This window comes from Sciurus vulgaris, assembly GCF_902686455.1.
Source record: "Sciurus vulgaris genome assembly, chromosome: 5".
NCBI classification, from domain to species: Eukaryota; Metazoa; Chordata; class Mammalia; order Rodentia; family Sciuridae; genus Sciurus; species Sciurus vulgaris.
In genome coordinates this window covers 161,501,489-161,573,577 of record NC_136465.1, presented here as the reverse complement: position 1 = coordinate 161,573,577, position 72,089 = coordinate 161,501,489, and the positions used below count along the sequence as shown (strand labels likewise).

The window sequence follows — 72,089 nt, the reverse complement described above, 5'->3', positions numbered from 1 at the left end:
CCCAAAAGCAACACCACCAAACTGACTAGCAGCTGGCCACAGATACACTAGCTGACAAAATCCCCAAGCTGACATTCCATAGAAAAATGCACTGAATAAATGGTCACTGCTTTGAGTTGCAAGTTTTGAGGTCCGGTAGATAACTAATATGCCAGCCAAGTTATCAATTAGGTGCAAGGGCTGAATAGAAATGCTGTTAGATCTCCAAGGTTTTTGTATAGCTGAATTTCATGCATGCCTTCATTCTCTTAGCAAATATGTATTGATTACCTATTTTGTGCCAAGTACCATTATTGGCAATGGGAATCAAAGTCTTTACTAAGAAGTCTTTGAAATGAGCTTTTGGTTTTGAGCCTCACCTTCCCCTCCCACTTCCTCAGGTAACAGCTCCCGTTGTGCCGTTCTTCGAAGCTTTCCCTACTGGCATAGGTGTTTGTTTTCCCAGATTTGCTAAAGTCGGTCAGTCATGACCAATGTATATTCAAACTTCCAAAGTGTTGCTGCCAAATTCTTATTCTCCATTGCCCTTGTCCTCATTGGTTTGTGCCAGTTCTTTGACCCTTTCCTGTCTTTTATATTATTTTCTAAGAGGAAGATGGAAACATGCTCTTCAGTCATTCAAATATTTATTGAAATATTGTGTGCCAGAAACTGGGCTGGGCCAAGGGGCTCAAAATTGACAATGGCATAGTCTTAGTTCTCTAAGTGTTTATGATGTCTCCCTCTGAAAGGCAAAAAGACCATTTTTAGGCAACAATTACAATGTAGGAGCCAAAAAAACAGGCAAGATTTAGCTTCCTTTGAGGATGCTTATCTGACCTCTCAGCTGTGATCTCAAGGACGAAGCTCATCTCTGTAACTCTCATGCCTGACACATGGTAGAATCTTGACCTGGGTTGGATCTGAGTCTCTGACATCGCTTTAGTCTTATTTTAAATGAGCATGAACCAGTCAAATTTCACTCATGTTACCACTTTAAGCAAGACCTTTGAAGGTTAGGACTAGATATTATACATGGTCCAAAAGCTAAAGAGAAATTGCTAATGTCGCACTGTACATTTCTTAATGGAAAATACATGTCTCTGGTCCAAGACCTTATCATTCACTGCTTGTACCATATCTTCTCTTGGATATGTTCAAAGTTTCTCAGATTTTACAAGTCAAAAATTGAATGTGTAATTTTCCCCCTCAAATCTTGTTCTTTCTGACCAGATGCAGTCACACACACCCGTAATCCTAGTAACTTGGGAGGCTGAGGCATGAGGATCACAAATCTGAGGGCAACTTCAACAACTTAGCAAAGCCCTAAACAACTTTTTACTCTTCCCCCACACCCACCCACAGTTCTGGGGATTGAAACCAGGGGTGCTTTACCACTGAGCTACATCCCCAGCCCTGTTTAATTAATTTTTAATTTTTTTGAGACAGGCTCTCACTAAGTTACTGAAACTGACCTCAGACTTGTGATCCTCCTTCCTCAGTCTCCCAAGTTGCTGGCATTACAGGTGTGCACTGCTGTACCTGGAACCTTCTATCTTTCAAATCTACCTACTTGCCTTCATATTTCATATCACCTCTTACCTGGACTCTGGCAATAATATTCTTGTCTCCATTTTTCTTAATCCCTTCAAAGCCCCCTTATCACATCACATCCAACTGCCTTTTCAAAAGGCAAATCTGATCACGTCTTTCCTATTTGTTCCTACCTTGAGCTGGGATTCACTGACCTGACTTGAAATACGTAAGAGCTTCACTTTCTTTTATGAAATGGTTGGTCCCTTGGGGGGTTCACCTCTAAGCTGTGGTCAAACTCCTCTGTAGTCTGCTCTCCTAAACTCCGAGAGGCACAAGCTGGTTTGGGATAACAGAAGAGCAGCGAGAGGGCTAGAGGAGTGAACTCTGAGTCTGCAAAGAAAAGCATCCCCAAGTTTTGGAAATCCCGTGACAGCTTCCCAGAGTTCCTGGTGTACATAAAAAAATTCCTTTGTGCCATCAAACACCTGGGCCCACCCGCTTCTCCAGCAAACTTCAGCCCCCCATCCTCCCTCCCCTTACACTTGACTCCCCAGTGTCTAGGCCCACTTCCTGCTCTCCGGCTCTAACTCCTGCCACCTCAGGACTTCTGTACATGCTGTTCCATTGCTTGGAACAGCTTCCTTCCTCTCCACTGGGTTAACTCCTCCCATCCTTCAGCCCTCACCCCCATCAGCACTTCCTTGGGGAAAACATCCCTGACCAAGTCAAAGTCCCTCCTCTCAGAACAACCTGTCCTCTCCACAGCAATTATGTTGGTTGGCAAGCCTGTTTGTGTGATTATTTGATGAATGGCTTTCTCCCCAACTGGGTGGTAAGCTCCTGAGTGCAGGAACTGTGAGTTCTGCTTACACTTGACTCCCCAGTGTCTAGCCAAGTTCCTGACCCCGAGTAAGCCCTCAATACATCTTTGTTGAATAAAATGATGATAAAATTAATAAATATGTAAAGAAATGAAGGAACACTCTAGTATCTGGACATTTCCAAGATGTCTATTTTAAATGGTCCAAACAACAGCCATTGCTGGATCACTTCATTGTTTATTAAAAGCTGCCATGCCAGTGCCCCAGGTAACAATTTATATAACATGATGCTTAGGTCCTCAAATAGATCCTGTGACATTAATATGGATTTGTGGCTGTAAGCCACAGTTTGGAGAAGACAAATACTATCTTCTTACCTTAGTGAAATATGGTTTCAATCTCTTAAGAGATCACCAAAAAGCAAGCTGGGAAAATTTTATACTGTGGACCTAATTTTACATCCTAGTAAAAATCTGATACTGTTTGTTTGGAAAATTCAATAAGAATCTATTTGCAGACTTAATTGGCGGAAAGACCTTTTCCAGGTTATAGGTTACCCAGCTTTGCAAAAGCACAGCTCTCCCTGGTAAGCTTAAAGGAGGGTGGGAATGATGAATGTGTGTATGACTTTCACCGTCTTGATGTGCTAAAAGATATGTGGTCCTTATGCTGAGGGTAGGATTGCTTTGATCATTATAAGGATGTGATTAAGCTTCCATCTGATGATAGAAAGAGCTAACACTAAAAAAAAAGAAGAAAAAGAGTCAACACAGTACCAATTATGTCAGACAAAGTTCTAAATGCTCATTTAATCTCCATAACAATTAAAAATGAGGTTGGAACTATCATTTCCTCTGGTTTATAGGTGAAGAAACTGAAGCACAGAGAAACAGAGAGATGATATAATTTTCCCAAGATTATACTAAGGACTTCTGACTGCAGAGTTCACTCTGCATTGTCCAATATGGTCCCCACCAAGCCATGTGGCTGTTGAGTACTTGAAATGTGGCCAGTCAGGATTGAGATGCACTGCATGTGTGAAATGTGCACTATATTTTGAGGACAGTATGAAATACAAAGAATATCTTATTAATAATTTTTCTATTGATTACATTTCTAAATGATAATATTTTGAATACACAGGGTTAAATAAGACATGAAAATTTGTTTCAGCTGTTTCTTTTCTTTGTTAGGTAGCTATTTAGAAATTTTTAATTCCATTTGTGTCTATTTTGATTGGACAGTGTTGGACCACACTTAGGCTGCATTGGTTCTTCATTGATAATGCCTGCATTATGTATAAGGCTATTAGCAAAGTGAATGAACTATCGGCATGAATGATACATTGTAAAACGTGGAAGAGAACAAAAAGAATAGAAATAGTGGTGTCACCCCAAGTTTATCAGCTCTAAAATCCTCGAGAAGAGAGACACCAGTCTTCAGCATGTAGAGCTCTGTAGTGCGCTTCATCTTCTCATTTCTAGACTCTGTCCTGGCTTGAACCTTTGCTGGGCAGACATCAGCAACCACTTGACATCTTCCTTGTTCTCTTCTAGACAGCAGGAAAAAAAAAAAAAGAATATAGATATTAGGGCTGGGGTATAGCTCAGTTGGTAGAGTGCTTGCCTTGCAAGCACAAGGCCCTGGGTTCAATCCCAGCACTGCAAAAAAAAAAAAAAAAAAAAAAAAAAGAATATAGATACTTCCTCCTTCTTACTACATGTCCTAGAGCACCATATGTGCAGGACAAACCAGAAGACATTTGTTCTGGAGGCTGCATTTTAACTGAACCAGTATTCACCAGGACCTGCTATGTTGCTAAGCACTGAGGATGTAAAGGCTGATGATAAAGTTTTCACCTTTAAAGCAGGTCATAGGGAAGGAAAGAAAAGTTTAAAAGAAATCACTTTACTTTTATTGCCACATTAAAGTTCGAAGAGCATTTCTAAGGAAGAGGTGGCAATTCTGTTAATTCCATTTTACAGATGAGCTGTGTTGCTAAGAAATGAGCTCTGTTGCTAGGGCTGTGCTGTTAGAAAGTGGTAGAGGCCCACACCCTACCCCAGGTTACTCTGTTGCCCTGCATTATTAGCTGTCCATAGGGCTGCCATGAGAGCTCTGCCCAAATCAGGGGGAGGAGCTCTAGGTAGACATCTGTGTTCGCCAATATGGTGACCCACTAGCCACAAGTGGCTATTAGCATTGAAATTAATTAAAATAAGCTAATATGAAATACTCAGTTCTTCATTGGCAATAGCCACATATTAAATATTCAATAGCCACCAATATTTAGTGGCTACCAAACTAAGTGTAGAATAGAATGTTTCCATACAGAGAATTCTTTTGGATAGTGCTGCTATGAATTCCTTTTAATTGGTATTTATTAACAAATAACAATCAATACTTACTAGAAAAATTACTCTGAGGCCTTATTTAAACCTTCTAACCATTTCTCTGAGGAGGCCTCTATTATTATCTCCATTTTCAGATAAGGGAACTGAGACCAGAGAAGTGTCACTGGGATTTGAATACAGTTAGCCTAGCACCAGAGCAGGTGGTAGTCATTCTCCGTGTAATCCCTGGACCACCAGCAGCAGGAGCAGCAGCATCGATGGCAAACTTGTTTGAAATACAGATTCTCAGGCCTCCCCAGAACTGGTGAATCGGAAGTTCTTGGTGGGACCCAGTTCTGTTTTAACCACTGCATTCTATGGTGCCGTATTCTGCACCACGCCTAGAGTGCTACTTGGCCTGCTAGTGGTATCTTTTCACAGGAGACGATGTGTCCAGCAGAAACCTTTTTACTGGAGTATAATGAATACATACTAAGCACTTATCCCATAACAGATACGAGGGTCCGTTTTTAATCAAATAATTTAAATGGCCTAACTTGCCAATGGCTACACAGCTAGTAAGAGGATTTTGTTTTGTTGTTTTTTTCCAGTCCTGATGCTTGAACCAAGTACATCAATGAGATATATTTCCAGCCCTTTTAAAATTTTATTTTGAGACAGGTTCTTTGTCAATTGCTGAGTCTGGCCTTGAACTTGTGATCTTCCTGCCTCAGCCTCCCAAGCAGCTGGGATTACAGGTGTGCACCACCTCTCAGGCACAAATGAGTTTTTAAGTTGTCTGCTGTTTGGATCATCCTCTCCTTCTTCTCCTCCCTCCTCCCTCCTCCTCCTCCACTTTTTCTCCTTCACCTTCTCCTTCTTCTCCAGGTCTCATTCTATCTATTTTTAAAAATTTCAGCCCAAGTTGGGCATTAGGGCTCATGCCTTTAATCCCAACAACTTGGGAGAATGAGGTAGGCGGATCACACGTTCAATGTTGGCCTAAGAAATTTAGTGAGACCCAGTCTCAAAATAAAAGAATAAGAAGGACTGGGGATGTAACTCAGTGGTAAAGCACCCTTGGGTTCAATTCCTAGGACCAAAAAACAAACAAACAAGCAAACAAACAAAAAGAACTTTCCACATCCAAAGATGTACATCTTAGAACACACCAACCTGATCTGAATTTCTGTTCCTGGAGGTTTGCAAACAGCAGAAACTCACTGATTTCTTCTCCCATGTCTGTAGCAGATCTTTATTGAGATCTAATATGCAGCAGGCATTGTCTTAGACAATGAATAAAAGACAAAGTTCCTCACTTTATCGGGCTTATATTCTTAGTTTCTCATTCAAAGACTATATTCGTGTACTCTTTGTGGAAGAGAACAACAATAAGTAAGCAAATAAATAAAAGCAACAAATGCAGCAGGAAGGATTCTGTGCTACGGAATGGATGGTGGTCATTAGGGATGACCTCTCTGAGATGACCTTGAGGTTGATCCATGAAGGAAGGAAAGAAACCTGTCATCTGAAGAGTCTAGAAGATGGTATCACCGACAAGGGGGAACAACAATGCAGAGGCCCTGAGGTTGGAGCGTGGCTGGAACTGACAGGGAGTGGTACATGGAGGAGGGTCATTCGGGAGGGCTGGGCTAAAGTTGGAAACACAGGAAGAGGCCAGGTCCTGCAGGGCCACATAGCAAGAAGCCTGCATTTCATTCTAAATGGGATTTTGTGCTTTAACAAGGAACAACATGACCTACCTGTGATCTTTTACAATTGTTTATTCTGTTGATTATTTTTTGCAGTACTGGGGATTGAACGTGGGATGCACTACCACTGAGCTGCAGTCTTTAAACATTTTGTTTTATTTTAATTAATTAATTAATTAATTAATTAATTAATTAATTAATATTTTGAGACATGGTTTGGCTAAGTTGCCCAGACTGGCTATAAACTTATAATCCTTCTGCATCAGTCTCCTGAGTTGCTGGGATTACAGGCGTTTGCCACCTCACCTGACTGAAATGAATATTTCTCTCCACACACCTCTGTATGTACGTGTGAATGTAACTGTAGAGACATACCTTGAAGTGCCGTGGGTGAGTGGAAGGGGTATAACATGCTAACTGTAATCAGCTCATGAGCTTTTACAGTTTTAAGTGACCATTGGTTTTAAGAGCCCAGAGAGGAAGCAGGAAGAACAGTGGCTGTGTCCACGTGTCTGATGACAATGGAAATAGAGCTAAGGAGACAGATACAAAAATATTTCAGGGGCAGGTAACTGTGTGCTCAGTACCTGATTAATAGGTAGTGAATAAATGTGTGTTCAATGAACGAATGAACAAATAGATATTTCTCCAGGACTTATGCCCATTTAATGCCTATTTGTTGAACAAATAAACCTGACAAAGGGGTGGCAAAACAGATTCCAGTAAGAAGAGCTCTAAGTTTTCTTTTGAGAAAAAAAAAAAAAAAAAAAAAAGTGACTTCTCTAACTTACAGAGTGCCTTTGCCTCCCCTTCATCCTGTTTATTTTTGTTTGTTTGTTTTTGTTTTTGTTTGTTCCAGGGATTGAACTCAGAGGCGCCCAACCACTGAACCACATTCTCAGCCCTTTATATCTTTTATTTTGAGACAGGGTCTCACTAAGTTGCTAAGACTGACTTTGAACTTGCAATTCTCCTGCCTCAGCCTCCCAACTTGCTGGGATAACAGGTGTTCACCACCATAAATGGCCCCATTTTATTTTTAATTCTGAGACAGTATCTCCCTAAATTGCTGTAAGTTTCTGAGACCGGCCTCCAAGTTGCCATCCTCCTGCCTCAGCCTCCTATGTTGCTGAAATCTCAGGCGTGCACCCCATAAGTGGCACTTAGGTAGTACCGTTCATATGCCATCTGTGCATTTGTCAGTTCATCCTCACAAGAGTTCTGTAAGGGGGAGAGTACTATCGTCACCCTCATTTTACATCTGGGGAAACAACCACAGATTTTTTTTTTTTTAACAAATTTATTCCATAAGAGTTTGTGGAGTGTCTTATGCAGGGTGCCGGAGATAATAAGCACTTGAGCAAATATGGAACCTGGGTCTGTCTGATCCTGAAGCTCATTGACTATTATGAGGTTACGCTAGCTGTAGGAAAAATAAGAAAACTGAAAAACCCAGACCTTCCCTAAATCCGCTCTATAATTTATGTGACAGTAACTACAAAATGGGAGGTGGACAGGCTCAGTTCAGAGCACAACATAAGCCTGCAACCCTGACCTTTCCTACCCAACTCAGAACGCTCATCTGAATGACACCAGGATCCCTTGCCATGAGTGGAGACAGGGAGCTGGCTGGCTCCACATGTCTGCATTCCCACTCGCTGGTCCCTGCGTCCAACTGCTTGCGGCTCCTTGATATTAGGCCTTGATGGCTAAGTCTGGTCTGGCTCAGGGGGAGAGGGACTCCGAGGCTCGAGGTGCTGAGAATTCTTGCTGGCCACTTGGGAGGGCTAAATAACACCAGTGAGATGCTGGCATGCTCAAAAGAGGGAGCGCTATTTTGAGAATCTGGTCAAGTAATGTTTCACAGTGGAAAAACGGTGGCACTCTGCAGCAGGATGTGACCTGACATGAGTTATGGTTCAGGCGTCACTGTCCCAGGTTTCTATTTTCATTGCTAAACTTGAAGTTGGAACTCTTAAAAGGCTGGTTCCTAAGAAAGAGGTAAAAGCCAGCGTGAAATCTGGAGAATTTTCTGGAAAATGTCAGATGTTAGATCTGGATTAAAGATATAGATTTAACATTAAGGAACACCATGCAGGTATTAAAATGACGAAATGAAATTTTATATGTCAACAAGAAAAAAAAGTTTCTGCAACATTTTTCTGTGCAAAAAAGTGGTTACAGCTGGGTTCAGTGGCACATGCCTGTAATCCCAGCAGCTCAGGAGACTGAGGCAGGAGGATCAAGAGTTCAAAGCTAATCTTCGAAAAAGAGAGATGCTAAGCAACTCAGTGAGACCCTCTCTCTAAATAAAATACAAAATAGTGCTGGGGATGTAACTCAGTGGACGAGTGCCCCTGAGTTCAATTCCTAGAATCCCCCCCCCAAAAAAAATGCATACCATGATGCCATTTGTAAAATATGTACATGTTTTTATGTGTATGTATAAAAGAAGTTTGGAAGGAGATATAAAATGCATTAAAAGTGGTTATTGTGCTTTTTTGTTTATATATTCCAACTTTTAGCAAGAAGTTTGAATTATGTGCCTAATCTAAAAAGTAAAACTCAGGAAAAAATACAGCAATTCCTATATTGAAGGAAAAAGATGGTGGCCAAGGGACCTCTCACCAAATGCTTGAGGGAAAGGGAAGGGTGAGATTGGGCTGAGGGACCAACTCTTTGGCTAAAACTTTGTTTCTAATATTCTCATAAAACAAAGTATTCTATTTCTGAAATTATCCCCAGATTGTTTATATTATGTTGGTTAGATATGAGCTATGCGTGAGACATATGAATCTAATTCGAAGAACATCTCCTAAAGTCTTATAAAGAAAAGAAAAAGAACATGTGGCTGCCGCCATTTTGAGGCAACAGCCAGGACTTGTAGGACTCCTGGCTGGACTGACTGAGCCCTGTCTCCAGGATCCCTCAGCCCGACCAATCACTCCCTGCATCCAGGACCCTCACCTTGACTGACTGCTCCACGCCACCAGGACCCCCAGACCGACTGACTGAGCCCTACCACCAGGACTCCCAGACTGACTGCACCCTGCCTCCAGGATCTCACAACCAGACCAACAACACCCCGCCTCCAGGACCTCCAGCTGATCGCACCCACACCCCTAGCTGCAGCTCCCCATTTTCCAACACATTTGGAAGCCAGAGCCACCATCTTGGATAATCCTGGAAGCCGTATCTTCCATCTTTAGGTGGTGCAAATCCCATGCTGAGACTCCTGCTGGAGACTTGAAGCTCATTGTCTCATGCATCAGGCTAATGAAGACTGGGAGGTTCGAATATTATAAGACTGTTATAGTGTCAATTTTCTTTTTTCTCCTTATTGAAAAATTTTAAGTTTTTATTTCTTTTCTCACTCTCTTTTCCTTTTGTTTACCTCTTCCCTCACTCCCTTTTCCCATGCTAACAACCAACTTCTTATGATTACACTCTCACTCTTTTTATTATCTAGAACTTCTATATATTCTTTTCTTATCCCATTAATAGCTCCTACACCCCTCCACATCCTCTTTGTCCTTCATTAGAAACTGCAGAACTTATTGCAAATCTATTTGTTATACTGAAGATAATAATTGAACTCATTCTGTTTATTATGACAATATTGTTAATGTCCTCATAGGGGCAATTTGGTTTCTGGTTGCATACTGTTTAAACTGGGCACTGCTAATATTGATTCCCCCTTAAAGAAAAGGTTTTGGAAACCCACAGGGTCACTATAAGCTTATAGGGGGGAAACTGCAATACCCCAGATCTGCACCTCTAGAGGGGAACATACATGGACAACATGGAAAAACAAGGGAAGAAAATGATCCAAACAAACCTAGATTCTATATTAATAGAATCCAGTGACAGTATGGTAGAATAAATGTCAGAAAAGGACTTCAGATTATACATGATTAAAATGATTCATGAAGCAAAGGATGAGATAAGAGAACAAATGCAGGCAATGAATGATCATACCAATAAGCAGTTGAAAGAGCAACTGCAGGAAGCAAAAGATCATTTCAACAAAGAGATAGAGATTCTCAAAAACAAAACAAAACAAAACAAAAACAAAAACAAACAAACAAATGGAAATCCTTGAAATGAAGGAAACAATAATCCAAATAAAAACTCAGTGGAAAGCATCACCAATAGACTAGACCACTTGGAAGACAGAACCTCAGACAATGAAGACAAAATATTTAATCTTGAAAATAAAGTTGCCCAAACAGAGAAGATGGTAAGAAATCATGAACAGAATCTTCAAGAACTATGGGACATCATGAAAAGACCAAATTTAAGAATTATTGGGATTGAGGAAGGCACAGAGATACAAACCAAAGGAATGAACAACCTATTCAATGAAATAATATCAGAAAATTTCCCAAACCTGAAAAACGAAATGCAAAATCAAATACAAGAGGCTTACAGAACACCAAATGCACAAAATCACAACAGATTCACCCAAGACATATTAAAATGAAAATGCCTAACATACAAAATAAAGATAGAATTTTGAAGGCTGCGAGAGAAAAGCATCAGATTACATATAGGGGGAGACCAATACCGATAGCAGCCAACTTCTTAACCCAGACTCTAAAAGCTAGAATGGCTGGAAAAACATATTTCAAGCTCTGAAAGAACATGGTTGCCAACCAAGAATCCTATACCCAGCAAAACTAACCTTCAGATTTGAAGATGAAATAAAATCCTTTCCTGATAAACAAAAGCTAAAAGAATTTATGAACAGAAAGCCTGTGCTACAGAACGTTCTTAACAAAATATTCCATGAGGAGGAAATGAAAAACAACAATGTAGGTCAGCAAAGGGAGGAACTACCTCAAAGGAAAAACCATTCAAAGGAGAAAGCAAGTCAAGTTAAAAACCAAAAATAAGCCCAAATGACTGGAAATACAAATCATGTCTCAATAATAACCCTGAATGTTAATGGCCTAAACTCATCAATCAAAAGACATAGACTGACAGATTGGATTTAAAAAATACGCTGCCTTCAAGAGACTAATCTCATAGAAAAAGACACCTACGGACTAAAAGGGAAAAAACTTACCATGCACACAGATTCAGCAAAACAGTGGAGGTTTCCATCCTTATTTCAGATAAAGTGGGCTTCAATCCAAAGTTAGTCAGAAGGGATAAAGAAGGACATTTCATACTGCTTAAGGGAGCCATAAATCAGGAAGACATAATGATCATAAATATTTATACCCCAAACAACAGTACATCCATGTACATCAAATAAATCCTTCTCAATTCCAGGAATCAAATAGAGCACAACACAATAATTCTGGGTAACTTTAGCACATCGCTGTCACCATTGGATATATCTTCCAAACAAAAACTAAACAAAGAAACCATAGAACTCAATAACACAATCAATAACTTAGACTTAACAGACATATTTAGAATATTCCATCCATCAATGAGTGGATTCACTTTCTTCTCAGCAGCACATGGAAACTTCTCAAAAATAGACCATATGTCATGCCACAATGCGGCCCTTAGAAAATGCAAAAAAATAGAGATACTGTCTTGCGTTCTATCAGATCATAATGGAATGAGAGTAGAAATCAATGACAAAATAAAAAGCAGAAGTTACTCCAACACCTGGAGACTAAATAATATGCTATTGAATGAAGCATGGATAACAGAAAACATCAGAGAGGAGATAAAAATATTCTTAGAGGTCAATGAGAACGATGATAGAACATATCAAAATCTCTGGGACACTATGAAAGCAGTACTAAGAGGAAAATTTATTGCATGGAGTGCATTCAAGAAAAGAATAAAAAGTCAACAACTAAATGACGTAACATTACAGCTCAAAGCCCTAGAAAAAGAAGAACAGAACAACACCAAAAGTGGTAGAAGACAGGAAATAATTAAAATCAGAGCTGAAATCAATGAAAATGAAACAAAAGAAACAATTCAAAAAATTGACAAAACAAAAAGTTGGTTCTTTGAAAAAGTAAACAAAATAGACAAACCCTTAGCCACACTAACAAAGAGAAGGAGAGAGAAGACTCAAATTACAAAAATTCATGATGAAAAAGGAAACATAATGACAGACAACACTGAAATACATAACATATGAGAAGCTACTTTGAAAATTTATAATCTAAGAAAATAGAAAATACCAAAGATATTGACAAATTTCTAGAGACATATGAGCCTCCCAAACTGAACCAGGAGGACATATACAATTTAAACAGATAAATGTCAAGCAATGAAATAGAAGAAGCCATTAAAAATCTACCATCCAAGAAAAGCCCAGGACAAGACGGATTCTCAGCCAAGTTCTACAAGACCTTCAAAGAAGAACTCATTCCAATACTTCTCAAAGTATTCCAGGAAATAGAAAAAGAGGGTACCCTACCAAACTCATTCTATGAAGCTAATATTACCCTCATACTCAAACCAGGCAAAGACACATCAAGGAAAGAAATTTTTAGACCAATATCCTTGATGGATATAGACACAAATATCCTTAACAAAATATTGGCAAACTGTATTCAAAAACATATTAAGAAGATAGTGCACCATGATCAAGTGGGGTTCATTCCAGGAATGCAAAGATGGTTTAACATCCGTAAATCAATAAACGTAATCCATCATGTCAATAGATTTAAGGATAAGAATCATATGGTTATTTCAATTGATGCAGAAACAGCGTTCGGCAAAATACAACACCCTTCATGCTCAAAACACTAGAAAAAATAGGGATAGTAGGAACATACCTGAACATTGTAAAGGCTATTTATGCTAAGCCCATGGCCAACAGCATTCTTAGTGGAGAAAAACTGAAAGCATTCCCTTTAAAAACGGGAACAAGACAGGGATGTCCCTTTCACCACTTCTATTCAACATCATACTCAAAATACTAGCCAGAGCAATTAGATAGACTAAAAAAATTAAAGGGATACGAATAGGAAAAAAGGAACTCAAGCTGTCACTATTTGCTGATGACATGATTCTCTATTTAGAGGATCCAAAAACCTCCTCCAGAAAACTTCTAGACCTCATCAATGAATTCAGTAAAATAGCAGGCTATAAAATCAACATGCATAAATCTAAAGCATTTTTATACATAAGCAATGAAACATCTGAAAGGGAAATGAGGAAAACAACTCCATTCACAATAGCCTCAAAAAAAAAAAATAAAATACTTGAGAATCAATCTAACCAAAGAGGTGAAAGACCTCTACAATGAAAACTACAAAACAAAGAAATTGAGGAAGACCTTAGAAGATGGAAAGATCTCCCATGTTCTTGGATAGGCAGAATTAATAATTGTCAAAATGGCCATACTTCCAAAGGTGCTATACAGATTTAACTCAATTCCAATTAAAATCCCTATGACATATCTCATAGAAACAGAAAAAGCAATCATGAAATTCATCTGGAAGATCAAAAGACCCAGAACAGCCAAAGCAATCCTGGGCAGGAAGAGTGATGCAGGAGGTATCACTATACCAGAACTTAAACTCTACTATAGAACAATAGTAACAAAAACAGCATGGTACTGGCACCAAAATAGACAGGTAGATCAATGGTACAGGATAGAAGGCACGGAGACATACCCACATAAGTACAGTAACCTCATACTAGACAAAGGTGCCAAAAACTTACAATGGAGAAGAGATAACCTGTTCAACAAATGGTGCTGGGAAAACTGGAAATCCACATGCAGTAAAATGAAATTAAACCCCTATCTCTCACCCTGTACAAAACTCAACTCAAAATAGATCAAGGATCCAGGAATTGGACCTGAGACACTTCACCAAATAGAAGAAAAAGTAGGTCCGAATCTCCATCACGTTGGCTTAGGACCAGACTTCCTTAACAAGACCCCCATAGCGCAAGACATAAAAGCAAGAATCAATAAATGGGATAGATTCAAACTAAAAAGTTTTTCTCAGCACAGGAAACAATCAATAATGTGAAAAGAGAGCCTACAGAATAGGAGAAAATCTTTTCCCCACACACTTCAGACAGAGCACTCATCTCTAAAGTTTATAAAGAACGTAAACCTTTACACCCAAAATACAAAGAACCCAATCAATAAATGGGCTAAGGAAATGGGCAGACACTTCACAGAAGAAGATATACAGGTGATCAACAAATATATGAAAAAGTGCTCATCATCCCTAGTAATTAGAGAAATACAAATTAAAACTATTCTAAGATTTCATCTAACTCCAATTAGAATGGCCATTATCAAGAATATAAGCAATAATAATTGTTAGCATGGAGTGTGGGGCACACTCATACATTGCTGGTGGAGTTGCAAATTGGTACAGTCACTCTGGAAAGCAGTATGGAGATTCCTCAGAAAGCTTGGAATGGACCCACCATTTTGACCCAGCTATCCCACTCCTAGATTTATACCCAAAGGACTTAAAATCAGCATACTACAGTGATGCAGCCACATCAATGTCCATAGCAGCTCAATTTACAATAGCTAGATTGTGGAACCAACCTAGATGCCCTTCAATTGGTGAATGGATAAAGAAACTGTGATATATATATATATATATATATATATATATATATATATATAACACACACACACACACACACACAAACACAATGGAATATTACTCAGCCATAAAGAAGAATAAAATTATGGCATTTGCTGGTAAATGGATGAAGTTGGAAAATATCAAGCTAAGTGAAATAGGCCAAACCCCAGAAACCAAAGGCCGAATGTTTTCTCTGATAAGAGCATGACAATATATAACGATGGGGTGTAGGGGGGGAAGAGATGAATGAAGAAACTTTGAATGGTGTAGAGGAAAAAGGGGTGTGAGGGGGTGGGAATGGAAAAACAGTAGAATGAAACAAACAGTATTATCCTATATATATGTATGATCACATGAATTGCAGGAATATACATTGTGTACAACCATAGAAATGAAAAGTTGTGTACAATGAATCAAAATGTGTCTGTAAAAATAAAAAATATTTTAATAAAAAAAGAAAAGAAAAGATGTTGGGTCAATTATTAAAAGTATCAAGAAAAATTTAAGAATGACTTTAGTACTGAGTTTTCTCCAAGCCAACAATATCATCATCATCTAAGCTAAGTGTAGGGGTGCACATCTGTAATCCCAGCAACTATGGAGGCTGGGGCAGGAGGATCACAAGTTCAAGATCAGCCTCAGGAACTTAGTGAAACCTTTAGCAATTTAGCAAGATCCTGTCTCAACTTTAAAAAAAGAAATAGTGGGGGGACTTGGGATGTAACTCAGTGGTAAAACACCCTGGAGTGTTCAAACCCAAGTACAAAAAGAAAGAAAAGAGAAAAAGAAAATGATCATCATGTAAAATGAAAATGAAAAGTCATGGTCTGGGAATGGAGCTCAGTGGTACAATGCTTGCCTAGCATTCATGAGGCCTTGGGTTCATTCCCCAAACCCAGAGAGAGAGAGAGAGAGAGAGAGAGAGAGAGAAAGAAATGGAAGGAAGGAAGGAAGGAAGGAAGGAAGGAAGGAAGGAAGGAAGGAAGGAAGGAAGGAAGGAAGGAAGGAAGGGAGGGAGGGAAAGAAAGAGAGAAAGAAAGGAAGAGTGAGTCAAAAGCATCCATCAGAGCCACAACAATTTTCATAGCTGCTCAATTCACACTAGCCAGATTGTGGAACCAACCTAGATGCCCCTCAATTGATGAATGGATAAAGAAACTGTGGTGCATATATATATATATATATATATATATATATATATATACACACCATGGAATATTACTCAGCCATAAAGAATAATAAAATTATGGCAATTGCAGGCAAATGGATGCAGTTGGAGAATATCATGCTAAGTGAGATAAGCCAATCTCAAAAAACCAAGGGACGAATGATCTCACTGATGAGTGGATGATGACACATATAGGGGTTGGGAAGGGGGCAGGAATGGAGGAAGGAGGGACTCTAAAGAGGGATAAGAGGGGTGGGAGGGGTGGGGGGGGAGAAAAAACAAATAACAGAATGAATCAAAAACTATTACCCTAGGTAAATGTATGATTACACAAATGGTATGCCTCTACTTCATGTACAAACAGAGAAACAAGATGTATCCCATTTGTTTACAATAAAAATGAATTTAAAAAAATAAGTAAATAAAAGAGGAAAAAAAAAAAAAAAGCATCCATCAGCAGTGGCAGGTACCAATGGACTGATGCCCAGGTGGCAGGAGGAAGAAGAGAGAATGGCAGAAGAGACAATATCCAGGCAGCGGACATAACTGACCTTGGCAATGAGATCAGTGGACCTTTAGGATAAAATCACAGTATTGACCATGGCCCTCAAAACTTTTCCTCCCTCTCATCGCAACTCACTCTATCTCACCACATCACCGGTCTTTCTGTTCCCCAGACCACCAAACCCTTTTTCAGGTGCACATCGCCCTAGCTGTTCATGTGACTGGCTCGTCCTTCTGGTCCTAATGCAGAAGTCATCTTGTCTGGCCACCTGATGTTAAGCAAATCCTCTCTATCTTTCTGATTTCATGTCCCCCAGTTCTAATTCTCTGCATAGCATGTGGCACTCTTTTGTTTAATTACTTATTTGGTTATGAACTGTCTCCCCCTTTTGGAAAATGAGCCCCACAACCACTGGTACGGTCTTTTCTCTGCTGTGCTGTATCCTCAGTGCCTAGAATAGGGCCCGGACCACAGCAGGCCTCAATACATGTGTGCTCAAGAAATGAATGGATGGTCTTCATTTAAATTAAGGAAGAAGCCAGGCTCAGTGGTGGATGCCTGTAATCACAGTGACTCAGGAGACTGAGGCAGGAAGGCCACAAGTTCAAGGCCCAGCCTCAGCAACTTAGCGTGGCCCTAAGCAACTTAGCAAGACCTTGTCTCAAAATAAAAAAATCAAAAGGGCTGAGGATGTGGTTCAGTGGTTAAGTGCCCCTGGGTTCAATCCCCAGTACCAAGAAAATAAAATAATTAATTAAAAAAAGAAGTTCTGTTGTTTAAGGGATGTTGCGTTCAAATTCTGAGGGTGCCAATCCAATTCTTGGTATTAGTGTAGGGATCCCTTTTAACACAATTGGGCACACCCCACACTGGGTTTCTTTCTCAATCATAGTACGGGAGATTGAGGTCGTATGATTGCTCTGTATAGAAGTAGTAGAATCTCAGTATATGATACATTTTGGGGTTGGGAACCTAGCCCAGTCAGTAGAAAAGCAACGCTTCTACACAAGACCAGTAAGTGAAATTTCCAAGGTGCTTCCTGGGCTACTGACTTCACCAGCTTTCTTCAGTACAGCAAGAAGTTAAGATCAGGGTTTGTGTAGCAGGACATCCTGGACTTGAACCCCAGCTCTGCCCTTTCCTAGTTGTGTGACTCCTTGAGCACATTGTATCAGCTTTCAGGTCTTGGCTTTCCTTGTCTGTGTACTGTGGATGAGGATGATTGCAGACTTGTCCCAGAATTTCCATACAGCAAGGACTTAGGAGCAGCCTGGTGGTTGGAAAGAGATGTGAGGAGCTGTGTTGAGAGCTGGTTTTGCTCTTGACTTAGATTGTTTATTTTAAGGTCCTGGTGGAGATTTAGTGGATACAAAAGACCTCTCAAGATAACTGTTGGTGCCACCAGTGGGTGGTTGTGTGGATTTAGTAAGATAAGGCTTAAAAGCCCTCGGCAGAGTGCCTGGCATCTGACCACCTAACGAGGCTGGACAACTGTTTCCATGCTTCAGTGTCTTGTAGATGCTCATGAGAACAACACAAGCCCCCCTCCTGACACACAACCAAAATGAGTTCCAAAGTGGGAACACGGAGAAGGGGCATCTCAACTAGCCCCTGAGGAGCACCAGCATCCATAGAAGAGGTGAAGTTTAAATGATAGATATTTAAGGACCTTCAGTATATTGTCTCTCAGGAAAGAGTCTCCTTAGTTTTGAGTCTTTATGAAGATTTCTGTTATTACATACTCTTAAGATTAAGTCACACAGCATTAGAACAACGAATAAATTGTTGTCTCAAGGAATTTAAGTTACTTGTCCAAGACTGAAGATTTTTCTACTGTAAGTCTACATTAAATTTTCTACATTTTTTTCATCATGCATATTTTTTTAAAAGTACACCATTGCATTTTCTTATGCCAGTAACTTTTTCCATGCTATAAACTGACTGCAATGATTCTTCATTTATTTAGTTTACTTATGATTTCCTTTTTATTACAAATGACTCCCCAGGAATGAAGGGAAGGGAGGGGGCATAGGAAAAGGAAAGACTGGAATGAATATGACATGAATTTCCTATGTGCACGTATAAATACACCACAGTGAATCTCCACATTATGTATAACCACAGACTGGAATCCTAATTAGAATAGCATATACTCCGTGTTTGCATAAATATGTCGAAATATACTCTACTGTCATGCATAACTAAAATGAAAAAAAAATGACTCCCCAAGTAGTCAGATTTCTTTCATCAAAAACCATATGCGGGGCTGGGGATATAGCTCAGTTGGTAGACTGCTTCCTTCGCAAGCACAAGGCCCTAGGTTCAAATCCCCAGCACCACAAAAAAAAAAAAAAAAAAAAAAAAAAAAATCATATGCCACCAGGCATGCTGACACATGCCTGTAATCCCAGTGACTCAGGAGTCTGGGACAGGAGGATGGCAAATTCAACGTCAGTCTTAGCAATTTAGTGAGGCCCTAAGCAATTTAGTACAATCTTGTCTCAGAATAAATAAAAAGGGCTGGAGGTGTGGCTCAGTGGTTCAGTGCCTCTTGGTACCAAAAATCCCTGGTACCAAAAAACAAAGTAAAACAAAGACCATATACCACGGTGGCACACTCCTGTAATCCCAGCAGCTTGGGGAAGCCAAGGTAGGAGGATCATAAGTTTGAAGCTAGCCTGGCCAATTAGTGAAATCTCGTCCAAAATAAAAAATACAGAACAGACATGGATGTAGTTCAGTGGTCAAGCACCCTGGGTTTAATTCCGAGAACCGGGAGGGGGGGGGGAGAGTGGGTGGTGTATATCTGTAATCTCAGTCCTCAGGAGGCTGAGACCAGAGAATTGCAAGTTTGAGACCAGCCTAGCTACATAGCAAAATCTTGTCTCAATATTTAAAAATTAAATTAAATTAAAAAGCTGGGGATGTTGCTCAGTGGTAGAACCCTTAGTGGCCCTGGGTTCAAGCCTTAGCACTGCAAATAAAGGGATGGAGGTGCCAACCTGAGAAATAAGTTTAAAAGTTCTCTTCTTTTTTTCCAACTAAAATGAGTCTCTGCACGCCAGCAAAGTCAAATAAGCTGAATAAGTTATTCAGTATGGAGGTAATAAGATAGCAAAAATATTTTTATGAGTTGGATTGCCATGTTCCTTCTGCCACTCAGGAGATATGATAGGACATTCTTACTCTACAAAAATGTTTTTACATCATCCTGCTATCATGTAGTCCGTATATATAAATGCTTCTAAAAATATCCACAATAAATGTTGGTTTGTTTTTAACCTCTTTTAGGTTTTAGGGAAACCTAAAAGAAATACTAATTTCCTGTGGCCAAATGCAGAGGACTAGTTTTTGTTGTATTTTAAAGTGTTTGCCGCATTTCTGAGGTATAGCACTATAATTTCATTTAAATAGTTTTTTTAAAACCTAGCATGTACAACCACAGACTGGAATCCTAATTAGAATAATGTATTCCATGTTTGCATAAATATATCTTGTGTCAATCATCTAGCCCACTAATATTAAATTAGGTTATTTTCCAGTGATTTAATAAAAGTATTACACAAAATTAATAAATTGCATCACTGTCTTTGAAGGAAAAAAATCAGCTTACAAAAACAGATGAAGAGTAAATTAATCAATAGAATAGCTAGGTAAATACATAGGTATGTATATATAAATATAGTTTATGCCCAACTACTTCCTAAAAGAACTATAAAGCAGCAAACAATAAATACACATAAAATATATTTGATATTTGATATTTAAAAGCAAGAAAAGTCAGAAATCAAACATAGACAAAAGAGTAATAATTAAATCATAAATTCTGAAATAGTGTTAAATAAATGGATAAATAAATTAATGGATTGATTGTTACTGAATGTCAATTATGAGAAGTTCTGAATTTCCTAGTAATCAGGGCAATACAGATGGAGATGGAAGAAAAATTAGATATACTCAGTGCTTCTCAAACTTTCCCCTGAAGTTCAAAGACAATGAATGATTCCTGAGGAACATGGAATTAAACATTCCACAGTAAGTGAGAAATCAATTTATGAGTTAGAGAATTAATTAATATTGCATTCCATCATTAATATATTGGAAGCATGGGTCTAGCTCAGTGATAAAATGAATGCTTAGCATATGTGAGGCCCTGTGTTCAATCACTAGCATCAAATAAAATCATAATTTGTTTTAATGAAAAAAAATTTCATTGTTCATAATCTGTGAGTAAAATTTGATCTTCAGAATAAAGTACCACATTAATGCTATAGGTTACCACCATTTTCCCACGGTACATTTTTTCCTAACCCTTGAAAATAAATATACACAATTTTAGAAGTGTTAGGTTTACAACGTTCTTGTCTGTTTCATTTTTTTTATAATCATACAACAGATGATTATATCATACACTTTAAAAATGAAAACTTTAAATTTATATATGATATATATGCAGGGTTATACTCTGTGGGATAATGTAAAAAGGGAAGAAGTCATACCATATAAAGACTAAAATCTAGTCTTGAATTAGCTCAGTCTCTAACTGGATTAAAGCAATCTGCTCCTAATTTATTGTCTAAAGCAAACTAACACAAATACTTTTTGGAGGAAATAATATCAACCAGAATTGCTAATAGTTTTTCATATGCAATGTCTGGCATTCCATTAAAAACCACCAGACATACTAAGAAATGAGATCAGGAGGAAAAACAGACAATAGAAATAGAACCACATATGAACCCAATGGAGAGAGAGTAACTATCTTGGCCACGAAGAGAAAACTTCAGTATGTTTCCATGGAAGGAAAAACTTAAGAATCAAACTGATTTGCCTCTTCTGAGAAATTTAGAATTTTGAGGCACAGGTTATCATGGAAAACAGAAGCCAACAGAGGATTGAAAGCAGAGTAATTAGCTGAAAATCTCCAAATGGAAAAATTGCATCCCTGGACCTCTGAGATCTAGAAAGAAAACTTCTGAGAGGAAATCATAGGCTTATCATGTAGAGAATCGGTTCAGAATTCTTCAACTGAAGTGGGACAACTGGGTGACGTGTAAAACTGAGAACACGAATATTGGTAAACATCCGCTTACTGAATGGTGGGATTCCCCTGACTCTGATTTAACACCAGGAACCAGGCATAAGCCCCTCCAGTCAAGACTTTGGACTATTCTTCTAAGGAAGATTCTTCTTCAGGTAGTTAATGCTTGGGCTGCCCCTACCCAGATAGCCAGCTCATAACCAAGTAAAGTTGATACTTAGGGAATTTAAATACTGTGATGAAATCGACTTCTCAGAAAGATAAGGAAAAGTTGTTTAGAAACTATTTAAATTCTTATGACCACAGAAGTACTAAGAATAAACAGCAATTTTGGAAATTAGCCGGGTGGGGCAAAGGTCTTTAAAATTAAAGTATACAGGCTCTGATCCTCTTCACTATGGTTAAAAATCATAATGGACTTTTGTCATTCTTTTGGCTGCCCAGCACCTGAACCCCTTCCTATATTTAGGAAAAACTTGACCTTGTGAGTCCTGGTAAGCAACAGAAACAGTCTCCCAGTATGAGTTAAAAGTTCCAGATAATCAGTTTTCTAGCTTTCTTTGCAGCCAAACATGGACACGTGACTTAGCCTCAGCCAATCAGAAGCCCCCTTCCTAAAATTTGAAAGGGGAACTACTAATGTACACAGCAGGGGTGGTAGAAAATCATCTCTGGATGCAATGGAAATTGTAGCAAGACCCTTTTCAGAACAGAGTAGCAATGCCGTGATAGCTTTTGTTCAGTGACACACGAGGTGACATAAACCGAGGCCTGTAGGGCTTGGTAATAGTATGGCAATGTTGGCCTCAATTGACCAGATCATTGGTGTGGTTTGGGCCTTTGTCTGGCTGTATGTTCTCCAAACATCTCAGAAATCCTGTAAGCAATCTAATAAGAAGTTTCATTTGTATTTAAGTGAGCCAAAGCTGGTTTCAGTTAATTACAACCAAAAAAGTTCACTGCTTCAAAATTCAATGCCAGAAAGTGGGCTGTTGTTAGTAGCAAATGCTAAATTATGGAATTAGCAAGCCCAGTCCTTTGAACTCATTTCAACATATTGCTGCCCAGTTCTAAGAAAAATAAACAGGGAGATTATCTTAGAAGGCAGAGCCAAGGATCATGAAGAACAGGATAAAGGGAATTCCCTGAAGAGAATGAACCTAGGGCCAGGCCAGGCCAACTTGCTAACTAAAGAGCTCACTCCTCTCCCAGGCAAGAATCTCACCACTCCTGTGCTGTTGGATAAGGTATGTGTTATGGACAAGGGACTGGGGCTTGTGTGCTGCTCTTGCCATTTCTAGGTCAGACTTTTTTATTGTAGTCCGTTGTTGGGCCACAAAAAGCAAATACAGTCACAGATAGAGAAGGCAACAGAATATCACCCCAGAAATCCTGGAGCTTGGATAGTGTTGCTTTGTGAGATTCCTGTGTATCTCCCCTTAAGGAGTATGTGAATAATTTCTACAAAGGGGTGAAGATTTTTTTAAATGTGTGTGGAGATAAACAAAGGCGGGTAGGTCATGGTAACCACCCAACATCCATCCCTTTCTCTCTTCAGGAGAAACTCCAGTGTCATACAGTTGTTCATCCCTCTCTCGGTGATTTAAGGGGTGTCAACCCCTTCTTTCTCCAGAAGGAAATCCTAATTGGTCTGAACCAATACCTTTGGCTACACCTTTCCCTCTTGATAGTGATTGACTTAGGACTGAGCATGACCCAATTATGGACATTAAGAAATGAGAAGTATTGTTGTAAGAGGCTGGTCTGGGAAGTGACTGGAAAAGAGACACTGGAAGAAATGACCCTTTCTGCCTCTGCACTTTGCTATGTTGAGAAGTGACCTGAAACTGCAGTAACCAGCTCACTCCTGGCCTGAGGATAAGCTAGTGGCCAGAAGAGGAGAAAAAAGATTCACCAAAAAAAAAAAAAAAAAAATCAGATCGATAATATATCATGGTTGTAGTCCACTCTGCCTTTGAACTTCTTGATCTATGAAAGAACAAATTTTCTTATTTAAAAAAAAAATTTAATTGTAGGTAGACACACACCTTTATTTTATTTATTTATTTTCATGTGGTACTAAGGATCGAACCCAGTGCCGCACACATGCTAGGCAAGTGCTCTACCACTGAGTTACAACCCCAGTCCAATTTTCTTATTGTTTAAATGAGTTTGAGTTAGGAATTTTTGTTACTTGAAGCTCAGAGCATCCCATCTGAACTCCTTGTTTTTACTTGGAGTTAGAAGAAATGAAATATGACAAGAGATATAAGTCTGACTCTAAAAGTTGTCTAGAATTTAACTGTTTACATGCTTGTTATGTAAAATTTAATTTGTCACCTACATCATAAAAAAATCTAACATAGGAAATTCAGTTTGTTCATTGGAGTTGTAAATGAACTCATTGGTCTCTTGTTGCTTAATTTACCACTCTAAATCCTGCACGGATTTGCTTGTCAAATAGAATCTTCTCTAACTCCTACAGCTGTGGAGAATAAAGCCACCTCTGACAGCTGATTCAGACATTGTGCAGAACTTTGTTCTTGCAGCTTGTATATGTCTCATATTTGAACCATGTTCACTTTTATGGCACCAATTATTGACTCAAAATTACAATTAAAATATTCATTTGGCACTGGGCAGGACAGTACACCTGTAATCCTAGATACTTGGGAGGCTAAGGCAGGAAGATCACAAATTCAAGTACAGCCTGGGCAGCTTAAGTGAGATCTTGTCTCAAGATAAAAAAAGAGGTCCCTCTCCTCTCTGAGAGGACTGACTCTCTCCCTTGAGTGTCCCCTTCCCCTTTCCTATCCCTTCAATAAACTCATTCCTGTTACTCTGAGAAAAAGAAAAAAGTTTATAAAGGTCTGGGAGTTAGCTCAGTGGTAGAGCATCCCTGAATTCCATTCCCTGTATCACACACACACACACACACACACACACACACACACACGAAGGGGAAAAAAATCTTATGACCCTCCATGTTTGGGTTTCTGATAACGTGACCCTACTTAGGACAAATCTGCATGCCCTAGATTCGTCTCTTCTTTCAGCTCTTTGATAAAATGACTGGTGTATGTAAGGGCTGCTCCTGACAATTATTTAGTTTTTCCTTGCAGTAACAGGGCAACCCAGGGGTGCTCTACCACTGAGCTACATCTCCACCCCCCATCCATTTCAATATTATTTTTTAAATTTTGAGACAGGGTCTCACTAAGTTGCCCAGGCTGGCCTTGAACTTATAATCCTCTAGACTCAGCCTGCAGAGTAACTGGGATTATAGGCATGTGCCACTATGCCCTGCTCTTCACCAAATTTATAATAGGTTACTATAATCTATATTGACCAACAAGCCTCGAGGTACTCAATTTTACAGACTTATGGGATGTCTCACTGTTCTTGCCTAAGGATACCCAGTCCCTACCTGCAATTCTTCTTAAATCCATAAAAATCTTCACATTTCAGTCCAGGTCTAATTGGAGATGTAACCATCCCTCAAATTCAAAACACGTTTTTACCATATTGTAAGGGCAAACCCAGATCATTGTCAGTTCAGAGTTATAAGAAAGAATATAAAGAAATATGATTTATTTTAATTATCAAAAATGTTTTCATGGTGGCACAAACATGTGGTCCCAACTACCCAGGAGACTGAGGCAGGAGGATCATTTAAGCTCACAAGTTTGAACCCAGCCTGGGCAACCTAGCGAGACCCCATTTCAGAAAATAAAGAAACAGCAAACAAGCAAGAATGTTTTCATGAACTCTTATCCCTGAAAAGGAAATAATTGTTTTAAATTACATTTATAAAAAACCAATCAAAGGAGAAACAAGTCAAGTTAAAAACCAAAAATAAGCCCAAATGACTGGGAATACAAATCATGTCTCAATAATAACCCTGAACATTAATGGCCTAAACTCATCAATCAAAAGACATAGACTGGCAGATTGGATTAAAAAGAAAGACCCAACAATATGCTGCCTTCAAGAGACTCATCTCATAGAAAAGTACATCCACAGACTAAAGGTGAAAGGATGGGAAAAAACCTACCGTGCACACGGACTTAGTAAAAAAGCGGGGGTTTCCATCCTTATATATATATCAGATAAAGTGGACTTCAAGCCAAAGTTAGTCAGAAGGGATAAAAAAGGACATTTCATATTGCTTAAGGGAACCATAAATCAAGTAGACATAATGATTGTAAATATTTATACCCTAAACAATGGTGCATCCATTAAATTACATTTATATCTTTATTATCAGAATCTGCACCATCAAAATAAAAAAATTGAAATCAAATTCCACCCAGATAGTACTAGTTAAGAAAAATATATGAACTAAAATATTTAAGTACAAATTAATGTACAAGAGTCAGTCCAACTCTTTGGAGAACAGGTACCAATGACATTCCATAATGAAGTGACACTATCCTTACAAGTATGTGGTTGCTCAAGCTTTGCTTTGAATTCCAGAGATGAAAGGAAGGGACTTTTCCCTTAATTTAATAATGGAGATGCTTTGAGCAGGGATGCCCCAGAGAATATTTCCCACATAGAGTAGCTGGGATGAGGAAAAAGAAAATATTCTCAGCTCTTACTTTTGCTTTATGGATAGGGAGAACTGAAGGGAAAAGCAGATGAGCCAGCCAGAAGAACCACAAGATCTAGGAGGAGCAGAGCTCAGAGAAGAATCCTCTGATTCAAAGTAAGTGCTATCACCAATCAGCAGGAAAATACAAATTAAAACCACAATTAGACATCCCTTTACACCTGTCAGGATGACTACACAGATATAGATATAGATACGTAGATATAGTGTTGGCAAGAATGTTCAGAAATTAAAATTCTTGTATATTGCTGGCAGTAAAGTAAAATGACACAACCATTATGGAAAACAGAATGAAGGTTCCACAGAAATACTAAAAATAAAATTACCGTATGAGCCAACAACCCAATCCTGGGTATACATTCAAAAGAACTGAAAACAAATTACAAAGAGATATCTGCTTTCCCAGTTCATTATAGCACAGTTCACAATAGACAAGATATGGAAACAACCCAAATGTCCTGTCCACAAAAGATGGATAAAGAAAATGTAGCATGCACATGCATATGCACACACACTTGAATTAAGATTTGGCGTCAAAACAGAAGGAAATTCTCCCATTTGCAACAACATGAATGAACCTGGAAGACATGATGCTAAGTGAAATAAGCCAGTCACAGAAGGACGAATTCTACATAAAATAGTTAAAATAGTCAAACTCATAGAAGCAGTGAACAGAATGGTGATTGCCAAGGGTTGAGGGGAGAAGGAAATGAAGAACTATTGCTTAAGGAACATAAAGTTTCAGACGCAAAAAAGTGAAAAAGTTTTCCAGGCACTCGGCAGCACACACCTGTGATCCCAGCTTCTTGGGAGGCTGAGGCAGCTTCAGCAACTTAGTGAGGCCCTGAGCAACTCAATGAGACCCTATCTCTAAATAAAATACAAAATAGGACTGGGAATGTGGCTCAGTGGTCGAGTGCCCCTGAGTTCAATTCCTGGTATCCGCCCCCCCCCAAAAAAAGAAAAAGTCCTAGTTCACAATGTGCTGTTGCGTCTTCAGCCATTTGTTGAGAGATTTAGTCTCATATTAAGGGTTCTCAGTACCCAGGAGAGGGGATACCACATATACACATGTCCAAAGCAACAGAAGGAAACCTTCTGAGGTGACGGTTATGTTTACTACCTTGATTGTGGACATGGTCATGGGTGTATGAAATATGTCCAACTTATTGGCATTAAATGTGCAGTTTTAATTGACTATCAGTTATATTTCAATAATGCCATTAAAAAATAAAATGAAATCAAGACTATGTTTTACAAATAATGAAATAAAAGATACTTCTAGAAGAGGATATGCACTGCTTCTTGCTGGGCCAAGAGAACAAGTCATGGGAACAAGCTGCCTTTGGCATGCACTGTAAGTGGATGAAGTTTGTGTCTCAGAGTTTCCACTGGCTGGAGTTGAACTGGCCTTCCAGCCAGAAAAGAGGGACAAAATGGAGGATGAGATAAACAGACATCAGGGAAAAGGAGTCACAAGTCTCTCTTCCTCACCCTTGGCTGGTAGCAAGAAAGAAAGACCCTGTTTGAAATAGGTTCATTTTCTATAATAGATAAATAGGGTTTTAGTGTTTTTGTGCTGTTTTAAGCATATCTCTATGAGGAAGGGGCTGCTTGAGGACATGGGCGTTGGTCGACCCTCTTTGAGTATAAGACTGAGTGGAGATTTTTGCCATCAACTCTGCTTAGCAGAAGGAATGTGCGTGCTGACCGGGGGTGTTAGGTGGACATTATCAATGAAACCCTCAAGTTGATACTGGGTGTGGGAGGGCCTATCAAGACAGCTGTATTAAGCGTTTGAATGATGGGTGTGGTAAAGCCTAGTCAAAATTTCCTGTTTCAACCTTTGGTAAAATTTGTGCTCTTATTAATGCTTTAGAAAGCACATTTTCTTTGTGGGACAATGGGTGTGAATGTTGAGTCCTGCTTTGAGGTTAACCTGGATGGAAATACGGGCATGTAGAGATGGCCAGCACCGAGGGAGCCCTCTGTTCAGCCACTCTGGGTCTACAGTGACTTTCCCTAAGAGTCCCTGGGGAAGCTGTCAGGAGGCCACAAAGGAAAAGCCGAGACGTAATCCTACAAGTCCAGTAGGGCAGGCTGCAGGTGCCCTTGGCCTGAACTTAAGATGGGCCAGGTCATCAGGAAAGCTCTCCTGCTTTCTGACAACACCGATGTCCCACGTGTCTCCCTGCCAAGCAGGAAGTGAAAGCATTTCCAGGGCTCCTTGTGGAGAATAAGCCACTGTTTTCAAGCCAGACTGCCTTAGTTTCAGGTTCCTCTAGAGTTCATCATTTGCTAGTCTCTAGTCTTAATCTGTTTGGGTTTGGGATTTTTTTAAAAGTTCTCTAGCTGTTCTAGCCTGGTCTCAGCTGGGCTAGTTTAGAGGACAAAGGAAACCTCGTTTCAAGGTTGAGCCAAAGAGCTAACAGGGCAATAGCTCCTCTGTGTGGCTGTTTCAGGATAGCAAGAAACATTGCCCCTGAGTACACCCAAGGGAAGGGGGAAAAGCAAAGAATGGGTTTATGGGAGATGTCACCGTCGCTGTTATCACTAAGATGGTGTTTTTCCTATACCAACATCTCTTTCTAGAACCAAATTCAGGATAGTCACTCAAATTTTCTTTTAAGTTTAATTTTTGCTTGACAAATAATAATCGTATAAATTTGTGGGGTATGTGTCTTGATGCACATATACTTAGTGGAATGATCAATTTAGGGTAATTAGCATATCCATCACTTCAAATATTTACCATGTTTGTGGTAACAAAACTTAAAACCCTCCTTTAACTATTTGGAAATACATGAAATATTATTTTTAACCATGTTCCATGTTACCTTGCTATGCAGTGGAACATCAAAACTTATTTCTTCTATTTAACTATATATATATGTAAATATATACAAATATATATATATATACACACACACACACACATATATATATATATATATATTTTTTTTTTTTTTTTTTTTTTTTTTTTTGTACTGGGGATTGAACCCAGGGGTGTTTTTCCACTGAGCCGCATCCCCTTTTGATTTTTTATTTTGAGACATGGTTTTACTAAGTTGTGGAGGCTGGCCTCAACTTGAGATCCTTCTGCCTCAGCCTCTGGAGTCACTAGGATTACAGGTGTGCACACATGGCACCTGGCTATCTGCCTAGAATTCTACAGCCAAAGAGTAACATCTCCTCTCTCCCTTCCAGGACCCTGCTCACCACCTTTCGACTCCACTTCTAAGTTCAGCCTTTTTAGATTTACATATAAATGACATCATGTGTTATCCGCTTCTCGTCGCCCAACCTGTCTCACTTAATGTAATATCCTCCAGGTTCTTCCATGTCGCTGCACATGACAGAACCTCCTTTAGTTTTGTTGGGTAAAGGGGAGCGAAGGGAGGGGACGGGGTGGGGGGGAGGAATGACAGTAGAGTGAAACATGCACATGTACACGTATGTCTGCGTGACCGGTGGGGTCCTGCAATAAGGACCATCAGAAAAATGAGATTACCCTCCATGTATGTGTGATCTACCACAATGGATAAATGCATTCTACTGTCATGTACAACTAATTAGAACAAAAAATAAATAAGTAAACTGAATAGTATCCATGCAGTGTGCATGCATGCGTGTGTGTGTATATATCACATTTTTAAGGTCTACTCACCGTGGATGGACACTTAGATTGTTCCCAAGTCTTGGTGGCTGGGAACCATCTTACATGGACATGGCCGTTGCAGATGTCTCCTTGGCATACTGATTTCAAATCCTTTGGGTATATACCCAGGAGTGGGATTACTGGATCATATGGTAGCTCCATTTTTAGTTTTTTTTGAGAAACCTTCATACTGTTTTTCAAAAAGGCTATACTAATTTGCATCCCTACCAATAAGTGTAGAAGGGCTCCCTTTTCTCCATGTCATCAGCAACATTTATCATGACCTTATAGAGAGAAGAGTTCCAAAGACTCCAGAAAAAAATGAAAGAAAGAAAGAAAGAAAGAAAGAAAGAAAGAAAGAAAGAAAGAAAGAAAAAAAAGCTGGTTAGAACTGATAAGCAAATTCAGTAAAGTTGCAGGATACAAAATCAACTCAGAAATGTCAGTGCCAGGGCTAAGGATAGAGCTCAGTGCAGAGAACTTGCCTGGCATGCACAGGGCCCTGGTTTTGGTCCCCAGCAGAGACATATATGTACACATAGACACACACACACAAAAATAGGAGTACATTTAACCAGTCTTTTACATCTATACAATCTATGTGCTGAAAACTATAAAACATGGATGGAATAAACCAAAGATTATGCAAATAAATGGACATATATCCCATGTTTATAGGTTGGAATAATATTGCTAAAATGTCTGTACTCGCCAAATTGATCCACAGACTAAATACAATCCCTATCAAAATAGAAGTGTAATTCTTCACAAGAATACAAAAAAAAAAAAAAAAAAAAAATTCTCCCAATGACTTGGGAGGGTGAGACAGGAGGGTACAAGTTCAAAGCCAGTCTCAGCAACTCAGTGAGTCCCGAAGCAACTTAGGGAGATCCTGTCTCAAAATAAAACAATATAAAGGGCTGGGGATGTGGCTCAGTGGTTAAGTCTCTGGGACCCCCCCCCCAAAAAAAAAGGAGGAGAGAGAATGAAGAGGAGGATGAGGAGAAAAAGAAAGAAGAAATTCTAAAATTTGTATGGAAAAATAAAGACTGAATAACCAAAGCAATCCTGACCAAGAACAAAACTGGGAGCTGGTCATGGTAGAGCATGCCTATATCCTAGCAACTCAGGAAGCTGAGGCAGGGGGATCACAAGTTCAAGACCAGTCTCAGCAACTTAGTGAGTCCCTGTCTCAAAATTGAAATCAAACAAACAAACAAACAACAACAACAAAAAACGGATATAGCCCAGTGGGTAGAGAACTCCTAGGTTCTATTTCCAACTTCACCACAACAACAAAGAACAAAGCTGGAAACATCACATTGCCATGTTACAGAGTATATTACAAAGCTATAATAATCAAAACAACATGTTGCAAGCAGAAAACAACTCAACTAAGGAAATAGGATACAGAGCCAAGAAATAAACCCTTTTATCTAAGATCAATTGATTTAACGTTTTAAAATTATTTTTTTATTTTTACACACTGCATTTTGATTCATTCTACACTAATGGGGTACATCTTTTCATTTCTATGGTTGTGCACGATGTAGATTCATACCATTCATGCAATCATACATGTACACAGGGTAAAGATGTCTGTCTCATTCCACCATTTTTCATACCCCCGCCCCCTCTTCCCTCTCATTTCCTTCTACATAATCTAAAGTTCCCCCATTCTTCTCTCAATCCCCACTTCTCCACCTCCATTATATATCATCATCTACTTATCAGGGAAACATTCAGTCTTTGGTTTTTTGGGATTGGCTTATTTGACTTGGCATGATATTGGCCAATTCCATCCATTTATCTGCAAATGCCATATTATTCTTCTTTATGGCTGAATAATATTCCATTGTGTATATATACCACATTTTCTTTATCCATTCATCTGTTGAAGAGTGCCTCAGTTAGTAGCATAGTTTAGCTATTGTGAATTGAGCTGCAATAAACATTGATGTGACTGAGTTACTGTAGTATGCTAATTTTAAGTCCTTTGGGTATAAACCGAGGAGAGGAATAACTGGTCACAAGGTGGGGTCATTTCAAGTTTTCTGAGGAATCTCCACCCTGCTTTCTAAAGTGGCTGCACCAATTTGTAACTCTACCAGAAGTGTAAGAGTGTGCCTTCTTCCCCACATCCATGCCAACATCTATTATTGTGTTCTTGAAAATAACCATTCTAATTGGAGTAAGATGGAAATCTTAGAGTTGTTTTAATTTGCATTTCTCTAATTACTAGAGATGTTGAACACTTTTTCATATATTTATTAATAACCTGTATATTTTCTGTAAATTGTCCAATTCCTTGGCCCATTTATTGATTGAGTTCTTTGTATTTTGTAAAGTTTTGTAAGTTCTTTATAAACTTTGGAGATTAATGCTCTATCTGAAGTGCATGTGGAAATGATTTTCTCCCACTCTGTGGGCTCTCTTTTCACATTATTGATTGTATCCTTTGCTGAGAAAAAGCTTTTTAAGTTTGAATCCATCCCGTTTATTGATTCTTGCTTTGATTTCTTGTGCTTTGGGAGTCTTGTTAAGGAAATCTGATCCTAAGCCAACGTGATGAAGATTCGGGCCTACTTTGTCTTCTAGTTGGTGTAGTCTCTAACTAATTCCTAAGTCCTTGATCCATTTTGAGTTGAGTTTTGTGCAGGGCGAGAGATAGAGGTTTAATTTCATTTTACTGCATATGGATTTCCAGTTTTCCCAGCACCATTTGTTGAACAGGCTATCTTTTCTCCATTGTATGTTTTTGGCTCCTTTGCCAAGCATGAGGTAACTATTTATGTGGTTTGTCTCTGTGTCTTCTATTCTGCACCATTGGTCTGCCTGTCTATTTTGGTGCCAATACCATGCTGTTTTTGTTACTATTGCTCTGCAGTATAGTTTAAGGTCTGGTATTGTGATATCTCCTGCTTCACTTTTTCTGCTCAGGATTATTTTGGTTATTTGAGGTCTCTTATTCTTCCAGCTGAAGTTCATGATTGCTTTCTCTATTTCTGTGACGGATGTCATTGGGATTTTAATTGGAATTGCACTGAATCTGTATAGCATCTTTGGTAGAATGGCCATTTGGACAATATTAATTCTGCTGATCCAAGAACATGAGAGATCTTTCCACCTTCTAAGGTTTTCTTCAATTTCTTCATACATAATAGTTGCATTTATTGTGACACATTGGTACATGCACATAACATAATTGGTAAATTTCATTTTCCAGGACTTTCCCTTTCCCTTCCCCTACTCTACTGTTCTCCCTTCTACTTTCATGAGATCCTCACCCTTTGTTTTCCCTTTTTTCTTTTTATTTTCCACGTACGAGAGAAAACATGACTCTTGACTTTCTAAGTCTGGCTTATTTCACTGAACATTATGTTCCCAAGTTCCTTTCATTTTAACATGAACATTGTATCATATGGAATTATTTTTTAACTGGGCATTGAATTTATGGAACTTAACCACTGATCCACATCCCAGTCCTTTTTTATATTTTCTTTGGAGACAGGATCTCGCTAAGTTGCTGAGGCTGGCTTTGAACTTGAGATCCTCCTGCCTCAGCCTCCTGAGTCACTGGGATTATAAGCATGTGCCACTGTGCCTAGCTGTTTGAGTGATTTTTCACCTGACTGTATGATAGGAAAATTTTTTTTGTTCTAAATAGTTATACATGATAGCAGAATGCATTTTGATACATCATACATAAATGCAGTATAACTTCTCATTCTTCTGATTGTACATGATGTAGAATTATACCAATCATGTACTCATGTAGCATATAGGGTCATAATGTCCAATTCATTCTACTATCCTTCTTATTCCCATACCCCTCACCTCCATTCACTTCCTTTTGTCTAATCCAAAGTACTTCTATTCTTCCCTAACCATCCCCCTTATTGTGAATTAGCATCACGTATCAGAGAAAACATTTGGCCTTTGATTCTCTGGGATGGGCTTATTTCACATAGCATGATATTCTCTAGCTTCATCTACGTACTGGCAAATGCCATAATTTCATTTTTCTTTAAGGCTGAGTAATATTCCATTGTGTATATATACTGCATTTTCTTTATCCCTTCATCTGTTGAAGGGCACCTCAGTTAGTAGCATAGTTTAGCTATTGTGAATTAAGCTGCTATAAACATTGACATGGCTGAGTTACTGTAGTGTGCTGATTTTAAGTCCTTTGGGTATAAACTGAGGAGTGGAATAGCTGGGTCAAATGGTGGTTCCATTCCAAGTTTTCTTAGGAATCTCCACTCTGCTTTCCAAAGTGGTTGCACCAATTTGCAGTCCCACTAACAATGAATGAGGGTACCTTTTCTCCCACATCCTCACCAATATTTATTGTTGCTTATATTCTTGATAATTGCCATTCTGACTAGAGTGAGATGAACTCTTTAGAGTAGTTTTGATTTGCATTTCAAATTGCTAGGGAAAAATGTTTAAATTAATATATGATTCAAATCAACACAACTGACATAATCTAGAAGAAATTGGATACATGGATAACGCTAAGAGTAAAGTCAGTTTCAAATGGGAACTGATCATTTGAAACAACAAAATCGTTGGCAAGATTTCCTTATGTTAGTATAGATTACATCCTATTTGATAAAAGATAGCAACAAGGCAGTTAATTTTTTTTTCAGTGCAAAGTTAATTGAATAATTTAAGTTAATTGGTTTTTTTTTCCCCCCTCTCTCTTTTTTCTGTCCCTCGGCAACTTCTGGGGAGATTGGTTCTAGGATCAGATACCAAAATTCTTGGACACTAAAGTTCCTTATATAAAATAAGGTAGTATTTGCTTAAAAGTGAGGAACATCCACTCAAATACTTCAAATCATCTCTAGGTTACTTATAATACCAATATAAAATGAATGTTACCTAAATAGTTATTACTATATCATTTGGGGAAAATAACAAGAAAATAAGTTTGTACATGTAAAGTACAGAAACAATTGGTTTTTTCCAATATTTTCCATCCATGGATGTGGAACCTGTGGAGATGGAAGACCAACTGCTTTAAGAGAAAAATCCTGAGGCTTTGTAGGGTTGCCTGAAGCCAGGCAGTGGGGAAATGAGAGAGTATATTTAGTAATCAGGGTAACTTAGCTCACGGTAATTGGCATATGCATAGTTGAAATTGGCATTCCAGTTATTTAAACTGAGATATTCTGGATCAGGTTGAACAGACTGTGAGTAGAAGATCTCTTTACCCAAGAAATGAGGTGGAGAGAGTCTTTGGAGAATGGCCTCGCTGAACTGGTAGGTGAGCTTCCTCCGGATTTTGATGATTTCCCCAGTTCTTCCGTAATTCCTCAGGGCTCTGGCCATTTTCTGATAAGTCATAGTCTTCCGATTGCCTTTTCTTTTCCCCCAAAGTTCAGCAAGTTTTTCTTTGTTTTTTGATACAAACTGAAATATGCCTTTGCTTTTATCTACCCACTGAATACAAGATGCCATCTCGGGACTGCACAGGGACTCGTGGAGGTATTCAAACAGCCTGAGCTTCTTCCTGCCTGCAACGGAGACAAAGAGCATCAGACTCCACCATAGCTGTTCCCAGAGAATCTCCTCAGAAGGATTCATGGAGTAGATGTAGAATTAAAAGCCAAACTGGGATTGGTTTTCCTCCTCCTCCCTCTTAGAAATGCATTTATGGTATCATTTTATAGGACTTAAAGGTCAAAGATCTATTTGGCCTGTTGAAGTTGCAACTGGACCTTCTCTTGCTGTGGAAATTGTCAAAAGATCTGTACCACCTTTTGCTGGAATAGGTAATCCTGGAGCCTCTTTATTTGGGGCTCCATTTGTTATGTGATCTTTCTTCACAGTTAAATCCTGACCCCTTGTTTTATGTCATGTTAAACTTTCTAGAGAACAACAAAACTGGGCAAAATGGAGAGCAAAGTTCAGTGTCTTTAAAGAGATGCTTCAAAAGCCTTTGCTGGGAAACATGACATTTTAAAGGATCTTTATTCAAATGAGGTAAAGGATGTGACTGTACTTTATAACATGAAAACAGGATGCAAATAGTAGTATTAGGGGAATTAGTCATAACAACTTAGGTAAAGATGCTGACTCTGGATTTAGTTGCACAATGACTTTAAAAATCTAAAATAGAGCCTGGTGAGGTGCTGCAGCCTGCAATCCCTCAGCAGCTCCAGAGGCTGAGGCAGGAGGATGGAAAGTTAAAGGCCAGCCTCAGCAACTTAGCGAGACACTAAGCAACTTAGTGAGACCCTGTCTCAAAATAAATAATAAAAAGGGCTGGGAATGTGGCTCCGTGGTAGAGAACCCCTGGGTTCAATCCCCAGTACAAAAACAAAACCAAAATATGTAATAGAAAAAAACGGGAGTAGAAATGCCAAAAAAATATTTTTATGCTATTATTCAAGAACAATGACAAAAGATATTGTGATTTCTCTGTTGCCATGAAAGCTAATGGTACTACCAGAGTTTATCACCTTTCATGAAGGCAGTCATTTATATTTCAAAACAACTTGACAGGAAAATTTGAGAGAATTTCTTTTTTGTGTGTTTCAGCTGATAAAGAGTTCTTTGACCTAACAGAGAACTCAGGAAAGCAAAGGTGATAGCTTGTTTTGTGACTTCTGAATTAGCCTGTAACTATCAGCCTCCATCAGATCCATCAGTAGTTGAAAAAACAAAAAAAAAAACCCATGAACAAATTCCATTTTCCCCTTGAGGACGTAAAACAGTTGATTCCCAACTCCTTTAATCAGTCTCTGGGGAGTAAGATTCTTGCATCAGTCATCACTCATCCAAAAGCCACGAACCTTTCACAGAGATTATCATTTGCATTATATTATTTTGAATTGGAGAATTGAGAAATGCAAGGGACTTACCAAAAACACATCATGAATTAAAATGACAGTACTAAGTAAGACGCTTCTGTCTCTTCTCCAGCTGTCTTGTTGGTCTTTGTTGAGATCGTTATCTTCTAAAATTAGTTCTCAACTTTTGAAAAATGTAAAAAAATTTATTCTTTGAAAATAGGAGGCTGGAGTCACTAGAATTATAGGCAGACACCTATAATTCTAGTGACTCCAGAAGCTGAGGCAGGAGGATCACAAGCTCAAAGCCAGACTCAGCAATTTAGTGAGGCTCTAAGCAACTTTGTGAGACCCTGTCTCAAAATAAAAAATAAAAAGGACTGGGGGTGTGGTTCAATGGTGAAATGCCCCTGGGTTCAATCCCCAGGACACACATTTTTTTTTTTTTCCAAATAAAAAGGATCAAAAGTGTGAACTGAAACTAAAAATTCTAGCATATTCTAGACACTTCTAGAAAATGTTTTTCTTATTTTTTTTGCATATATAAAGATACACATCACTTAAAAATTAAAAAGGGGATCATATTCTTGCACTGTTTTTCAGGAAATAATGTATATTTTTTTTTCTTTCTTCTTTTGTGTGTGTGTAGAGGTACTGGGGATTGAAACTGGGGTGCTTTACCACTGACACTGAGCTACATCGCCAGCACTTTGTTTTTCGTTTTGAGATAGGGTCTTGCTAAGTTGCTGAGACTGACCTCAAACTTAACGATCCTCATGCCTTAGTCCCAGAGTGCTGAAATGATGTGCACCACCACATGCTGCTAGAAATTAATATGTCTTAAAAACTCGTAGAACAATATAGAGATTAGCTAGCTATAGGTAGGTTAAATACCAAATGGGTGACCATGGTGAATTGCTTCTGGATATAGCTGAGAAGAAGAGAATGAATACTTACTCTTTACATTCTTGGGAATTGCTCGAATTACAAAAATTTAATAGCCATTATTACTTTTGAATTATGGAATTAAGATAACTAAAATGTATTTTAGAGTATTTTTCTGTGTCAATACATAAGGAATGCCTTCAAGCCTTTTAATAATTATATATGTTCTTTTATGGGTGTACTAATTTTCCTTCTAAGAATAAACACCCAAAATACTTTATAATCTCATTGCATTTCAAATGTATGCCTATTTCAAGTGAAAAACTAAGGATCTAAAAACAGAAAATGGTAGGTGATGTGTCCTCTACAGACACAGTTCCACAACACAGGAGATACTGGTTTCACGCTCTAGAGTTTGTTTTTGTTTGATTTTATATATTATTCCTTACTGAGTTAGAGTATTATTGGGTATTTAGAATTTTATGATTCTAGGGTATAGTATATTGTGTAATTTTAAAAATATGTATTCATGTAAGCCAAACATGGTGGCACATGCCTGTAGTCCCAGCACTCGGGAGGCTGAGGCAGGAGGATCATGCACTCAAAGCCAGCCTCAGCAAGTTAGTGAGGCCCTAAGTAACTTAGTGATGGGGATGTGGCTCAGTGGTTAAGTACCCATGGGTTATATCCCTGATACAAACAACAACAACAAACCCAGGCAATTTAGCAGGACCCTGTCTCAAAATCAAATTTAAAATGGATGTAGGCCAGTATTAGAGCACTTGCCTAGCATGTGTGAGGCCCTGAGTTCAATCCCTTGTATGTTCATTTAAAATAATGTATCATGTTGGACAGGTGTGATGTTGCATGCCTGAAATCTTAGCCACTCAGGAGGCTGAGGCAGGAGGATCACAAGTTTCAGGCCAGCTTCAGCAACTTAGTGAGGCCCCAAGCAAGTTAGTGAGACCCTGTCTCCAAATAAAAAATAAAAAGGGCTGGGGATGTGGTTCAGTAGTAAATGCCCCTGGGTTCAATCCTGTTATAAATAAGTAAATTAATTAATTAAATAATGTATAATTTTTAAAATTGCATGAGCACAGTGGCTCACACCTATAATCCCAGTGACTCAGGAGGCTGAGACAGGAGGATCACAAGTTCAAAGCCAGCCTCGATAACTTAGGAGGCACTCAGCAAATAGCAAGACCCTATCTCAAGATAAAAAATAAAAAGGGGTGTGGATATAGTTCAGTAGTAAAGTGTCCTTGGGTTCAATGACTGGTATCCCCACCAAAAAAAAAAAGGTTTGGTTGAACTGGAATATATCTTATGCATCTCAGTATCTTATACTTCAATAGAGGTGAGCTCCCAATTTGTTAAAGATTACAAACAACCTTGTAATGAACATCCTAACACACACATACACCCTTATGTGGAAATTCTCCACACTGCTGGCTCTGAGCACAATGTTTTATACAGGTTTTCTCATTTAATCTTACATCATCAGTACAGTTATCATTTATTTTTTGAATAAGGAAACTGTGGTAAAGTGATTAAATTATTTGTTCAGGCTAACACAATTAATATACACCTACACTCAACCACTGAGTTATATAGTGCCAAACTGTCAAAAGGCATGAATGTTTAAAATTTTCATAAGTACTGACAAATTTCCTTCCCAAGCTTTGTACCCATTTACACTCTCCAGTACAGCATAAGAAGGGGCATGGTCCCTACTTAGCCAGCAGAGGCTGCTGCCCTGCTGTGACATTTTGCCAAATGATGATATAAGACCATCATCTTAATTCTACAAATCATGATTTAAAAATTATGAAATATTAAATTAATGGAGGCTGGGTTTGTGGCTCAGAAGTAGAGCACTTGCCTAGCATGTGTGAGGCACTGGGTTCGATTCTCAGCATCACATATAAATAAATGAATAAAGGTCTAGGGGGGATCCAAGATGGCGGACTAGAGGGAGGCTGTGTTCCTTGTCACTCCGTAACTCTGGTTTCAAGCAGAGGATATCTGTTTCTCGGCGAGGCAGTTTTCGTTGCTTATCGATTCCCTGGTGTTTACCCCATTTGTCTGCTGTGATGACCTGCAGTCTGCCAGCATATCAACGCCTTTTTTGAGTGCAGATTGCTCACTGTCAGGCATCTATCATCTGCCATTTGCCTGCCTCTCGCCTGTCCATCGCCTGCCTTATACCTATCCATCACCCAACGCACGAGGTTCACCTCCCGATCGTCTGACAACACTCAGCAAACTGATCGCCGACTGCCAGTGGAGCACCAGCTGGCTGCTGTTGCCTGGAAATTCACTGTTACAGTACCTGCAGGTTTGATTACACGTGGCTGCTGCCATTTTGAGACAACAGCCAGGCCCCACAGGACCCCTGGCCGGGCTGACTGAGCCCCGTCTCCAGGATCCCTCAGCCCAACTGATCACTCCCTGCCTCTGGGGCCCTCACATCAACTGACCACTCCCTGCCGCCAGGACCCCCAGACCAACTGACTGTGCCCTATCACTGGGACCCCAGACTGACTGATTGCACCTGGCCTCCAGGATCCCACAACCACACCAAACACAGGACCTCCAGGACCCCTGCCTGACCAACTGCATCCCACCTCCAGGACCTCCAGCTGACCACATCCACCCCTGAGCTGCAGCTCCCCATTTGCCAACACATTTCGAAGCCAGAGCGGCCATCTTGGGTAATCCTGGATGCCGTAGCTCCGATCTTTGGGTGGGGCAAAACCCATCCTGAGATGCCTGCTGGAGGCTTGAAGCTCATTGTCAGGTACCTCTCATGCATCAGGCTACTGAACACTGGGAGGTTTCATTACTCTATGACTGTTATACTGTAGATTTTCTTTTTCCTCCTTATTGAAAAAACTTAAGTTTTTATTTCTTTACTTTTCTTGCTCTCTTTTCCTTTTGTTTACCTGTTCCCTCAGAGTCTCTTTCTCCCTTTTTTTGCATGCTAACATCCAATTTCTTTTGATTACACTCTCACCCTGTTATCTAGAACTTGTGTATAATCTTTTCTTATCCCATTAACAGCCACATTCTACATCCCTCTGCATCCTCTTTGTCCTCCATTAGAAACTGCAGACCTTATTGCAAATCTGTTTGTTTTATTGAAGAAAATATTTTAACTCATTCTCTTTATTTTGACAATTTTGTCATTGTCCTCATAGGGGCTATTTGGTCAAGGACTGTGTAGTGTGTGATTTGGGCACTGCTAATATTGATATCCCCTTAAAGAAAGGGTTTTGGAAACCTATAGGGCCACTATAAGCCTATAGGGGGAAATCTGCAATACCCCAGATCTACACTGCTAGAGGGGAAGATACAGGAACAACATGAAAACACAAGGGAAGAAAATGATCCAAACAAATCTAGATTCTATATTAATAGAATCCAGTGACAGTATGTTAGAAAAATGTCAGAAAAGGACTTCAGATTATACATGATTAAGATGATTCGCGAAGCAAAGGATTAGATAAGAGAGCAAATGCAAGCAATAAATGATAATACCAATAAGCTGAAAGAGCACCTGCAGGAAGCAAAAGATCATTTCAACAAAGAGATAGAGATTCTCAAAAAACAAACAAACAAACAAACACACAGAAATCCTTGAAATGAAGGAAACAATAAACCAAATAAAAAACTCAATGGAAAGCATCACCAAAAGACTAGACCACTTGGAAGACAGAACCTCAGAAAATGAAGACAAAATATTTAATCTTGAAAATAAAGTTGCCAAACAGAGAAGATGGTAGGAGATCATGAACAGAATTTCCAAGAACTATGGGACATCATGAAAAGACCAAATTTAAGAATTATTGGGATTGAGGAAGGCACAGAGATACAAACCAAAGGAATGAACAACCTATTCAATGAAATAATATCAGAAAATTTCCCAAATCTGAAGAATGAAATGGAAAATCAAATACAAGAGACTTACAGAACAACAAATGCACAAAATCAAAACAGATCCACACCAAGGCACATTATAATGAAAATGCCTAACATTCAAAATAAAGATAGAATTTTGAAGGCCACAAGAGAAAAGCATCAGATTACATATAGGGGGAAACCAATACGAATAGCAGCAGACTTCTCAATCCAGACTCTAAAATCTAGAAGGGCCTGGAACAATATATTTCAAGCTCTGAAAGAACATGGTTGCCAACCAAGAATCCTATACCCAGCAAAACTAACCTTCAAATTTGAAGATGAAATAAAATCCTTCCATGATAAACAAAAGTTAAAAGAATTTACAAATAGAAAGCCTGCACTACAGAATGTTCTCAACAAAATATTCCTTGAGGAGAAAATGAAAAACAATAATGTAGGTCAGCAAAGGGAGGAACTACCTTAGAGAAAAACCACTCAAAGGAGAAACCAAGCCAAGTTAAAAACCAAAAATAAGCCAAATGACTGGGAATACAAATCATATCTCAATAATAACCCTGAACATTAATGGCCTAAACTCATCAATCAAAAGACATAGACTGGCAGAATGGATTCAAAAGAAAGACCCAACAATATACTGCCTGCAAGAGACTCATCTCATAGAAAAAGACATCCACAGACTAAAGGATGGGAAAAAACCTACCACGCACCTGGGCTCAGTAAAATAACGGACTTCAAGCCAAAGTTAGTCAGAAGGGATAAAGAAGGACATTTCATACTGCTTAAGGGAACCATAAATCAGGAAGACATAACGATAGTGAATATTTATGCCCCAAACAATGATGCATCCCTGTACATCAAATAAATCCTTCTCAATTTCAGGAATCACATAGACCACAACACAATAATTCTGGGTGACTTTAACACACTGCTGTCACCACTAGATAGATCTTCCAAACAAAATCCAACCAAAGAAACCATAGAACCGAATAACACAATCAATAACCTAGACTTAACAGACATATATAGAATATCCATCCATCAATGAGTGAATTCACTTTCTTCTTAGCAGCACATGGAACCTTCTCAAAAACAGACCATATGTTATGCCACAAAGCAGCCCTTAGGAAATGCAAAAAAATAGAGATACTGCCTTGTGTTCTATCAGATCATAATGGACTGAGAGTAGAAATCAATGACAAAATAAAAAACAGAAATTATTCCAACACCTGGAGACTAAATAATACGCTATTGAATGAAACATGGATAACAGAAAACATCAGGGAGGAGATAAAAAAATTCTTAGAGATCAATGGGAATGATGATACAACATATCAAAATCTCTGGGACACTATGAAAGCGGTACTAAGAGGAAAATTCATTGCATGGAGTGCATTCCAGAAAAGAATGAAAAGTCAACAACTAAATGACGTAACATTACAGCTCAAAGCCCTAGAAAAAGAACAACAGAATAACAGCAAAAGTAGTAGAAGACAGGAAATAATTAAAATCAGAGCTGAAATCAATGAAATTGAAACAAAAGAAACAATTCAAAAAATTGACAAAACAAAAAGTTGGTTCTTTGAGAAAGTAAACAAAATAGACAAGCCCTTAGCCACACTAACAAAGAGAAGGAGCGAAAAGACTCAAATTACTAAAATACATAATGCAAAAGGAAATATCACGACAGACACCATTGAGATACAGAACATAATTAGAAGCTACTTTGAAAATCTGTATTCCAACAAAATAGAATCTACTGAAGACATTGACAAATTTCTAGAGACATATGAGCCTCCCAAACTGAACCAGGAGGACATATACAATTAAAACAGATCAATATCAAGCAATGAAATAGAAGAAGCCATTAAAAATCTACCATCCAAGAAAAGCCCAGGACCAGATTCTCAGCCGAGTTCTACAAGACCTTCAAAGAAGATCTCATTCCAATACTTCTCAAAGTATTCCAGGAAATAGAAAAGGAGGGCACCCTACCGAACTCATTCTATGAAGCTAATATCACTCTCATACCAAAACCAGGAAAAGACACATCAAGAAAAGAAAATTTTAGACCAATATCCTTGATAAATATAGATGCAAACATCCTTAACAACATATTGGCAAACCATATCCAAAAGCATATTAAGAAAATCGTGCACCATGATCAAGTGGGGTTCTTCCCTGGAATGCAAGAATGGTTTAACATCCGTAAATCAATAAACGTAATCCATCATGTCAATAGACTTAAGGATAAGAATCATATGGTTATTTCAATTGACTCAGAAAAAGCGTTCGACAAAATTCAACACCTTTCATACTCAAAACACTAGGAAAAATAGGGATAGTAGAAACATACCTGAACATTGTAAAGGCTATTTATGCTAAGCCCATGGCCAACATCATTCTTAATGGAGAAAAACTGAAACCATTCCCTTTAAAAACGGGAACAAGACTGGGATGTCCTCTTTCACCACTTCTATTCAACATTGTTCTCGAAACTCTAGCCAGAGCAATTAGGCAGACTAAAGAAATTAAAGGGATACGAATAGGAAAAGAGGAACTTAAGCTGTCACTATTTGCGGATGACATGATTCTATATTTAGAGAATCCAAAAACCTCCTCCAGAAAACTTCTAGACCTCATCAATGAATTCAGCAAAATAGCAGGCTATAAAATCACACATAAATCTAAAGCATTTTTATATGCAAGCGATGAAACAGCTGAAAGGGAAATGAGAAAAACAACTCCATTTGCAATAGCCTCAAAAAAAAAAAAAATACTTGGGAATCAATCTAACCAAAGAGGTAAAAGATCTCTACAATGAAAACTAGAAAACACTGAAGAAAGAAATTGAGGAAGACCTTAGAATATGGAAAGATCTCCCATGTTCTTGGATAGGCAGAATTAATATTGTCAAAATGGCCATACTACCAAAAGTGCTATATAGATTCAATACAATTCCAATTAAAATCCCAAAGACATACCTTACAGAAATAGAGCATGCAATCATGAAATTCATCTGGAAGAATAAGAAACCCAGAATAGCTAAAACAATCCTTAGCAGGAAGATGAAGCAGGGAGTGTTGCAATACCAGAACTTCAACTATACTGTTACTATAGTAACAAAAACGGCATGGTATTGGCACCAAAATAGACAGGTAGATCAATGGTACAGAATAGAGGACACGGACGCAAACACAAATGAATACAATTTTCTCATACTAGACAAAGGGGCCAAAAATATGCAATGGAGAAAAGATAGCCTCTTCAACAAATGGTGCTGGGAAAACTGGAAATCCATATGCAACAGAATGAAACTAAACCCCTATCTCTCACCCTGCACAAAAATCAACTCACAATGGATCAAGGACCTCGAAATCAGACAAGAGACCTTGCATCTTATAGAAGAAAGAGTGGTCCAAATCTTCAACATGTTGGCTTAGGATCAGACTTCCTTAACAGGACTCCCATAGCACAAGAAATAAAAGCAAGAATCAACAACTGGGATAGATTCAAACTAAATAGCTTTCTCTCAACAAAGGAAACTATCAGCAATGCGAAGAGAGAACCTACAGAGTGGGAGAAAATCTTTGCCACTCATACTTCAGATAGAGCACTAATCTCCAGAATCTATAAAGAACTCAAAAAACTCTACACCAAGAATATAAATAACCCAATCAACAAATGAGCTAAGGATATGAACAGACGCTTCACAGAAGAACATATACAAGCAATCAACAGATATATGAAAAAATGTTCACCATCTTTAGTAATAAGAGAAATGCAAATCAAAACTACCCTAAGATTCCATCTCACCCCAATTAAAATGGCGATTATGAAGAATACAAGCAACAATAGGTGTTGGAGAGAATGTGGAGAAAAAGGTACACTCATACATTGCTGGTGGGGCTGCAAATTAGTGCAGCCACTCTGGAAAGCAGTGTGGAGATTCCTTAGAAAATTTGGAATGGAACCACCATTTGACCCAGTATCCCACTCCTCGGCCTATACCCAAAGGACTTAAACTCAGCATACTACAGAGATACAGCCACAACAATGTTCATAACTACTCAATTCACAGTAGCCAGATTGCAGAACCAACCTAGATGCCCTCAATTGATGAATGGATAAAGAAACTGTGGTATATATATACCATGGAATATTACTCAGCCATAAAGAATAATAAAATTATGGCATTTGCAGGCAAATGGATGCAGTTGGAGAATATCATGCTAAGTGAGATAAGCCAATCTCAAAAAGCCAAAGGACAAAGGACTGATGAGGGGATGATGACACATATAGGGGGTTGGAAGGGGGCAAGAATGGAGGAAGGAGGGACTCTACAGAGGGATAAGAGGGGTGGGAGGGGTTGGGGGGAGAAAAAAATAACAGAATGAATCAAAAACTATTACCCTAGGTAAATGTATAATTACACAAATGGTATGCCTCTACTTCATGTACAGAGAAACAATATATATCCCATTTGTTTACAATAAAAATGAATTTAAAAAAATCCCTAGTACCCCCCCCCCCCAAAATAAAATAAAATAAAGGTCTATCAACATTTAAATTTTTTTCCAGGAAATCTAGGTGAGAAATAGATTTCTTTTTCTTTTTTTTTTTTTTTTTTTTTTTTTTTTTTTTTTTGGGCAGTGGTGGGGATTGAACCCAGGGCCTTGTACTGGCAAGTCAAGCACTCTACCAACTGAGCTATATCCCCAGCCCAGCCACATCTTTTCCCTTTTTTTTTTTTTGCGGTGCTGGGGATTGAACCCAGGGCCTTGTGCATGCAAGGCAAGCTCTCTATTGACTGAGCTATCTCCCCAGCCCTCCCCAGTATTTTTATTTAAAAATTTTGAGATATAGTCTCATTAAGTTGTCCAGACTGGCCTCAAATCTGTGATCTTTCTGCCTCAGCCTCCTGAGCAGCTGGGATTATAGGAGTATACCACCACATCTGGTTTAGCGTTCTCCTATCAATCAGAGTTAAATTATCACTATTGTAATAAGAGAATTTTTATTTTTTACTACATGGAGTCTCCTTATGTTGTCCAGGCTGGTCTCAAACTTCTGAACTCAATCAATCCTCCACTTCAGCTTCCCAAGTACAGAGACTACAGACTGGGCATAAGAGAATATTTTGCAAATACAATTTTAAATTCAGATATAAAAATGTATTTAAATCTGTCATGACAACAACCTGATTACCATACCTATGTAAGGAACGCTATATCAACTTACCTTTTCCTCCCTTCTGCTGGAAGACAGCAGGTTCTATGAACTGATTTTCAGTTATGTTCTGCAGAGGTTGATGAATATTTCCTTCAAAATAGAAGTCTGCAGCACTGTTCTATGTAAATAATACAACAGAATGTTAAGTGGGAACTTCTCCTGTGGCCCCCAATTGGTGACTAAAGTCAAAAGTAAGGAGCAAAAGTCATGCTAAGAATCTCTCAAATTCTAAGAGGTGCTACCCTCAGCTGCAGCCAGATAGCGCCCATGAAAGAATCACATCAAACTAACGTAAAGAGAGGATCAAGGGATGGAGGTTAGTCTTTGGCTTTATGAGGAGAGGTTCATGTCCTTTCTCCCTGTGAGAAAGAGAAGGGATTGTTTCACTCCTTCCCTTTCAGAATGCCCAATGAGAATGAAAGATCAAAAATAATAAGTTTGAGGTGTCAGAAAGATGGTCTCTTTTTTTTTTTTCTTTTGGTACTGGGGACTGAACCCAGAGATAATTCACCACTGAGCCACATCTCCAACCCTTTAAATATTTTGAGACAAGTTCTTCCTAAATTGCTGAGGCTGGCCTCGACTTGTAATCCTCTTGTCTTGGCCTCTGGAGTTGCTGAGATTATAGGCATGTGTCTTTAAATCCTATGTTGGCTGCCAATCTGGGCAAGAGGAGATAAGAGGATAAAGATGGCGGCCAAGGGAGGGTGGATTCAAGAGAAGGGACAGGAGGAAGCAGCCCGAGCTCCTGCCCTTCCATATGGCAAGGATATGTGAATCTAATGAAACACAGTGGAAAGGGTTGGGCTTGACCCATCTTACCATACCCCACACAGGAGGCTGCCCAGCAGGCAAGGCGTCCCCAGCCACAAGTGGCTATGCAGCCCATGCTAGGGGTTTGGAGTTGAACTAGAAGTAGGAAGGCTATGTTTAGCAAATAAAAATATTAGGCATTCTGCATTGTAGTTGGCAACCCTAAGTGGAAGTAGAAAAGATTAAAGTAGCAAAGGTTAAGTGTCTTTTGGAAAGGTCCTACAGAGCAATTTATAGGGACAGAAAAGGGACATTGGACATAGTGTAGTTGAAGGTAATGATTGAAGCAAAAAAAAAAAAAAAAAGAAGAAGAAGATTTCACCTTTAGACCCCATCTTTATTAAGACTGCTTGTTCAAACAGCTGCATGAAAGAAACTATGGAAAAGAACACATAAATGGCAGGGCATGCTGCACACACCTGTGATCCTGGTCACTCGCGTCTGAGGCAAGAGAATTGCAAGTACAAGGCCAGTCTGGACAATTTAGGAAGACCATGTCTCAAAATTAAAATTTTTTAAAGAAGGACTAGGGATGTAGCTCAGTGGTAGAGCATCTTGGATTCAATCCCCAATGTCACAAAAAGAACAAAAAAAGAAAAAGAAAAAAAAAACACATGAATGGAAAGATGGTGGGGACATCTCCCTTTTCAGGTATGCTACTAAAATAGAATTGAATTGGTCCAATACGTGTAGCCAGCTCAGGAAAGAAAGCAGAGTAAGAGCAAGAGCATACAAGACTATAAGGAAAGCCAGAAGGGGTACTTGGAGCCCTATGCAGTGGTGCACATCTATAATCCTAGAGGCTAAAGAGGCTAAGGCAGGATCACAGGTTCAAGACCAGCTTCATCAACTTAATGAGGCCCTAAACAATTTAGGAAGACCCTACCTCAAAATAAAAAATAAGGAGACCAGGCATCATGGCTCATGCCTGTAATCCCAGTAGCTGGGGAGACTGAAGGAGGACGACTGAGAGTTCAAAATCAGCCTCAGCAATTTAGTGAGGCCCTAAGCAACTCAGTGAGACCCTATCTCTAAATGAAATATTTTAAATGCAATTCCCAGCATCCACACACAAAAAAAGGGGGAAGTTTGGGTCTTGGTCCTGTCTTTCAGAGGAATCATATGTTTCTGCAGTTCTCCAGATGGACGAAGGAGAATCAGCGATATGAGAACTCTAAAAACACCTCCTCTTTACAGAAGTCATTCAGACCAACGTGAGGCAGAGTATAGAACAATGGCAAAGGGTAGTTTCCTTCTCAACAGCACTGGGGCTGATCCTCCACGTTGACTGTCAAGTTCAGGTCACAACTGATGGCCCTTAGTATTTTCTTCTTCGTTATGGTGTGGATATGTGTCTCCCAAAAGGTCTTGTGTGAGACAATGCAAGATGGTTTAGAGGTGAAATGATTGGGTTATGACAGCCGAGACTAATCAGTGCGTTAATCTCCTGATGAGGATTAACTGGGTGGTAACTACCAGCTGCTGACTGCGGCTAGGGGAGGTGATCATTGGGGGCGTGGCTTTGGTTTGTATAGGGTGAACTGGGCTTAACCTCCCTCTTCTTTTTTTCTCTCCGCTTCCTGGTAATGTCCCGAGGGGCTTTCCTCCACCACACTCTGCAGCCATGATGTTCTGCTTCACCTAGAGCCATGAGGGATGGAACCAGTCTTCTATGAACTGAGACCTCTGAGTCCAGGAGCCCCCAAATAAACTTTTCCTCCTCTAATTGTTCTTGTCAGTGTTTTTATCACAAGAACAAAAATGCTAAAACAGTAGTCAATGCTGTCTCTAAACTGGTGCTCAGCTAGCATGTGCCAAGTGTAGACTGACACAGATAGGAAATTTGCCTGTAACTGAGGTGTGTTCTCTTGATACTCACTATCATGGTTCTCCAATTATAGACAGGTTCCTCTGTAGGAAACACTCCATAGCAGCTGGAATTTCCTCTGATGTGAGGACAATGGTTAATGAAAGCCAGGTAATTTTTGTAATCTAATTTAAAAACAGAAAGGAAAGTCAAAATTTATATATATATTTATTTGTATTTATAGATGTGATGTGTGTGTGTATGGACAAGCAGCCAAAGCATACACATGTGCTTATATATTCAATTTCTACCTCTGGTTTTTTTACCACTTTGTACTTTCCCTATGGTGTTAATTCCATTATGCAAGAAGTGTACTTTTTAACAACCCATTCCTCTTTCTAGAGCAATGTTCCATGCAGCCTGAGACACCATAATTTCTTTCATCTTGGAACTCTCTGCAATACCCTATACAAATTCAATAGGCAACCTTTTGCATCTTATCTACACTAGATAGTCTATAGGGGGGAAATACATGGTCCAAATAGACCATCTCTATTTGAATGGGTGAAAGGTGGGTAAGAAATTAAAACAATTAGAAAGTCTTCTGAGTAATTAAAATATCGATTAGATTAATAAGTCCCAATTAGGCATTCTTTTTTCCTAACTTATTTTTGCAGTACTGGTGGTCAAATCCAGGGCCTTGCATGTATCAGGCAAGTGTTCTACCACTGAGCTGCATCCTAAGTTTCTTTAAATTTTTAAAATTTTGAGCCTGGTACAGTGGTGCATACCTGTAATCTCAGTGACTAGGAAGGCCGAGGCAGGGCTACAGATGTAGCTCTGTGGTACCATGCTCCTATCAGGCCTCCTCAGTAAATGGAATTACAAATGTGCACCAGACATTCTTAACAATAGGTCGTTTTATGTATTTGTATTCTTATGTGGAATGCCATTCTCTATATCTCTGCATTTTTGTATGTGAGACTTGAAATTTATTTAGATTACATAACCCTGGATATGCTTTGCATTCATTAAAAATTAATCCTAGCCAGACAAGGTGGAACACGCCTGTAATCCCAGTGGCTTGAGAGGCTGCGGCAGGAGGATTGAGAGTTCAAAACCAGCCTCAGCAAAGGCGAGGCACTAAACAACTCAATGAGACCGTGTCTCTAAATAAAATACAAAATAGGGCTGGGGTTGTGGCTCAATGGTTGAGTGACCCTGAGTTCAATCCCTGGTCCCCATTCCCCTCCAAAAATTAATCCTAGATGCTTTAGATGAAAATTGTCTTCCCAGGTTGTGGGCCCAGTTCAATAGTAGAACACTCTCCTAGTATGTGTGAGGCCCTGGGTTTGACCCCCAGCAGTGCAAAATCATCATTATTGTTGTCATCATCATCTCTATTCTGGGCTGTTGATTTTGTTTTTGTTTGTGATGCTGTGGCTCATATCCAGGGCTTTGAACATGATAGATAAGTGCTCTGCCACTGAGCTACCTCCCAACCCCAGCCTCTGATCATTACTCTTATTCTTACATGTGTATGAAACCAATCGACCATGTGACACACCAGCAGAAAAGAGTAAGTAACTTATCTTTACCTGGGGCGTACTGAAGATCTCCGGATGAATGCTGCCTTAGTACTTCAATAGCATCTTCAAAGGCTTGACCCAGCTTGTCTTGCTCAACAGAAGTCTGTTGGAACAATGGCAGAAGGTTGGAGTTGTGAAATCATGCATGAAGTTAACTTTCCTGATATAAAATGGTATTTTCAATCTCAACATTACTGCTATGTTGACTGTCTTTGTTGTGGGGGGGTCTAACTTGTGCAGAGAATGTGTAGAAGCACGCACCCCCAGCTCTGCCCCTGGATGTCAGTAGCCCTCCCATATAGTTGTGACATTCAAAACTATCTCTGTTAAGTGCAGTGGTAGAGACCTGCGACCTCAGCAACTCGGGGCAGGAGGGTGGCAGGTTTGAGGCCAGCCTCAGCAGTTGCTCAGCAAGATCCTAAGCAACTTAGTGAGACCCTATCTCAAAAAATAAAAAGGACTGGGGAGGTAGATCAGTGGTAGAATACCCCTGGGGTCAATCCTCAATAACCAAACAAAAACCCTGTCTCATATCACCAAATGTGCCCTTGAGGACAAAGTCAATCCCAGGTGAGAGCCGCTTCTCTATAGTATATTATTTAAAGAAGAGTATTAATCCTAAAGTATAGCATTTAGCAATCTTATAAAATTTTAGCACGGAATTAGAATTTGGGAAGCTGATTTAGGAAAAGAGGTCAACAAAACAAAATTTAAAAAGAAAAGCAGGAAAGAAGGAAGGAAGGAAAAAAGTGGTCAAGAAAACCATGTTAATGGATCATGATTTGAAAATGAATGTTAATTTCTTAAGTATGTCCAAGATCTGAAATTGCTTTGCAAACTATTCATTATTTAACAAATTTAATTTGATCGAAATATTTTGTTTTTAAAATGGAGAGTAAAGATTTAAAATGTCAACTTACCATGCTTCCTTAATAAGTGATGATTCTGAAAAAGTTAAATATTTAAAAAATTAAACATTTCTAATTTGGTTCTGAATTAAAAGATCTTGTTTAAGAATACTTTCCAAAAATGTCATATAACCAAATACCATCTGAATTCTCTTTGAGAATTTCCTACAAATAGTTCTTTTTTACTTTTCTATCATTACAACTTTTTAAATGTGAAAATAGCTGAATAAGAGTTAATTGCCAACACTGTTTCACTGATAAAAGAATGTAGAAATAACCAGGGATATGTTTTAGGTATTTCAAGTACTTCAAAATCCTCTTAAACATTTGAGTATTTGAAAATTTTCAAAATTAAAATCCTGTTTATCTTAGCACAGCCCTCTTTTATAACAGGGGACTTTTAAAAAACCTTTTCGCCTTCTGAGAGTCTGACAAAAGTCATCTCTTTTTCCCATGACAAATGGATTTACATTACAAATAGAATTTACCCAATGAAGCCAATTCATGGATCTCTTGAATCCTAGGTTATTTTACAATATCTATTGTTTTATCCCTTTAAATGATTTAGATTTTGCTTTAAGTTAACAATTATCACACACACCAATGCTTAAAATGCTTTTTAACTGGACTTTCTGTAGAATGGCACAACAAACCAACCTACCCAAGAACGTGTAGTTTGGTGGGCCCAGCACAGCCTATAACTTCAGTCAACAAATCCAGCAACTGTTCATGCAAGTTCCTAGCATTTTTCCTGCAAACACAATAAGCTTATTCTTTAGTATTTAATACTAATACAACAAGACACTGTAATTTAGGGGATGCCAATATTACACATATCCATAACATGTCAATACAATGTATCAAACAATAAAATTCTATTCAAGAGACTGGTAGAGTGCTTAGCTAACATGTGTGAGGTCCTAGGTTCCATTTCCAGCACGGTTAAAATAAAATAAAATTCAATTTTTAAAATCACTGTGTCAAGTCAATTAAAAGAAGATATAAACAGAAAAATCCATAAATCACTGCTTGAGCTATGGTCTTTAGTGAATATTACCAATAATGGATAATTTTTAAAAGCTGTATCAGTTACTCTCAGTTAGTTATGCCCTGACTCCTGAGCACTGAAGTACTGAATGTTGTATTTTGAATTAAATACTTAAATAAACTTGCTGCCTTTCACTAAAATACTCCAGAAGACTATCACGACTCTTAAAAGTAGCAAACCCAAAGGAAAGGAAAAAACCTTGAAAACATTATTGATCACTTCAATGACTTAATTTATCTTGCAACTTAACAGGCAGATGATAAGACAATAGGCTAAGAAACACTTATTCAGCCAAAGGAGAAAAATGGACAGTTGTTACAGGTATTTTGAAAAACACAAGCTGAATACTTACCAGGAAGACACTTAACCCTTTATGAAGACATGCCATTAATATCACAATTGTCAAGATATAACTACCAAGAACACACTGGCAGAGTTGCATTAAATAGCTGTTTTTAAGGAAGTGCTACAAAAGGGGATTTTTTTTAAAAGACACAGTGCCTTCAAAATTTCTATTTCATGCTATGTCCAGTAGACAGACACCAGGGGCTGTTATTTTGAAGAGGCACATAACAGTTTGCATCTTCTGGGCCAAAAGCAAAAGAATCAACCATGAGCAAGTTCACCACAACCCCATGCAACTTCTATGACCTGTTTAGTCCCACCAGAAACCTCTGACCTACACATCTCTTATTTATTCTTCTTATTCACCTTTTAAAATTTCTTTCTTTTTTTGTACCAAGGTAAACCCATGGGCACTTAACCACTGAGCCACATCTCCAACCCTTTTTATTTTTTATTTTGAGATAGGATCTTGCTAAATTGCTTAGGGCTTCACTAAACTGCTGAGGCTGGCCTCCCAACTTGTAATTCTGCCTCCGTCTCTCAAGTCGCTGGGATTACAGACATGCACCACCTGGCCTGGCTAAATTTATCCTACTTCTCTTCCATTTCTGGGCTCTGTACTGTCTTTCCTTCCTGAACTGTGAAAGCCTGCACTCTGGCCTCTCCCAGTCAATCTGCTTTCTTCTAAGCCATGTTACTCACAGCGCCATCCACTGATAGCCTCTTACTTAGGAACCTCAAGAGCTTAGAGCTATTCCTAACCCTGGCATCCAAGGCTCTTCATGGCTCTCCTTAGCCTTAAGGATGTTCATTTAAGAGGGAGAATTGGAGCTAGGCACAGAGACAAGCATCTGTAATCCCAGCTCTCCCGGAGGCTGAGACAGGAGAACCGCGAGTTCAGATTAGGAAAATCAGGGAGACCCTGTCTCAAAATTAAACAATAAAAAGGGATGGGGGGTCTAGCTCAGTGGTAGAACCCTGCTGGGTTCAGTCCCTAGTCCTGCGGGTCGGGGAAGATGGAATCCAGGTCAGTGGATTCCCTCCACCCCTGGATTCAGAAAAGCCTCAGAAACGGTTAGGAGGAGCACATGGGTGACATCTGGTGGGACATTCCTTGGAGTTGCTCTCTTTGCAGTGTAGGTTCAACGATCCTAGTCTGAAGTTGTATTTGGAATGGCTTCTGGTGGTTCTGATGGAAAATTAAAGGGTGTTCCCTCCACTTCATCCCCAGTCCCCCACTGCCCATTTTACGTTACCTGTGCTTGAGAGTCCAACGTAGCATCCAGCTGTGCAAGGTGTAAGTTGCCTTCCTTTCTTCTAAAACATGCATGCATCCTCCTCACCTAGACGCCAGTTGGTCATTTTAATAGCGTCAACATTTGGCCGGGGGGGAAACCGCCTAAGAGTTTTTGGTAAACCTTGTGGGTGGGGACAATGAGATGGGTGTGTGATTTCAAAGCTGCCAGTGATTTTGTGTTTTGCTTTGTTTCAACTACAGCTCAACTTTGATATGGGACGATTGTTCTAGGTTCATTACTTTTCTGAGTCAATTTGTTATGCAAATGCCAACACAAAGCCCCTCTTCTGAGATGCAAATGTTATCACAACAAATATAAAACTCTAATGGCTGATCTTGTTTTGTTTTCAATCTATTCCAGCCCCAGTGTCTACACCCTTTTTTAAGACACCTTATTTCATTTGGTTCATTCATTCAATAAGTATAGATTTCCAAGCTCTCTATTCTGCCAGGCATTGTCCTGTGTCCAAGGAGCCATAACCCTGAACAAGTTCTAGTGATAAGAAATTACTTTTAAAAAATAAACCCACTAGCCACATGCACGGTAGCACGTACTTGTAATCCAAGTCATACACGCCTATAATCCAGTAGTACACACCTGTAACCCAGCAACTCTGGAGGCTGAGGCAGCAGAATCAGAAGTTTGAGTCCAGTGGAGGCAATTTAGACAGACCTTCAGCTAAATTTTAGTGAGATTCTGTCTCAAAATAAGAATTGCTGGATGCAATGGTGCACATCTGTAATCCTAGTGACTCCAGAGGCTGAGATAGGAGGATCTCAAATTCAAAGCCAGCCTCAGCAATTTAGTGGGGCCTTGAGCAACTTAGTGAGAACCTGTCTCCAAATAAAATACAAAAAAGGCCTGAGCGCCCCTGGGTTCAATCCCTGGTACCAAAATAAATAAATAAATAGGACTGAGGATATAACTCAGTGGTAAAGCAACCCTATCATCAGTACAAAAATAAATAAATAAATAAGTAAATAAATCACAGTAGGGAAATGTTTGATAATTACGAATGTTGAAAAAACATAAAACAGAAAAAGATGATAGAGTGTATGGTCCTGATGAATGACCAGGAACAATCTCTGAGGGGGAATTTATGTGAGCTGAAATTCAAGGATAAAAGGAATGAATGAACAAAAAAACTGAGATGCATAAAAATCTGGGACCACCTCTGGGCAGAAGAAACAGCAAAAAGGAAGAACCTGAGATGAAGATGTGTCTGGTTTATTAATAGCACAGGCAGAAAGCAAGCCAGGGGGCCAAGAGGCAAAAATACAGAAGGAGACAAGAGCTAGATTAAGGTATATATGAAGATGAACACCATTTTTAAAAAAATCACTTATGGTAGTGGTTACCTGCATAGCCCCATTTCACAGATGAGGAATCTAAACTAAGGCTTAAAGACTCTCATGATTCTTCCTAAGGTCCAGCTGCTAGTGAGAGGTCGACTGGGTGGGTTCCAGATCTGGGTCCCTCCAACTTCCTGTGCACACTTGAAGCCCTGGAGTCCTGCGGCTGCAGCCTGGGTTGCCTCGGTGCCGTCTCTCTGGCACTTCACATGCTACAGGCGTGGCAAGTATTTGAAATGAATGGAAACTTGCATTTCCCCAAGTGGCGTCTCCAGCGTTTTATTCTGCAAGAAGTTTAATAAGTAGACCCTAAGAAAGTGCTGAGCGCAAGCCAGGGTAACTGCCTAGAACTTCTTTAGTGAGACGGATGAGGATGTTGGATGCGTTTGGAAGCAACCCTGTATTACAAATGAGACAGAGAAATGCAGCTCTTGGGTGGTTTTTTTGCGGGGATGGGTACCAGGGATTGAACTAGGAGACACTCAATCACTGAGCCACATCCCCAGCCCTATTTGGTATTTTATTTAGAGACAGGGTCTCACTGAGTGGCTTAGCGCCTCACTTTTGCTGAGGCTGGCTTTGAACTCTTGATCCTCCTGCCTCAACCTCTGGAGCTGCTGGGATTGTAGGCATGCACCACCGCACCCGGCCTCTTGGGTGTTCTGTAGGGCTAAAGTATGGGGATTTTTTTTTTTTTTTTCTTCAATGTGAAAAGATGACACAATATTCCTCCCAGCATTTTAGAGGTCAAGGAGCTAGAAGTTTTTTTCCTGGGAAAATAGCCTCAGCATGCTCTCCACCCCCAAAACCGCCCCCACCCCCACCCCCACCCCACCCCCACCCCTGTATGCTAGGCAAGTGCACTATCACTGTGCTATGCCCAAACCTTCTTTATTTTTTAAACTTTTTGAAGCTGGGTGTGGTGGCGCACGCCTGTAATCCCAGCAGTTTGGGAGGCTGAGACAGGAGGATTGCAAGTTCAAAGCCAGCCTCAGCAATTTAGTGAGGCCCTAAGCAATTTTGTGAGACCCTGTCTCTAAGTAAAATATAAAAAGGGCTGGGGATTTGGTCAGTGGTTAAGCACCCTTTGGGTTCAATTCCCTGTACCTAAATAAATAAATAAACTTTTTGAGACAGGGTCTTACTAAATTGCCCAGTGTATCCTCAAACTAGGAATGCTCCTGCCCCAGACTTCCAGGAAGCTGGATTACTGAGATTACAGGTAAGAGCCACCATGCCTATTTCGGTACATTATTTCAAGTGAACTGTGTCTGTAAGGACCACCAACTCAATTTAGGAGCCCTTTGCAATATTGCGTTATTTTATTTATAAGGACTGACTGTCTCTGAGATATTAGTACCAACACACACACACACACACACACACACACACACACACACACACACACACAGAGCACATCATTTTGGGAGGCAGTGGCAGTAGCGTCTGGACCCCAATATGCCCTCAAATCCAGAAATGAGCTGAATAAAAGGATAAGAACTCTGTAGAAATGATCCCTGATTGACAGATTCTTGTTTGCAGAAGTTCATTGTCCTCGGTGGCAGCTGAAATTATTTTAGTAAATCTTAAGCAACAGATGTGCGGGTGTCCAAATCATATGGTGCCAAACTTCAGGTGGAAGATTGCATTTGCTGAGAATAGGGAACTGCAGAACCCAGGAAAAGGGAGACTAAGTTCAAGCTCTTGTTATTCTTTGCAATTTCTATTTAAGTATCTCAGTTGTATAGGGGATTAAAGAACTGGGTCTGAATCTTGGCAAGATATCTGGAAACCTCAGAAGCAAATAATGATGATTGCAGACTTGGAAGAAGGTGCTAGAAAATGCCTCATGTTAGAGTAGGAGAATGCAGAAAACCATAGAATATGAGATAGCCAAACTTCACCCTCATTTTAATAATTACTTATAGTAGATTATACTTTGAAATTTATTGACACTTTTTTGTGGTCCAACATGGGCTCTATCTTGAATGAATGTTCTATTTGCACTAGAAAGCATGTGTATTTTGCAGCTGTTTTGTGTATTTTCTGATAACTGTCAATTAGATCCATTTGGTTGGTAATATTCAAAACCTCCATGTCTTTATTGATTTGTTTTGTTTTGTTTGCTCCTAGAGATTAAACCCAGGAGTGCTCTATCACAGAGCTATATCCGCAATTCTTTTTTATTTTTTATTTTGAGACAGGGTCTTGCTAAGTTGCTGAGGCTGACCTGGAACTTGTGATACTCCTGTCTCAGCCTCCTGAGTTACTGGGATTACAGGTGTGCACTACCACACCAGGCTCCTTACCAATTTGGCGGTGTATGTATGCAAGTTCTGTCAATTCCTGAAAAGTTAAACTCTAACTATAATAGTGGAATTTTTCTATTTTTCTCTTTAGTTCTGTCCATTTTTTCTTTCATGGATTAGATGCATACTCACTTAGAATTATTAGCTTTTATTAATGAATTGAGACATTTGTTGTAAAAATTCTCTTTCCAATAAGCCTCCTTGTCTTGAAACTTTCTTATCATTGGTGTTTGCATGATATATATTATTATCTTAATGGTACTGGGGATTGAATCTAGGGTGTCATGCATACTAGACTAGTGCTCTACCATTGAGGTACATCCCTACCTCTTTTTTGAGGGAATATGGGGGTTGAACCCAGGGATGCTCTACTACTGAGCTGCATCCCCAGAACTTTATTATTTTTTATTTTGAGACATAATCTTGTTAAGCTGCCCAAGCTGGCATCAAACTTGTCATTCTTCTGCCTCAGCCTTCCCAGTTGCTGGGATTGCAGGCATGTGCTACAAAGCTCAGTTGCATTATATATATTTTTACTATTGTTCTGTACAACTTGTCTGTGTCTACACACACACACACACACACACACACACACACACACACACACATTTTCTTTTTGGGTGCCAGGGATTGAACCATACACATGGTAGACAATGTGCTACCACTGAGCTAACCCCCTGTCCCCACACTGCATCCTTAATTTATCCCAGTCTACTTGAGAAATATTATACCACTTCTTGTATAAAACAAGAACTTCCTTGCAGGATAATTTCATAAATGACCCCTCATCTTTGTGTTACTCTCACCATATATTTACTTCTACATATGTTATCAGTTTTTTAAATTCACAATTATACTGTGAGGTGGTATTATCATCCCTGAGTTCAAATGGTGGTTACATACCTCCTGTGTAAACTTGAATAATTAATAAGTAATCTGTTTCCTCCTCTGTAAAATGTGGATAAAGATTTTACTTACTCACAGGGTTACTATGAAACTTCTCTGAGTAAACCCATGTAATATCTTTAGGACAGTCCTGGAATTTAACAAATGCTTGACAAAGGTTAAGTCTTATACTTACTCCCATTTCACAGATGGGAAAACAGAGGCTCTGGGAAATTAAGTAACAGTACTCAAGGTCACACATATAGTAAGTGGTAGAGGTGAAGGTTTTCAAACCAGTTCTACCTAACTAATCAAGGGCTTTGAGCCATTTAACCTGACTTTGCCTCCTTATCTACGGACTGAGAAGGAAAACAAGAATCTGATAACAATGGCCTTCCCAGGCCTGGTGGTGTACTCCAGCATCTCAGAAGGTTGAGACAGAAAGATCGCAAGTTCAAAGCCATCCTCAGCAACTTAGTGAGGCCCTAAGCAACTTAGGGAGAGCCTGTTGCAAAATACAAAATTAAAAGGGGATGGGGATGTGGCTTATTGGTAAAGTACCCCTGGGTTTGCTCCTCAGTATCATAATGAAGTTTCATAGTAACCCTGTGGGTAAGTGATAATAATGGCCTTGTGTCTTTGTGACAGGGTCTTAAGAGACAATGCACGTGAAGAACAGTGAGCATGCACCATGAGAACTTCTCTCACACCCTGGGGCCTGAACACAGGCTGTGGGCAGCAGAGCCAGGACTGAAACCACCACCCAGCTCCACAGAGAAATGTGACACATTAAACTGATCATCACGGTCCCCATGGAGGTGGTGATTAGTCATTCCTGCGTTCTGAACCATGGCTGATTGTGTGCACGTGGGCTCTCTTGTCCTGAAACAGACTCTGCCGACCTACTGGGGGAACTGATTGCACTCCAGGCGTGGAGAGATGAGCTAACCCACAGCCACATTCTCTGTACATCTTTACCCTAATCTGAAGGACAAGTATGTTTCTCCACTTCAGTCCTTGTGGCTTCAGAAGTTTCTGAACCTAAACCATTTATCAGCCTGGGAAGGGGAAGAGGAAAATGACTATTCTCTCCTTCTCTTAATGGGTTCATAATTTCTATTTTCACTTTCTAGTTTACTAAGAAGATAGTCCTACAATTGGTTAGAAATTTTTTTCCCAGCAATGTGTGAGTGGAAACTTGAAATTAAATGGAATAAAGTCCTTTGAACTCAAAGAAATTTGTGAAAGTGGTAGATTCATGGGATCCCAAGTGTTAACTATGTGCCTACGACTGGCTGTAATTTTCTGCTTCCAGTTGGTGTCCATCATGAAACACAAGTTCATGAGTGCTTATTTTATTAAAATGTTACATATATGCTTTTCGGATGCTATACTAAAAGAATAAACAATGATAGATATAAGGAATAAGGGATAAAAGGTCACTTAACAAAGCAAGTTTTGAAACATAAAATTTTAGGGAAACAATTTTGTTTGGAACAATGAAAACATTTCTCTGTCAGTGCTATAAAATTATATTTTTCATTCTATTAAAATTCCTCCCTCATGTAGATATAATATGGGCAAATTTCTGACAGAAATAAATCATGAAGGTTTGGAAACTGATTTGGTTTTCCTCACCCCAACTGCCATCAATTTCAAGTGCTAATTCTTGTTTAAAGATCTATATTCAAATGGGAATAATTTTGCCATCAGACAACACTATACCTAACATATGGACTCTCTAGACTCGTGTTTCTTGGTGTGTCCTTACCTATGAAAGAACACAAAAGTTGCCACATTAAGTTTTAAACACAATTGGTAAGACATCTATGTTCTACTCAGTTCTACCATATTTTGTTTAACTAGAAATCAATGAGCTCAGTTATCTTTCTTTTCATTTATGGAGTGAATCGCCAATATTTCTGAAGTTGTTGAAGACTCAGTTGTCAGCATCTGTAGTGAAGGCTGCTAATGTGATTGCTCATATCTGCAGGGGTCCTCAATAGTTGAAGTCTAAAGGAAAAGTCTCTCAAGAACTTGGGTAGGGGAAAGGTAAGCATGTCCCCATTATTAGATTAATCAGCAAGGAGAATAAAGCCAAACTAAACCTTCTCCTAAAAGAGAATGGCCTGAAGGAACATCCAAAAAGAGAATGAGTCATTGAGAGGAGAGATCTGGTAATCAAGGAACCAAAGAAAGAAGTTTTCGAGAACTAGCCAGGAGGAGGGGGTAATCCACAACAAAGTTATCGGCTATTTGATACAGGGTGCGGCCAACCATGAATTTTGGAATATTTAGAAATCTACAAAGAAACCAGTCTCCTCATAACAAGGCCAGACTAAAGGTGGGTCAGATCATCAGGATCAAGAACACCAGTGTATAAATAGCTCAAAAATATCAATACAGCTGGGCGCAGTGACTCAGGCCTATAATCTCAGCAACTGGGGAGGTTGAAGCAGAAAGATCATAGGATAGAGGCCAGCCTCAGCAATTTAGAAAGATCTCAACAACTTAGGGAGACCATGTCTCAAAAAATAAAAAGGGACTGGAGATGTGGCTCAGTAGTAAAGCACCCTTGTCTTCAATCCCCAATACCCCCCAAAAACAACATACACACACATATATGATCTATATAGTATATCATAATGTTATAACATGTACATATTATATGTACCTATGTACATATCATAAGTATTGTGTATCATATTGTGTGTATATGATCTATCCATATATCATATAATGTCATACATGTATATGCCATGTATTTAATATATCATATATCATTTATAGCATATAGCACATATATGTATATATAGCAATACAAATGGATGGATATTGGGGAAAGATATTTATCAGAATTCCTCTTTACAGGACCATATGTGGTTGGGTTGTGTTTGACTGTAGGGCAGCTGCCACTCATGTAATAGTGAAGATTTCCAAGATGCCTTCATATTCACTTAAAAAACACCTCCTGAGTATCAGATAGATGCTGTGCTGGATGCTGGATTTCTAGATGAGCAAAGCAACGAGTCCTGTTTTCATAGCATTTCTGCAAGGGGAGACAGGCAATAAGCATGGGTGGAATGAATAAGTAAATTCGAAAATATACCCAGTAAGTAGCATATAAAAAATAGCTGAGTAAAGAGGATCAGGAATGGGAGAGAATTCCTTTTCAGATAGAGTTATTGGCGCCATGTTGTGTTAAGATGGCAAGCATTTGGGCAAAGACTTGAAGGGGAAGTGACATGCGGGGACCCCTGTGGGAAGAAATCAGGCTAATTGCAGAATTATATTGATTGTTGGGGGTCCTTGATGAAAGAGGTCTTTATTTTACTCTTTCTGGTACAGAATTCATTTCCTTTTTGGGATGTGTGCGTAGGGCTGGAACTCGGGGCCTGACATATGCCAAGTATATGCAAGTATATGCCTTTTTTTGGTATTAAGAATTGAATGGGGGAGCTGGGGTTATGGCTCAGTGGTACAGCATTCATCTAGCACGTGTGAGGCCCTGGGCTCGAGCCTCAGCACGGGATATAAATAAATAAATAAATAAATAAATAAATAAATAAATAAATAAATAAATTTCTATTAAAAAAAAAAAAAAGAATTGAATGGGAAGGTGAAGCAGGTATTTTCAGCCATAGAGCTGCTATGCCCACAGTCCTTTTTATTTTTGTTTTGCAACAAGATCAACCTGAATTGATTTGTAATCCTCCTGGGTAGCTGGGATTAGAGGCGTGTGTTTGGCATGTGGGTTAAAAGTGTGTGCTTCTGTCCTAACCAAACATCAAGTTCTGTTTTTTTGTTTTTTTGGTTTTTTTTTTGGCTGAGGATTTTTTGTACTGAGGATTGAATCCAGGGGCTCATGCATACCAGAAAGTACTACCACTGAGCTACATCCCAAGCCCTGCTGAGCACATGGTTTTCTATCACAGAGCTGCATCCCCAGGTCAGAACTCAGGTCTACATACTTTACATATTGGGTTGATAATTCAGGGATGTCAGGCAGCGATTGCACCAAATTATGAGGCTGTTCAGTATGTTCATTTGTTTCCATCTCTCCTGATGTCATGAAATAGGGCACAGAGAAAAGGAAACCTAGTATTCTCTTTGTGGGAATGTAAATTGTAGAAAACGATACGGAGGTACCTTACAAAACTAAAAATAATACTGCTATATGATTCAGCAACCCCACTTTTTGGTATAAATCCAGTTATGATGTATGGAAATTAAGTAAGTTATGTCCAAGAGATGTCTGCATTCCCACATCTACCAGAACATTATTCAAAATAACCAAGAAAGAGCAACCGTGTAAGAGTTCATGGATGGGTAAAGAAATTGTGGTACATAGATACAAAGGAAAGTTATTCAGCCTTGAAAAAGGAGGGGTCTGGGAGTGTAGCTCAGTGATAGAGTGCTTGCCTAGCATGTGCAGGCACCTGAGCTGTCTGGCTTTTCCTTCCTTCCTTCCTACCTTCCTTCCTTCCTTCCTTCCTTCCTTCCTTCCTTCCTTCCTTCCTTCCTTCCTTCCTTCCTTCCTTCCTTCTTTCCTTCCTTTCCTCCCTCCTCTCTCTCTGTCTCTCTCTGTCTCTGTCTCTCTCTATGTCTCCCCCTCTCTCTCTCTTTCTCTCCCTCTCTCTCTCTTTCATTTTTGGTACCAGGAATTGAACCAGGGACACTTAACCACTGAGCTATATCCCCAGTCCTTTTTTATTTCTTCTTTTGAGATAGGGTCTTGCTAAATTGCTGAGGTTGACTTTGAATGTGCCATCCTCCTGCTTCAGCTTCCTGAGCTGCTAGGATTACAGGCATACCACAATGCCTGGCTAAGGTCCTGGGTTTTTGATATCTAGCGACATAAAAAAGAAAAAAGAAAAAGAAAAAAAAAAAAAAAAAAAAAGGAGATCCTGACATTTATAACAATGTAGATGAACCTGGTGGACATTTGGCTGACTGAAATAAGCAAAGACAAAGAGAAGAACAATGCATATTCTAAATGGAATCTTTAAAAAAGAAAAGAAAAGAAAAAGAAAAGCAAGAGTAAAATGTGTAGAAACAGAAAATAAAATGCTGCTACCTGGGTTGGGATGGTGGGAAAGGACAAGTGGGAGAAGGAAGTGGTACTACGTAAATCCAAGGATACAAAGTTGCACATATGTAGGATGAATAAATATAGACAGCTAATTAAAGTATGAGTAATTGTTATAATACTGTACAATATAAATTTGTTGAGAATTTCAGGTGCTCTTAATGAAACAAGAGGAGTGACCAAGGAAGATGATGGATATGTTAATTTTCTTGACAATAGTAACCATTGTACTATGTAGCAGTACATGGAAACATCATGGAGTATACCATAAAATAAAAAGCCACTCTGTGACCTGCCCTGGCTAGGGGAGACACCCTTCTTCTCTCCTTCTTGAGTGGGGCCAGGAGCCTCAGGGCCTTTCCACTGAATTAAGGCTGACCTACAACTAGACTTGCCTTCCTAGGGACTGTACCTCAGCATCCTTTCTGACACTTCAGCTTCTGAAAGTGGATGCAGATGATCCTTTACACTAATGCCCTCGGGCACTCTCAAGCAGAAGATAATGTCCTAACCTCAGATTGCTTCTATAGTATTTCAGATACAATGCTTACTAGACATTAAAAAATAGCAGAGGGTTAGCTCAGTGGTAGAGCTCTTGCCTAGTGTTCAGGAGGTCCTAGGTTCAATCCCCACCCAGCAGTAGAAGCCAGGGGCAGCAGGGATCAAGCCAGGCAAAAGGGATGGCCCTGGTGGAACCAGGCAGACAGGTAAAGAGATTGGACAACTTGATGGAGATTCAGCAGGAACAACAGGGAACAGAAAGAGTTTTACAAGGCTTCTGATGTTGGGGTAGGCAGTCCTGACTTTAAAATAATTACACATACGGAGTTCAAGAAGGTCGAACACCCTGGGCATGGTGGCACACGCCTGTAATCCCAGAGATGACTGAGGCAGGAGGACCACAGTTCAAGTCTCGGTCACTTAGGGAGGCCCTAAGCAATTTAGTGAGACCCCATCTCAAAATAAAAAATAAAAAGAACTAGGGAGTTGGCTCTGAGGTTAACACACCTTGGTTCAATCCACTGCAAAAAAAAGAAAGGCAAGATACATTCTTACCATTTTGTCTATTATTGCTATAATAACCATGCCAACATTTTCTTTCTTTTCTCCTTCCATTGATCCCTTCCTTCCTTCCTGGATGTGTTGGAGATGAAATCCCAGGACCACATGCATAGTAAGCACATGCTCCACCATTGAGCTAAACCAACTTTCAGCTAGTATTATAGATGTGCACTACCATGACCAAGACTTACTTTCCACTATACAGTTTTTGGTATTCCTGGAGTTTTTCATCACATATATCACATATTTTAATTGATTGATTGATTTTTTAATTTTTTTCCAGTCCTCAGGATTAAACCCAGGGACTTTTTTTTTTTTTTTCTTTTTTTTTTTTTTGGTACTGGGGATTGAACTCGGGGCACTCGACCACTGATCCACATCCCCAGACCTATTTTGTATTTTATTTAGAGACAGGGTCTCACTGAGTTGCTCAGCATCTCGCTTTTGCTGAGGCTTGGCTTTGAACTCTCCATCCTCCTGTCTCAGTCTCCCAAGCCGCTGGGATTACAGGCACATGCCACCATGCTTGGCAGAACCCAGGGTCTTGACTATGCTAGGCAAACATGCTGCTTTGAATGTTTTTATCATATAGCATGTTTAATATATACATTCTTCCTTTAGAAGAGATTTTCACAATTAGGAATAAAAGATACTATGAAAACACAAAGAATACTTCATTAACAAATAGGCTCAATAGAATAAAGAAACCCTCTTAGGTGTCAACAAAACAAAAACAAAACATTCTGCCTTTAATAACTTGCTGGAGGGCTGGTGGCCCACCTTGTGGGAGAGCATGCGCTTAGCATACTCAAGGGACTGGCTTCAATCTCCAGCAACAGTGAAAACCATCAAACAACCCCCTTCTTCCCAAAGCTCCAGCAACCCCCAAAGCTAACAAACAAGCAAGCAAAAAGACTGGGCATGGTCTAAAAGTTACATTTTTAGCACAATTTTTGTGTTCTTCCCTCAGATATAGTTCAAATTTCAAAAAAGTTCAGGTCTTTTTTAAAAAAGTTATATTGACAAAAGTTAAAATTTAGCAGAACAAGCTTGAGAATCATAGAACTGAAAAGGGGTTAGAAAATTTAGGCTGGAAAACATGATGAGGATTTATGGGGAAGAAGAAGAGGGCAGGGCAAGAGTATATGTTCTGGAAATCCTGGCGAGCTGCATAGTGGTCATGGGAATTTGGGCGAGTTAAAGCTCTCTGAGCCTTTCTGTCTCATCTTCTCTTGGGTATAAATCACTTGCCTCCTCGACTGTTCTAGATCAGCAGAGAACCCACAAAAAGAGCACCTAGCTCAACATTCCACAGAGTAATGGTTTTCTTCCCTCTTTCCCTAGCACAATGGCACATACCAGGAAATACAGGTGATGCAACTACTACTTAACTTTTTGGGGGGGTACCACCAGGAATTGAACCCAGGAGCACTTAACCACTGAGCCACATCCTCAGTCCTTTCCATCTTATATTTTGATAAGGGTCTCACTAAATTTTTTAGGGCTTCACGAAGTTGCTTAGGGTCTCACTAAATTGCTGAGGCTGGTTTTGAACTTGCAATCCTCTTGCCTTGGCCTCTGGAGTTGCTGGGATTATAGGCATGCACCACCATGCCTGGCGCAAATAATATATTTTATAAACATAACTTCATATGAAAATAAGTATGTACCCAGAATATATCTATATATAGTGAAGCTAGAAAAAGCAGTCTCAAGGATTTTTCCTTTTTCTTTCTTTTATCTTTTCTCTCTTTTTTTAATCCTGTCTTTGCTATTCTGAATTTGGTTTTTGTATAAATCAAACCTTTTTAATATGTTTTTATGAACATCTGGTAGTGGGGGTACAAGAAGTTAGATCTCTGAATTCTTGATTCCCTTTAAGTAGGAAATTATTAAAGAAACTATACCTTCATCCATTATTTTACACTTAAGAAAAAACTAAGTGGGACACAGAGACACTCACCTATAGTCCCAACTGCTCAGGGAGGCTGAGGCAAGAGAATCATTTGAGCCCAAGAATTCTGGGCCAGTCTGGGCAACATAGAAAGACCTTGTGAAAGAAAGACATAGCCACATAATTTTTGTAGCAGTACAATTCACAATAGCTAAGTCATGGAATCAACCTAGGTGCCCATCAATAGATGAATGGATAAAAAAAATTGTGGAATATATACATAGTGGAATATTACTCAACCATAAAGAAAAATGACTTTAAGACATTTGCCAGTAAATAGATGGATCTGGAGACTATCACGCTAAGTGAAATAAACCAATCACCCAAAACCAAAGGTAGAATATTTTCACTGATATTTGGAAGCTAAATCACAATAGAGTGGGGAAGGAGAAGAGCGATTCAGTAGATGAGACAAAGGGGAATGAAAGGAAGGGAGTGGAAATAGAAATAGGAAAGACAGTATAATAAATCTAACATAATTTTCCTATGTATTCATATGAAAATACCTAAGAGAGTCCCACCATCGTGTCCACCCACAAGAATGGGATCCTAATTAGAATAAGATATATCCCATGTTTGTATAATTTTATCAAAATGGATTCTTCCGTCAAGTATAACTAAGAAGAACCAATTAAAAAAAAAAGACCTCATGTCTAAAAAAACTGAAGATTTTCAGAAAATAAAAGTAGTAAAAGCTAGAGTCAAGATTGAATCTGTAAATTATTGACATTGCAATACTCCTACTTTGTGGCAAACTCATTTGCATACTATATTTCGTCCTGTACTTTCTCTCCTGTATCTTTGTGTTTCTTTTCTCAAATTAAGGAATTGAGTGCCGGTTACAGTGGTGCACGCCTATAATCCCAGCGGCTTGGGAGGCTGAGGCAGGAGGATGGTGAGTTAGAACTCAGTCTCAGCAACTCAGGGAGGCCCTAAGCAACTCAGTGAGACCCTGTCTCTAAATAAAATATAAAAAAGGTCTGGGGATGTGGCTCGGTGGTTAAGTGCCCAGAGTTCAATCCCTGGTACAAGAAAGAAAGAAGGAAAGAGAGAGGGGCGGGCTTAACTACTGAGCCACAGCGCTTTTTCTATGTTTTGTTTTGAGACAGGACCTTGCTAAATTTGCTAAATTGCTGAGGTTGGCTTTGAACTTGGGATCCTCTGTCTCAACCTCCAGAGCTGCTGGGATTATAGGCATGTGCCACCACACCTGGCTAAATAAAACAGAAAAAATTTACTGTTTGAAACTTATGATATGTTGTATTCCAAATGTTATTATTGATTGGATGACATCAACCTAGAGATCGTAAAAGAACCACTGTGACCTGCTCTGTGCTCCAGGATTAAGAGAAGCCAGCTCACCAGTTCAGAGCTGACCACATACTTCTCAGGTTTATTATTTACAAAGTTTTCTTTAAAAAGAAGAGCCCACCAGCCAACAAGTGTGTCTTATTCTGAGTGTCCACCTCTTTGAGTGCCTATCCTACTCTATTGCTTGCTTTCCTAAATAAGTGTCTTTGCTTTCTTAAATCTTGCACCTCTTTTGACATGTCCTGAAATTCCTTTTTGTGACATAAATCAAAAATCTGCCAGGCAAATTTGAGGTCCCTTCTCCCTTCTGAGGGACTTCCTTGTACCCCTTTCCAGTGACACCAAGACATAGGACTTCCAGTTTGAAAACTGAAGAGTTGCTGGATGCAATGACACAGACTGTAATCCCAGTGACGCAGGAGGCCAAAACAGGAGGATCCCAAGTTCAAGGCCAGTCTCAACAATTTATCGAGGCCCTAAGCAAGTTAGTGAGACTTTGTCTAAAAATAAAAAGGGCTGGGGGTGTGGTTCAGTGATTAAGTGCCCTTGGGTTCAATCCCCACTAGCACAAAAAAAAAAGCCGGACAGTTAAAACCACCGCAGGAAGAATTGGTGGTGACTGTCAGAGTTCACAGATTATCGGAATATCTGTAACAATGCTACTTGTTGGTTATCCAGATTATGCTGGGCGTGCCCTGTGCTAAAAGCTTTACATGTGTTAGCTCATAATCTTCCCAACAATTTCAATGATAGTTAGTACTATCATTAGCCCCATTATGCAGTGAAGAATCTCAATGTCAACATCCAGGAAGAAGATCAAACTTTGTCCTTCTGGAGTTCACTTTCTTTGCCATTATTCTATCTGTCTGGGCATACATCAAAATAGCCAGCTGTATTGGAGTCTGAAGATCCTGGATCCCCAGAAACACAACAGGACCCCAAAGTCACAAGTCTGAGTTGAGAACCAAAGTATCCAAAAAGGTCTCTGGGCAGATTGGTTTGAACCCAGGACTACCAGGCTCCCATGCCTTCCTGGGCAAAATTGTTACAGTTTTGGATAAAGTTATAGACACCTAGAACACTTTGCAGTGGCCCTTCCTGTCCCCAAACAACTCTTGTAAGTGGGAGTAAGTGGGAGTCAATCTCAACTTTGCCTGTTAATAGTTTTATCTCTTAAAAAAAAAAAAAAAAAACCATCATTGCCAAGTGTAATGATGCATCCCTGTAATCCCAGGTACTTGGGAGACTGGGGTAGGATCACAAGTTCAAGGTCAGTCTCAGCAATTTAGCAAGATCCTGTCTCAAAATAAAATTTGGAAAAAAAAAAAAAAAGGGCTGGGGATGTAGCTCAAGTGGTAGAGTGCCCGTGGTTCAATCTCTTGGTATATAAGTGATTTTATTTCCTCCCAACCAGTCTCTATTTATGAAGTATTCAGACTTATAACTTATTTGTATCTCCTTTAAATACAACTTCACTCTCCCAGTCCCAAAGACTTTTAGGGACTTGTTCTTAGATTTAGAATCTCTTGTAATACAGCTTTGGAAACGTGCTATTTGTTTCTGTAGGTTTTATCAGCCTTGGGGGAAAACAGGAAGCTTCCAGCAACTATGGTTTTTGTTGAGGGGCCAACTTAGACTTTTGAGAGAGAGTGAATTTGCAGGGAAGGCGTGATACTGTAATGGCACAGTTTCTGTTCATTCCCACCCAGTAGATTCTGTGAATTGAGAGGTAGAGTGCTGGAGAAAGAAAAAGCTTTATTAGCAAGACCTTGTTGGAAGATGACCACCTCATGGTGCGAATGCCAATGGTGGTAACCAGCACAGCAAGCGATTCCATCTGGAGTCAGGACAGAGGAAGGCTGGAGTGAGGCTTGCTCCCTCACCTTCAATGACCACCTTACCCCTTTCTCTGTGTGTGTGTGTCTGTCTGTCTGTCTGTCTGTCTATCTGTCTGTCTTTCAGTTATATACCCAGGCTTTTTTCTTTGAGAAAAGCAAATTGTTTATGGCCTCCCTAAGTTGCTGAAGTCAGCCTTGAACTTTAGATCCTCTTGCCTCTTGCCTCAGCCTTCAAGTCTCTGGACTCGTAGACATGTTCCACTGTGCCTGTCTCTTACCTCTTTCCTTAAAGAGGAAATTCTTTGAAATTCTTTTTTTTGAAAGAATTCTTGAAATTCTTTTTTATTTTTCAAGGTAAGGTATATATTGGTTCCAGAAAACTGGGGGCCTTAGTTGTCCAGTGATTTGAAAAACAGCCTCTTCGGGGGCCCATCTCACCTCATCCACATAGGTCCGTGAGAGTTTCAGTTCAGTGGCTCTAAAGAAGACAACAAATGATCAAAGTTTATGTGCTGAGTAGAGTGGCTTGGGTCTAGTTCAGGTTGTGGTTAGTGTTTCTGGCAAGCACCTTTCCAGGTGTGATCTGTAACTTGGGACTGGGAAATGCTCGGGAAGGGAGGGTCTTCTGCATCGCTATTAACTTTAGAGTATGGGTAATCAGTAAGAGATAGCCTTCAATGGGCAGGTAATTCTTAAGAGATAGAGCAAACAGAAACAAAAAGAAGCTTCTGAGAATGTGGGTCTCAATGGGGGCTTATGTGCGCTTTCAGTACTATGATTTGAATGTGATTTGTGTCTCCCCAAGGGTTCGTGTTGGGGACTTTGTCCCCACGGTGTGGACCATTATGAGGTAGGACCTTTGTGAGAGGTCTTTGGGTCATTGGAGGCATGAGATAGGTAGTTTTCAGGGTGACCCTGGGTTCTCGTGTGATGGTTGTTATAAAGGGAGCAAGCCTCACTCCTGTCTTCCTCTGCTCCTGGCTCCAGATGGAATTGCTTGTCGTGCTGGTTGCCCCTATCGGCATCCGCACTATGAGGTGAGGTTGCCAAGAGCCTGTGTCTAGCCATTTGTACTCTGAACCTCCAAAACCATAAGCTAAATAAACCTCCTCTCTGTAAGTAGCCTGTGTCAGACATTTCTTTATAGTTGTCCAATACAGGTGTGTTTTCTAATTCATGACCCTTCTAGGGGATCCTTGGATTTTTGCTGCCTGAAAGTCTTTGATTTCAAAGATTGCCATTCTTTCTCAATCTTCGTGTTGTTACTATAGGATTAATAATCGTAAACATTCATGACCCTGCCCCTCTTTCCAAAACTTTTTTTTTTCTCTTCAAAATTCCTGAGAGAAAGAAGCCATAGCTTTCTGTTGAAAAAGCAAAGAAGGGCTGGGGATACAGCTCAGTTGGTAGAGTGCTTGCCTAGCAAGAACAAGGCCCTGGGTTCGATTCCCAGCACTGCAGGGGAAAAGGAAAAAAAAAAAGCTAAAGGATCATGGCTTGGATTCTGCCAGTCAGTCCCATATGTATTGACTTACATTTGGAGCATTCTGTATACTTCCTTGCCCAAAGCTCACTTTCTGGTGCCTAACACAGTGTCTGGCACCAACCAGGTCACTAATAAATGCTTCTCTTAAAGCTACTTTTTTCTACATTTCCAAGAACCAAGACAATTACATTTACTAGGGGCTATTTAGAATGGCAATTAGAGAAAACACAGATTCAAGCAATCTTGAAAAAG

General features: G+C 39.4%; 1 protein-coding gene across 1 annotated transcript; it reads right to left on the bottom strand.

Moving 5' to 3' along the window:
* Positions 1 to 34,846: 34,846 nt before the first annotated feature.
* SPIC (Spi-C transcription factor) lies at positions 34,847 to 59,948 on the bottom strand (the record flags this gene model as incomplete). The annotated part of the gene is made up of 5 exons (XM_079139921.1): positions 34,847 to 35,427; positions 46,753 to 46,861; positions 49,436 to 49,548; positions 50,962 to 51,055; positions 59,808 to 59,948. 5 exons carry the CDS (start codon positions 59,946 to 59,948, stop codon positions 35,000 to 35,002), a joined length of 885 nt encoding a protein of 294 aa, XP_078996047.1. The 3' UTR covers positions 34,847 to 34,999.
* Between the last annotated feature and the right edge of the window lie 12,141 nt (positions 59,949 to 72,089).